The sequence below is a fragment of the Arachis ipaensis genome, chromosome B10 (assembly GCF_059453495.1).
Source record: "Arachis ipaensis isolate K30076 ecotype BB chromosome B10, ASM5945349v1, whole genome shotgun sequence".
In the NCBI taxonomy this organism is placed as follows: Eukaryota; Viridiplantae; Streptophyta; class Magnoliopsida; order Fabales; family Fabaceae; genus Arachis; species Arachis ipaensis.
The window spans coordinates 51,502,594-51,574,682 of NC_142435.1; the positions used below are offsets into that span (position 1 = coordinate 51,502,594).

The 72,089-nt window shown below is 33.3% G+C and overlaps 1 protein-coding gene across 1 annotated transcript; it reads right to left on the reverse strand.

The window, feature by feature from the left end:
• Positions 1-32,101: 32,101 nt before the first annotated feature.
• LOC107620611 (uncharacterized) lies at positions 32,102-48,362 on the reverse strand. Its single transcript, XM_021114544.1, has 6 exons — positions 48,327-48,362; positions 48,204-48,236; positions 35,170-35,301; positions 34,696-34,879; positions 34,090-34,599; positions 32,102-33,900 (listed from the first exon to the last, which is right to left on the reverse strand). Exons 1-6 carry the CDS (start codon positions 48,360-48,362, stop codon positions 32,102-32,104), a joined length of 2,694 nt encoding a protein of 897 aa, XP_020970203.1.
• Positions 48,363-72,089: the final 23,727 nt, after the last annotated feature.

Sequence of the window (72,089 nt, forward strand, 5' to 3'; positions counted from 1 at the left end):
CTACTCAAAGATTCCTCTTCGATTCTCTTAATACAATAGCAAAAGGTCCTATTTATAGAGAACTAGTAGCTTAGGATTTACAAAAAGGAGTAAATGACGTAAATATCCACTTCCGGGCCCACTTGGTGTGTGCTTGGGCTGAGCATTGAAGCATTTTCGTGTAGAGACTTTTCCTGGAGTTAAACGCCAGCTTTTGTGCTAGTTTGGGCGTTTAACTCCCACTTTGGTGCCAGTTCTGGCGTTTAACGCTGGGAATTCTTGAGCTGACTTTGAACGCCGGTTTGGGCCATCAAATCTCAGGCAAAGTATGGACTATTATATATTGCTGGAAAGTCCAGGATGTCTACTTTCCAACTCAATTGAGAGCGCGCCAATTGGGCTTCTGTAGCTCCAGAAAATCCACTTTGAGTGCAGGGAGGTCAGAATCCAACAGCATCTGCAGTCCTTTTCAGCCTCTGAATAAGATTTTTGCTCAGGTCCCTCAATTTCAGCCAGAAAATACCTGAAATCACAGAAAAACATACAAACTCATAGTAAAGTCCAGAAAAGTGAATTTTAAATAAAAACTAACAAAAATATAATAAAAACTAACTAAAACATGCTAAAAACATACTAAAAACAATGCCAAAAAGCATATAAATTATCCGCTCATCAGTGTTCTGACCCATGATCCAAGGAACTGTCGGGTTAAGGGCGATCCTCGCCTTTACTGCATCCCAATCAAATCGCATAAAGCGCATATCCTCCTCAGCTTTCTGATAACCATCTGTCTGATCAGTCTTAGGCAGAAGTTTCAGAACATCTTCTATCGCCTCCTCAGTAACCAGAATCTGCTTCCCTCTGAGTTCACTGCATCTAGGGAAGTTTTGAAGTAGTTGCAGTAGAATTCCCTAACCCAAGATGCATTGACCTCTATCAGGTTTCTCTCCAGGAAGAACCAGCCTCTTTGTTTGATTTGATCAGAGGTGTACTGCTAGAGTTCTTCTGGGATCTTCAAAGTTCTCTCCAGTTATAGGTTCCTGGAGGTTGCAAACACCGGATACTTAAGCTCACAGTATCGGTTTGCAAATTTAATCGGATCAGTGGCGGGAAGTAGCTGGTCGGCCTTCTCCTGCGGGGTGAAATTTTTTCTCCCGCCAGGAGGCATCATGCATGAGATCTATGATAGACAAAGATGATTCTCCTCTTTTACGTTTGCCAGTGGTAGCCTTTCCTTTTCCCTTTCTCTGGGAATCTGACATCCTGGAAGGCCGTAGAATGAGATTAGGCAGAAAGGTGGCTGGCGGTGATGGTGACTGGGTGGTGGTGGTTGGATTGGAGAAGAGAGAAGGGAGGGGAGGGGGTTCAGGGGGGCACGATAATAGGGTTTCGCGTGACCTGGGGGGGTTATAAATTTGAATCCACGCGGCTGCGTGGGGTACGCGGTCGCGTGGCTGGTGCGAAATGGGGGTGATGCGATCGCATGGGTCGCGCGATCGCATGGAAGGGATAAAAGGGGTTAGGACGCGATCGCCTGGGGCATGCGATCGCATCGCTGGAATTTATGCTAAACGCACGAATCCAGCGTCGTTCCAGCCCAACTCTCTGTCTCCTTTTGGGATTTGTGCAATCCATGCGATGCGATCGTGTCGCTCACGCGGTCGCGTGGGATTGATTGTGTGCAAGTGACACGATCGCGTCAGGCACGCGATTGCGTGGGTCATTTTGTGCTAGACGCACAATGGCCGCACAATTCCAGCCCAATTTTTTGGACGTTGGATCCTTACGCCGATTTCCAGGTCATGCAGCCGCGTGGAGGACGCGGTCGCGTGGAAAGTGTATTTCGCCATTGACGCGATCGCATGGATGATGCGGTCGCGTCGCGCACCCCTTTTTTTTGTGCAGAATGCGGAATTCAATATGTAGAATGTACTGCTTAATGTGAATGCTATGCATGATTTCAGGTTCAATAAAATAAAATAAAATTTAAAAACAAACAAAACTAAATAAAATTAAAATTGCAAAAGGAACGATCATACCATGGTGGATTGTCTCCCACCTAGCACTTTTAGTTAAAGTCCTTAAGTTGGAAATTGGAAGAGCTTCCTGCTATGGCGGCTTATGCTTAAATTCATCCAGAAATCTCCACCAATGCTTGGAATGCCAATAGCCTCCGGGGTCCCAAACTAGGCATGTAAAGCTTCTGAGCAGCTTCAAACAGAGTCTCAGGCTCCCGGGGTGACGAATGTCAGAATAGAATCCATGATCCCAAGCCTTGTTTTTAAATCCGCCTCCGTCTTGATCTATATTTTTCCATCCGGGCGGTTTAGAAAGTAAATTCTCACTATAGTGACCAAACGTTTTCCGAGATCCATTCGATTGAACATGATACCCATCCGTGCACTTCAAGTTGAAGCGTGGAACCTTATTGAACCTTGTACACCAGCTCTGAGCACGAGCCATTTCCCTCTTATTCTTAAAGCCACAGAGAGCTCTAAGCTGGCCATCTGTTTCAAGCAAACCATATTCAAGTGAAAAAGTAAAGTTAAAGGTTAAGGATTGTACCAACTTGAAGCTTGTATTGGGCGGTAATGGCCTTGGGGTAAGTGTTTCTAGTGGTTTTGTAAGTTCTACTCCCTTGTGCTCTTCTGTGAATTCCTCCACTTCTTCGTAAGATTCTTCAAATGCATCTGTATCCTGGTCAAAGTCTTCTATGTCTTCCTCATCACTCGAGTCATAGATTGGAGGTTGAGAGAAATCTACCTCTGCATCATCTTCGTATTCATTTGGGGAAGATTCTTCGATCTCAGAGAATTCACTTGCGGATGCAAGTTCATTACTAAGAGAGCTTGACTTATGACTATCATCATCAAGGGAATTTGTGTCCTGGGTTATTCCGTCTAGTTCTTCATAAACGACTTGTCTTGGAGATTGTGCAATATCCTCCTCAGCATCAACTGTAACATCCTTGACGGAGTTCTCCTCAACTATGGATTCCCATGGAGGTTCAGCGTCTCCTAGATCTTCAACCAACTCTTCTTCTTGTACAATGACAGCTTCTTCTACTTGTTCTAGTACGAATTCATGCTCTGTCTTGTCCACTGGAGTTTCTAGTGTCTCCTTCATACTACGCTCTTCATTAGATTGTCCACATGGGGCTGTGGTTGGTCCTTGAATGTTCATGCGTCTAGAAGCTAATTGAATTACTGCTTGCTCCAGTTGTCGAATGGTTGTTTGAAGTTTATTTACTGTTGCCTTGAGGCGAACCTCTGATTCTCGGGGTGATGGATTTGGACATAAAACATAGGGAAGTGGTGGTGCTTGGGAGTGATTGGATTGGAACTGGGGTAGGAAAGGATCATACGGTGGCGAATGGTGAAGAGAAGCTTGTGAGTGTGGTGGTTCGAGGTTATGTTGAGAGGATGGTCTATAGGCACGGGGTGGGGCTTGTTGGTAGTCACAAGGTTGTCCACCATATCTATCAGCTGGGTATGCATTGTAGAATGGTCATTGTCCATGATATCTTGGAGGGTGTTGTTGCCTGAAGGATTGATTAGATCCTCTTGGCTCCATCCATCCTTGATTGGTTTGACCTTGATACATATTCCTGTTGTAACTTCTATTTCCTTCAACAAAGTTAGACCCAAACTCAAAGCGAGAGGGGTGAGAATTCATAGTAGCAAATAAAATTAAAAAGGAAAAACAAAAATAAATAAACAAGCAAAAGAAAAATATTTACAATAACCAATAATAAGGCACACGTTAGCAGTTCCCCGGCAACGGCGCCATTTTGGCGTTAGAGATTTTTGCCAGTAAAGAATGTCATAAAAACAGTCGCGTTGTAGATATAGTTTCTAAACCAACAAAAATCCCTTTCGTACAAACGTTTTGGTTGTCACAAGTAACAAACCCCTTAAAAATTGATAACCGAAGTATTCAAACCTCGGGTCGTCTTCTCAAGGAACTACAGGGAAGTATGTTCTTATTATTGGTTATGGAGATTGTAAATTTGGGGTTTCAAGAATGAGGAACAAATATGTCAAATAATTTAAATGGAAATTAAAAATAAATAAATACTGTAAAGCAAATTTTTGGCAAGGTATGAGAAATTATAGGTCCTATCCTGGCTATCCTTATTAATGATGATAATAATTGAATCTTAATTCCACTTCATTAGCCTTTACTAATATAAAGGAAGGTCAAGGGATTAATTGGTTTGATCTTCGGATCCTATTTATTTCCTAAGAAAAGATTGGGATTATTGAAGTTCAATTCAATTAACAAAGATAACAATTATCAATCATGTTGAGTTTGATAACTCCTGAGTTACTAATTTCTTAACCAAAACCAAAAGGGAAAAAGTAAATCTACTGGAATAAAAATGTCTTCAGAGTAAAAGCAATAATAGCATAAATAAAAGAAAGCAATATTAAACTGAAATACCTCAAATAGCATTAATTCAAAAGAGTAATCTGTAACATGGAAGAATTCATAAATGAAATTGCAAGAGTAAATAAAAAGGAATGGTGAACCTGATAAATAGAGATAATCCTGAAAGTGAATAAAATCTTAAATCTAAATCCTAATCCTAAAGAGAGAGGAGAGAACCTCTCTCCAAACTAGATCTAAATCATGGAAAGTAACTAAATTGGCGAGCTCCCTTTGAATGGATGCACTCCCTCACTTCATAACCTCTGGTCTATGCCTTCTGGACTTGGATTTGGGCCAAAAAGGGCTTCAGAATTCGCTATAGCGTTTTCTACAATTTCTGGTGCGTGGCCTCTGTCACGCGTCCGCGTGGGTCACTTGGTCGCGTCATTCGGAGCTTTTCTTGTCACGCGGTCGCGTCAGTCATGCGGCCGCGTCATATGTGTTTTGCTTAAGGTGCGTGGTCGCGTCAGTCATGCGGCCGCGTCGCTGTTGATTCGCGCTTGGCATGCGTTCGCGTCGCCCATGCGATCGCGTGGATGCCAGTTTCTTCAGAAACTCCGTTTTGCGCTTTCCTTCCATTTTTGTATGTTTCCTTTCCATCCTTTAAGTCATTCCTGCCTTAGAGGATCTGAAACTACTCGACACACTAATCACGGCATCGAATGGAAATAAAGGTAATTAAAATAATTAATTTAAAAGCATAGAAAACATGTTTTTCACATACATCACATAATAAGGAAGGGAAAGTAAAACCATGCAATTAATATGAATAAGTGGGTAAAGGGTTGAATAAATCACTCAAACTAAGCACAAAATATGTCATAAAATATGGGTTTATCAATGAGCACAGAGACAGTGAGGAGAAGAGTGGCAGCGGATGAGACTAGGAGTGAGAGAGTCACTGAAACAATGAGAACAAGCCATGCACATCGACCTCAGACATAGCTCCACTGCCTCCTTCCTCTGCCGCTTCCGAGGGCTCCGATCATTCTTCGCTCCTCTCCAAAGCTGCCACCTTTGAAATTAGGGATTTTGCCAGTGAGAGTGAGACTGAGAATGAGGGCATTTGGGGGGTCTTCTCGTGTTTTGTTTTTTCTTTTTTTAAAAAAAAAACCAAAACAGCACCATTTTGATGTGAATGAGAGAACCGGGCCTTCGAAAAAATTGACCGGTTCAACCAGTTCATTGGTTAACCACCGGTTTGACTGGTTTTTTACCAATTTTTTATAGATTGGTTTTAGACATTAATCCAACCGGCTAACTGACTGATTCCCAGTTAACCCGGTCGAACCGGCCAGTCCGGTTCGATTTTCAGAACATTGCTCTTGAGCTCCCACAAAAGGTTAATTCCTTCTTTGGGTCCTCCTTCATTGGGTCCTCCTCCTCTCCTAATTCTTGGTTAAAGCTGTTGGGCTCGTCTTCCTCTATCTCGAAATTCGAATCGAAGTAGACTACTTCTGGTGACCGCCTCTTAGGCGCTGAAAAGTTCCTATCTAGGAAGGTTATAAGGGTAGTTGGGAGTTTTCTTCTACAATATTACGATCTAAACAGATAGTCCGGAGCATAGTAATAGTGGACATAACTACCCATTCGTGAGGGGATTATATTCATAAGTCACCTTCGGGGTCACTATGTCATCTCCACCCGATGCGCCATGGTCCTCTAGAGATAGTATGAGAAAAAGGAGAAGGGTGAGAACTCAAAAAAGTCTCAATAAGAGTATTATGTAACACCTTCAAATCTATCCCCAGCCCATTTATGGGATTTTAAAAAAGAACATAACATGGCATGTATTATGATATTTTCTTGTGGGCCCCAAGGCAAACTAAATAAAAGAAGAACAGAAACATTGGCAGAGATAAATCAAACACAAAGGGTAATAAAATAAGAATAATAAATGTAATCATAACTTAAACAGAAAGGATCTTTGAATAAAAGAAGAACAATAACATAATCACATTTTCTTTTGTACTTTTCATTACTTTTCTCGTAGCTTTTATCGAAGGTATTGAGCCTAAACCAATATAAAAAGGTGGGAGTTTTCTTTCCTAATTGAAGGTTCTTATTCCAAAAGTTTTGGCAATCACCTTTCCTTATCGAAGGATCATATGGATGTCTTGTCTTTAGAGTCACCTTCTCTTACCCAAGATCATTCTCTCGATTCAATTAACCACCAAGGTTATTTAAGATATACACAAAAAAAGGGTCATGCAAAAAAAAGGACATATATATGTACATTTTTAACATAAGAGTTATGCATATGTATTTGTAAAAATAAAGAGGGAATGTATAACAACAACAACAACAAAAACAACAACAATAATAATAATAATAGTAATAATAATAACAATAATAAATTTGCATAGAACATGTATGTACTCCCTAATTTAAAGATTTGTAATACAATAATAGTAATAACAACATTAATGGCATAAATAAAAATATCATGTAATATCATACCTTTAGAAAATATAATTGAAATGGGACATATTAAATAACCATATAGAGTTTATATAATACACATACTCTTGGCTTAAATAGCATGTAATATAATGAGTTAGGAATGATATCAATCAAGAAAATCATAAAGATATGCATGTACCTCTAATTAAAAAGTCTTATATAATGATAAATTTGTATGTGATAGAAGTTTGGATGGTGAACCAAATATATGAATGTAAAAAGAGAAAGGATTAATGTCATAAAACAAATATCAAAGATGAGAAGACAAAGCATTGGATGTATAGTAGAGACATAGATGATAATGGTTTGACATAACAATGACAAGAGAAATATAATCTATGCCAAGAATATAAAGTAAAGAAAACATAAATTTCCTACTCTTTCTAGCATCTCTTGATCGACTATGGGGCTGACTCTTGTGTTTGCACAAGGAATATTTTGTGTAGAAGAAACAGGGAAAAGATTAGTGTTGAGAGGGATGATACTTCACCTATTGGTCTATCCCTATTTATATATTTTTAGTAGTAGGTGTGACTAGGATATTTCAAATTTAAAAGAAAAAATTTGGAGTGGTTGTTAGACTTTTACCCAAATTTTAAAATTCTAAGTCTATCTTTTAATTGGCTTTTGAAATTTCAAATTGTAGTTTTGAGGAGGGTGAAGAGGGAGGGGGTTGTTACACTACCACCCTGTATTTATTCCCAAATTTCACATCATAAACTGATCGATAAAGATTACTAGATAATCTAGGTATTACGTTGGTAAAACCTTTGCCATTGGGAGAGAAAAGTTTTCACATGATCGTTACCTGTAAACAAATCTGAAAACCTTTGTCTCATGTCTGCCCTAGTTCTTACGTGTAATCTCTTGAGCCATCGCTATCCCACGCTACTTTTACCAGTCGTACTGTCTTGTTCCTCAATTGCTTTACACTTTTTTTCTAAGATCTCTACAAAGTTATGTCGTCTTTGAGTGTTACATCCTCTTGCTGTAACACATGACTTGGGTCGTGCTAGTATTTTCGAAGTTGAGACACGTGAAATACGTTATGTAGTCTTAACAAATTTGGAGGTAGGGCGATCTGGTATGCCAACTACCATATGCGTCAGAGAACTTGAAATGGATCCAAGTACCGAGGGATTAATTTTCTCACCTTAAGAGCCCTTCCTACCCTTGTGGTCGGGGTGATTTTCAACAATACGTGGTCACCTTTCTAAAACTTGAAGGGTTTCCTTTCTTGGTCTGCATAGCTCTATTGTTGACTTTGGGCGGTACATATTCTTTTCCTTATCTTCCTGATATCCTCTATGGTCTGTCTTACTAGTTCTGGCCCTAAGTATCCTTTCTCTTTTAGCCCATACCAACACAAAGGAGATTGGCATTTTCATCCGTAAAGAGCCTCATATGGTGTCATCCCGATACGAGCCTGATAACTGTTGTTATAAGTAAACTTGACCAATGGTAGGTGACCTTCTCATTTTTCTGGTTTGTCTAGAACATAGGCCCTCAACATGTCTTCTAATGGAACAAAGGTTGCCATGGAAAGGAGTATGAATGATTGGAAGAAGGCAATAGGAAAGCAAAGGTTCATAAGGAACAAAGCATCTTCATACGCTTATCTGAAATTCTCACCAATGAATTACATAAGTATCTCTATCTTTATTTTATATTTTATTCATCTTTTAATTATCAATTCTCCATAACCATTTGAATCTGCCTAACTGAGATTTACAAGATGACCATAGCTTGCTTCAAGCCGACAATCTCCGTGGGATCGACCCTTACTCATGTAAGGTTTATTACTTGGACGACCCAATGCACTTGCTGGTTAGTTGTGCGGAGTTGTGACAAAGAGTTGAGATTACAATTGTGCGTACCAAGTTGTTGGCGCCATTGATGATCACAATTTCGTGCACCAAGTTTTTGGCGCCGTTGCCGGGAATTGTTCGAGTTTGGACAACTGACGGTTCATCTTGTTGCTCAGATTAGGTAATTTTATTTTATGTTTAAGCTTTTTACTTTTTATTTTCGAAAAAAAAAAGAAAAAATAATATTTCTATTCTGTTCTTCAAAGTTTTTTAAGAATGAATTCTAGAGTTTCATGATGATTTGTTGAAGTCTGGCTGGCTGTGAAGCCATGTCTAATCTTTTGGACCGAGGTTTCAACTTATCATCACAAGGGCTTGTTAATTTCTATCAATCTTGCTGTTGAACGTAATGATCTGCTAAAGCTTGGCTGGCCATTGGCCATGTCTAGTGTTTTAGACCGAAGCTTTCACTGAAAGCTTGGCTGGCTAGTAAGCCATGTCTAATTCCTAGACCGGAATTTTAAACTAACATTGCATGATTCCTGGAATTCTCATTAAAAATTTTGAATACCTTATTTTCTATTTTTCCAATTAATTTTCGAAAAATTACAAAAATTTTTTTTTCCAAAATCACAAAAACCAAAAATGATTTGTGTTTCTTGTTTGAGTCTAGTGTCAATTTTTAAGTTTGGTGTCAATTGCATGTCTTTATTCTTCTTGCATTTTTCAAATATATGAGTTTTGTTCTTCATTAATCTTCAAGTTGTTCTTGATGATTTCCTTGCTCTAATCTTTAAATTCTCTTGTTTTGTGTGTTTTGTTGTTTTTCATATGCATTCTCAATTTGTTGTTGTCCCTAGTATACAAACTTATAAGTTTGGTGTCTTGCATGCATTATTTGTTTTGATCTTGATTTTCCATGATTAGTTTCATTTTGTTGTTTCTCATCATTAAAAAATTCAAAAAATTTTCAAAATTATGTCTATTCAAGTCAAATAATACAGAGAATTGAAGATTCAGAACATGCAGCAGAAGAATTACACAGACAAAGCTGGGCGTTCAAAATGCCCAGTGAGGAAAGAAAACTGGCGTTTAAACGCCAGCCAGGGTACCTGGCTGGGCGTTAAACGCCCAAAAGGGTAGTGTTTTGGGCGTTAAACACCAGAATGGATACCATTCTGGGCGTTTAACGCCAGGATGGCACAAGAGGTAAGATTTTGTTTTTAATTCAAATCTTTTGCAAATTTTCATAATTTTTCAAAATCAAATCTTTTTCAAATCATATCTTTTCAATCATATTTTTTCAAAATCAATTTCTTTCCATTTTATATTTTTTTCTATTTTCGAAAATCCTTGCTACAATTAATGATTTAATTCAAAAATTTCAAGTTGTTACTTGCCTATTAAGAAAGGATCAAATTTTAAATTCTAGAATCATATCTTCTAATTTCTTGTTAGTCAAGTAATCAACTTTAATTTTAAAACTTTCTTTTTTTTCATTTGATTTTCAATCATATCTTCTCCATCACATCTTTTTCAAAATAATTTTCAATCATATCTTTTTTATTTCTAATTTCAAAATCTTTTTCAAAATCACTTAACTACTTTCTCAACTTTAATTTTCGAAAATCATCAATCATTTTTTCAAAATTTCTTTTAATTATTTCAAAATCTTTTTAATTTGTTTTCGAAAATTCTTCCCCTCTTCTGACATCCTTCTATTTAAGGACTAACACTCCTCCACTATCAGCAATTCGAACTCTCTCTCTATAAGTTCGAATTCTCTCTTCTCTACCTCCTCCTTCCATTCTTCTCTTCCTCTGACACCTCAAGGAATCTCTATACTGTGACATAGAGGATTCCATACTTTCTTCTCCTCTCTTTCATATGAGCAGGAGCAAGGACAAAGGCATTCTTGTTGAAGCTGATCCTGAACCTGAAAGGACCTTGAAGAGAAAGCTAAGAGAAGCTAAAGCACAACTCTCTGTAGAGGACCTAACAGAAATTTTCAAACAAGAAGAAGACATGGCATCTGAAAATAACAACAATATCAACAATGCAAGGAAGGTGCTTGGTGACTTTATTGCACCTACTCCCGACTTCTATGGGAGAAGCATCTCTATCCCTGCCATTGGAGCAAACAACTTTGAGCTTAAGCCTCAATTAGTTTCTCTAATGCAACAGAATTGCAAGTTTCATGGACTTCCATTAGAAGATCCTCATCAGTTCTTAGCTGAATTCTTGCAAATCTGTGACACTGTCAAGACCAATGGGGTTGACCCTGAGGTCTACAGACTTATGCTCTTCCTTTTTGTTGTAAGAGACAGAGCTAGGATATGGTTGGATTCACAACCTAAGGAAAGCCTGAACTCTTGGGAAAAGTTAGTCAATGCCTTCTTGGCAAAGTTCTTTCCACCTCAAAAATTGAGTAAGCTTAGAGTGGAAGTCCAAACCTTCAGACAGAAGGAAGGTGAATCACTCTATGAAGCTTGGGAAAGATACAAGCAATTGATCAGAAGGTGTCCTTCTGACATGCTTTTAGAGTGGAGCATCATAGGTATCTTCTATGATGGTCTGTCTGAACTGTCCAAGATGTCATTGGACAGCTCTGCTGGAGGATCTCTTCATCTAAAGAAGACGCCTGCAGAAGCTCAGGAACTCATTAAAATGGTTGCAAATAACCAATTCATGTACACTTCTGAAAGGAATCCTGTGAATAATGGGATGAATCAGAAGAAAGGAGTTATTGAGATTGACACTCTGAATGCCATATTGGCTCAAAACAAAATATTGACTCAGCAAGTCAATATGATTTCTCAGAGTCTGTCTGGAATGCAAGCAGCAACAGGCAGTACCAAAGAAGCTTCATCTGAAGAAGAAGCTTATGATCCTGAGAACCCAGCAATGGAAGAGGTGAATTACATGGGAGAACCCTATGGAAACACCTATAATCCTTCATGGAGAAATCACCCAAATCTCTCATGGAAGGACCAACAGAGGCCTCAACAAGGCTTCAACAACAGTAATGGTGGAAGAAATAGGTTTAACAATAGCAAGCCTTTTCCATCATCTTCTCAGCAACAGACAGAAAATTCTAAGCAGATCCATTCTGACTTAGCAACCATAGTCTTTGATCTAAATTAAAACCACTCAAAGTTTCATGACTGAAACAAGATCCTTCATTAGAAATTTAGAGGCACAAGTGGGTCAGATGAGTAAGAAAATTACTGAACTCCCTCCTAGTACTCTCCCAAGCAATACAGAAGAGAATCCAAAAAGAGAGTGCAAGGCCATCAACATTACCCACTCGGCCGAACTTGGAGAGGAGGAAGAGGCAGTGATTTTCACTGAGGAAGACCTCAAGGGACGTCCACTGGCCTTCAAGGAGTTCCCTAATGAGGAACCATGGGAATCTAAGGCTCATACAGAGACCATAGAGATTCTATTGAATTTACTTATGCCATTCATGAGCTCTGATGAGTATTCTTCCTCTGAAGAGGATGAAGATGTTAATGAAGAGCAAGTTGCTAAGTACTTTGGAGCAATCATAAAGTTAAACGCCAAGTTATTTGGTAATGAGACTTGGGAGGATGAACCCCCCTTGCTCACCAAAGAACTGGATGACTTGACTAAGCAGAGATTACCTCAGAAGAAACAAGATCCTGGAAAGTTCTCAATACCTTGTACCATAGGCACCATGACCTTTGAGAAGGCTCTGTGTGACCTGGGGTCAAGTATAAACCTCATGCCACTTTCTGTGATGGAGAAGCTAGGGATCCGTGAGGTATAAGCTGCAAGAATCTCACTAGAGATGGCAGACAATTCAAGGAAACAGGCTTATGAACTTGTAGAGGATGTTTTGGTAAAGGTTGAAGGTCACTACATCCCTGCTGATTTCATAATCCTAGACACTGAGAAGTGTATGGATGAATCCATCATCCTTGGCAGACCCTTCCTAGCCACAACAAAAGTTGTGATTGATGTTGATAGAGGAGAATTGGTCCTTCAAGTGAATGAGGACTCCCTTGTGTTTAAAGCTCAAGGACCTCCCTCTGTAACCATGGAGAGGAAGCATGAAAAGCTTCTCTCAATGCAGAGTCAAATAGAGCCCCCACAATCAAACTCTAAGTTTGGTGTTGGGAGGTCATCATCATGCTCTGAGTATCTGTGAGGCTCTATGAGAGCCCACAGTCAAGCTATTGACATTAAAGAAGTGCTTGTTGGGAGGCAACCCAATTTAATCATATCTATTTATTTTCCATTGTTATTTTATGTTTTCTGTAGGTTGATGATCAGTGAAGTCACAAAAACAACTGAAAAAACAAAAACAGAATAAAAAATAGTATTAAAAATAGCACACCCTGGAGGAGAAGCTTACTGGTGTTTAAACGCCAGTAAGGGTAGCAAAATGGGCGTTAAACGCCCAGTCTGGCACCATTCTGGGCGTTTAATGCCAGAAAGGGGCACAGAGCTGGCGTTAAACGCCAGAAAGGGGAGAAAAGCTGGCGTTAAATGCCAGAAATGGGCAGCAACCTGGCGTTTAACGCCAGAATTGGCAATCAAGGGGGCGTTTACACGCCACATGGTGCAGGGATGAGAAATCCTTGACACCTCAGGATCTGTAGACCCACAGGATCCCCACCTACTTCATCTCTCTCTCTCTCTTCTTCACACCACTCCATAACAACCTTCCCCAAATACCCTCCATCAATCACCTCAATACCTTTTCTCCAAATTACCCTCACCTACCAAATCCTACCCTCTTCTCCATAATCTCTTCCCCAATCCACATCCATCCATCATAAAACCCCACCTACCTCACCATTTAAATTCAAACCACTTTCCCTCCCAAACCCACCCATACATGGCCGAACCTACCCCTCTCTCCACTCCTATATAAACCCATCTTCACTCCTTCATTTTCACACATCATACACACTACTTCTCCCCCTTGACCGAACCACAAAATCTCCTCCATCTCCTCCATTTTCTTCTACTCTTTTCTTTCTTCTTTTGCTCGAGGGCGATTAAACCTTCTAAGTTTGGTGTGGTAAAAGCATTGCTTTTTGTTTTTCCATAACTATTTATGGCACCAAAGGCCGGAGAAACCTCTAGAAAGAGGAAAGGGAAGGCAAAAGCTTCCACCTCTGAGTCATGGGAGATGGAGAGATTCATCTCAAAGGTGCATCAAGACCACTTCTATGAAGTTGTGGCCAAGAAAAAGGTGATCCCCGAGGTCCCTTTCAAGCTCAAAAAGGGTGAATATCTGGATATCCGACATGAGATTCAAAGAAGAGGTTGGGAAATTCTCACCAAACCCATTAAACAAGTCGGGATCTTAATGGTTCAAGCGTTCTATGCCAATGCATGGATCACCAAGAACCATGATCAAAGTGTGAACCCAGACCCTAAGAATTGGCTTACAATAGTTCGGGAGAAATGCTTAGATTTTAGTTCGAAAAATGTAAGGTTGACATTCAACTTGCCCATGATGCAAGGAGATGCACATCCCTACACTAGAAGGGTCAACTTTGATCAAAGGTTGGACCAAGTCCTCATAGACATTTGTGAAGAGGGCGCCCAATGGAAGAGAGATTCAAGAGGGAAGCCAGTTCAATTAAGAAGGCATGACCTCAAGCCTGTGGCTAGGGGATGGTTGGAGTTCATCGAACGCTCAATCATTCCTACTAGCAACCGGTCTGAAGTTACTATAGACTGGGCTATCATGATCCATAACATAATGATTGGAGAGGAAGTAGAAGTTCATGAGGTTATATCCCTAGAACTCTACAAGGTGGCTAACAAGTCCTCCACTTTGGCAAGGTTAGCCTTCCCTCATCTCATTTGTCACCTCTGCAATTCAGTTAGAATTGACATAGAGAGAGATATCCTCATTGATGAGGACAAGCCCATCACTAAGAAAAGGATGGAGCAAACAAGAGATCCCACTCATGGACAAGAACATGAGGAAATTCCTCATCATGAAATCCCTGAGATGCCTCAAGGGATGCACTTTCCTCCACAAAATTATTGGGAGCAAATTAACACCTCCCTAGGAGAATTGAGTTCCAATATGGGACAACTAAGGGTGGAGCACCAAGAGCATTCTATCCTCCTCCATGAAATTAGAGAAGACCAAAGAGTCATGAGGGAGGAGCAACAAAGGCAAGGAAGAGACATTGAGGAGCTCAAGCACTCCATAAGATCTTCAAGAGGAAGAACAAGCCGCCATCACTAAGGTGTACCCGTTCTTTAATTTCCTTGTTCTTTATTTTTCTATTTTTCGAAAATTATGCTTTAGGTTTATCTATGTTTGTGTCTTTATTACATGATCATTAGTGTCTTAGTGTCTGTGCCTTAAAGCTATGAATGTCCTATGAATCCATCACCTTTCTTAAATAAAAAATATTTTGAAAAATAAAAAGAAGTACATGAAGTTTAAATTTTAAAATAGTTTAATTATTTTGATGTGGTGGCAATACTTTTTGTTTTTCTGATTGAATGCTTGAACAGTGCATATTTTTGAATTTGTTGTCCATGAATGTTAAAATTGTTGGCTCTTGAAAGAATGATGGAAAAGGAGAAATGTTATTGATGATCTGAAAAATCATAAAATTGATTCTTGAAGCAAGAAAAAGCAGTGAAAAGCTTGCAGAAAAAATATATGCAAAAAAAAAGAAGAAAAGAAAAAGAAAGAAAAGAAAAAAGCAAGCAGAAAAAGCCAATAGCCCTTTAAACCAAAAGGCAAGGGTAAAATAAAAAGGATCCAAGGCTTTGAGCATCAGTGGATAGGAGGGCCCACAGGAATGAAATCCTGGCCTAAGCGGCTAAACCAAGCTGTCCCTAACCATGTGCTTGTGGCGTGAAGGTGTCAAGTGAAAGCTTGAGACTGAGCGGTTAAAGTCGTGGTCCAAAGCAAAAAGAGTGTGCTTAAGAGCTTTGGACACCTCTAATTAGGGACTCTAGCAAATATGAGTCACAATCTAAAAAGGTTCACCCAGTTAGGTGTCTGTGGCATTTATGTATCCGGTGGTAATACTGGAAAACAAAATGCTTAGGGTCACGGACAAGACTCATAAAGTAACTGTGTTCAAGAATCAACATACTGAACTAGGAGAATCAATAACACTATCTGAATTCTGAATTCCTATTGAAGCCAATCATTCTGAACTTCAAAGGATAAAGTGAGAGGCCAAAACTGTTCAGAAGCAAAAAAGCTAATAGCCCCGCTCATCTAATAAATACTGATCTTCATAGATATTTTTGGAATTCATTGTATATTCTCTTCTTTTTATCCTACTTTGTTTTTAGTTGCTTGGGGACAAGCAACAATTTAAGTTTGGTGTTGTGATGAGCGGATAATTTATACGCTTTTGGCATTATTTTTAGTATGTTTTTAGTATATTTTAGTTAATTTTTATTATGTTTTTATTAGTTTTTAAATAAAAATCACATTTCTGGACTTTACTATGAGTTTGTGTGTTTTTCTGTGATTTCAGGTATTTTATGGTTGAAATTGAAGGACCTGAGCAAAAATCTGATTCAGAGGCTGAAAAAGGACTGCAGATGCTGTTGGATTCTGACCTCCCTGCACTCAAAGTGGACTTTCTGGAGCTACAGAAGCATAATTGGCGCACTCTCAATTGCGTTGGAAAGTAGACATCCTGGGCTTTCTAACAATATATAATAGTCCATACTTTGCCCAAGATTTGATGGCCCAAACCGGCGTTCCATGTCAGCATAGAAATTCTGGCGTCAAAACGCCAGAACTGGCATAAAAGCTGGAGTTAAACGCCCAAACTGGCACAAAAGCTGGCGTTTAACTCCAAGAAAAGTCTCTACATGTGAAAGCTTCAATGCTCAGCCCAAGCACACACCAAGTGGGCCCGGAAGAAGATCTCTGCATTAACTACTTATTTCTGTAACCCTAGGCTACTAGTTTTCTATAAATAGGACCTTTTGCTATTGTATTTTCATCTTTCAATTCATCTTTTGATCATCTTTGAATCATGTTTTGATGATTGAACCCTCTTTGGGAGGCTAGCCATTCGGCCATGCCTAGATCTTTTGTTCTTATATATTTTCAACGGTGGAGTTTCTACACACCATAGATTAAGGTGTGGAGCTCTGCTGTTCCTCATGAATTAATGCAAAGTACTATTGTTTTTCTATTCAACTCAAGCCTATTTCTTCTCTAAGATATACACTCATTCTTTAACCTGACGAATGTGATGATCCGTGACACTCATCATCATTCTCACCTATGAACGCGTGCCTGACAACCACTTTCATTCTACTTGCAATAGCTTGAGTGCGTATCTCTTAGCCTTCTGGTTCATGATGCATGGTTGCCTCGCTTGAAAACCGAGCCTTCCATTCCATGAGATCAGAGTCTTCGTGGTATAGGCTAGAATCAATTGGCAGCATTCTTGAGATCCGAAAAGTCTAAACCTTGTCTGTGGTATTCCGAGTAGGATCTGGGAAGGGATGACTGTGACGAGCTTCAAACTCGCGAGTGTTGGGCGTAATGACAGACGCAAAAGGATCAATGGATCCAATTCCAACATGATCGAGAACTAACAGCTGATTAGCCTTACGGTGACAGCGCATTTGGACCATTTTCACTGAGAGGACGGGAGGTAGCCATTGACAACGGTGAAACCCAACTTAAGCTTGCCATGGAAAGGAGTATGAATGATTAGAAGAAGGCAATAGGAAAGCAGAGGTTCAGAAGGAACAAAGCATCTTCATACGCTTATCTGAAATTCTCACCAATAAATTACATAAGTATCTCTATCTTTATTTTATATTTTATTCATCTTTTAATTATCAATTCTCCATAACCATTTGAATCTGCCTGACTGAGATTTACAAGATGACCATAGATTGCTTCAAGCCGACAATCTCCGTGGGATCGACCCTTAATCACATAAGGTTTATTACTTGGACGACCCAGTGCACTTGCTGGTTAGTTGTGCGGAGTTGTGACAAAGAGTTGAGATTACAATTATGCGTACCAAGTTGTTGGCGCCATTGATGATCACAATTTCGTGCACCAGCCACCATGTTAGTTTCTTGGGTGATAGTTTCCATCCATCTCCTCTGACGCATGTTAAGTTCCTTCTAGTCGAATAAGTATTTTAAACTTTTGTGGTTGGAGAACACCTGAAACCCAACTCCATTTAAGTGATGCCTCCATGTCTTTATCGCGAATACTGTCACGGTAGTTCAAGGTCATGTATTGGATAGTTGACTTCATGGGTCTTTAGTTGTCTTGACCATATGCCACTACCTTCTTGTCTTACATCAGTACGCAACCCATTCCTTGTCACGAGGTATCGCAATAAACCTCAAAAACTACGTCACGGTTAGGTAAGACCAATACTAGGGCAGATGTCAAGCGATCCTTTAACTCCTGAAAGCTACTTTCACAATTTGGTGTCCAAATAAAAGGGATGTCCTTCTTGGTTAGGCAAGTCAAAGGTAGGGTTAGTTGGAAAAATCCCGTTTTGAACATTCTATAATAGCTTAACAGTCCTAGAAAACTCCATATTTTAGTCACTAATGTTGGCCTCTCCCAATTTTAGTCACTAATGTTGGCCTCCCCCTCCAACGTTTTTTTGCGGGGTAACCCTATTCCACTGTGTGGGATGAAATAGGATCTGACATGGTGCCAAAATCGGAGAATAGGGCATGTACTCCACTCTTGGGCTCTCACAAAAAGTTAATTCCTCTTTTGGGTCCTCCTCCTATCCTAATTCTTGGCTAAAACTGTTGGGCTCATCCTCCTCTACCTCAAAATCCGAATCGAGGTAGACTACTTCTGGTGATTGCTTTTTGAGTCCTGGAACATTCCTATCTAGGATGGTTATGACGAGCAGTTGGAGATTTTCTTTCACAATATTATGACCTAAATAGATAGTTTGGAGCACGATAGTAGTGGTCATACCTACCCACGCGTGCCTTGAGGGATAATATTCAGAAGTCACCCTCGGGAGTGCTGTATTGTCTCCACCCGATGTGCCATGTTCCTTTGGAGATAGTATAAAAAAAAGGGTGAGAACTCAAAAAAGTCTCAATAGGAGTGCTATGTAACACCTCCATATCTATCTCCACCCATTTATGGGATTTTAAAAAGGAACATAGCATAGCATGTATTATGATTTTTTTCTCATGGACCATAAAGCAAAACAAACAAAATAAAAGAAGAATGAAAACATTGACATAGATAAATCAAGCACAAAGGGTAATAAAATAAGAATACTAAATATAATCATAACTTTAACAGAAAGGATCTTTGAATAAAAGAAGAACAATAACATAATCACATTTTTTTTGTATTTTTCATTACTTTTCTCATAGCTTTTATGGAGGTATTAAGCTCAAACCGGTATTAAAAAGATGGGTGTCCCTTTCCCCTACCGAAAGTTCTTATTCTAAAAGTTTTGGCGATCACCTTCCCTTGTCAAAATATCATCTCGATCGATCACCTTCTCTTACCGAAGGACATACTATTTTTGTCTTTGGGGATCACCACCTTCCCTTATCAAAGGATTATTCCTTCGGTTCAATTAACAACTAAGGTTATTTAAGACATACACAATAAAAAAGGTCATGCCAAAAAAGGAATATATATATATATTTTCAACATAACAGTTATACATATGTATTTGTAAAAATAAGGATGGAGTGTATAATAATAATAATAATAATAATAATAATAATAATAATAATAATAATAATAATAATAATAATAATAGATTTACATAGAACATGTATGTACTCTCTAATTTAAGAATTTGCAATATAATAATAGTAATAACAACATTAATAGTATAAATAAAAGATATCATGTAGTATTATACCTTTAGAAAATATAATAAAAATGGGACATATTAAATAACCATCTATAGTTCATATAATATACGTATTTTTGGCTTAAATGACTTGTAATATAATGACAACAATTATAAGAATGATATCGATTAAGAAAATCGGATATGCATGTAGTTTTAATTAAAAAAGTCTTATATAATAATAAATTTATATGTGATAGAAATTTGGATGGAGAACCAAGCATATTCATGTAAAAAAAGAAATGATTAATGTCGTAAAACAAATATCAAAGATGAAAAGAGAAGGCATTGAATGTATAGTAGAAATATAGATGATAAGGATTCGGCATAACAATGACAAGAGAAATATAATCCATGCCAAGCATATAAGGTAAAGAAAACATAAATTCCTTACTCTTTCTAACGTCTGTTGATCGACTATGGGACTGACTCTTGTCTTTATACACGAAATATTTTTTGTAGAAGAAGAAGGGAGAAGACTAGTGTTGAGAGGGATAATCCTTCACCTGTTACTCTATCCTTATTTATATATTTTTAGTAGCAGGTGTGACTAGGGCATTTTAAATTTAAAAGAAGGAATTTGGAATGGTTGTTAGACTTATATCTGAATTTTAAAATTCTAAATCAATCTTCTAATTGGCTTTTGAAATTTTAAATTGCAGTTTTGAGAAGGGAGAAGAGGGAGAGACGGTTGTTACACTCTTTAAACTTGTCAATCACTGGCTTCCATGTTTTCACCAATCGTGGATTCACATTTAAATTTATTCCAAGATAATTTACTGGTAGTTCTGCTACCTTGCACCCTAATATACCACACACCCGATGTACCCAATCTGGCTAGACTTTTCACCGGAATCAAGCAAGACTTTTCAAAGTTAATACTTAACCCATACATCAATTCGAAACACCGAAATAGCATCTTATAGTTTCGAACAATCTCCTCCTCGGGTGGATAGAATAATATAGTGTCATCCGCAAACTGGAGATGAGACAACTCCATATTATCCCTCCCAATCAACAGTGGTGATATGCGCCGATTCCTAATTGCCGCTCCTATCATTTGATGCAGTACATCAACAACAAGCACAAAAAGAAAAGTAGACAATGGATCCCCTTGTTTCAAACCCCTCTCCATCCTAAAAGATTTTGTTGGTGACCTATTTATCAACACTGACATTATGCAGTACACACACATTCCTTAATTCACTCCTTTCATCTCTGACCAAAATCCATCTTTGCTAAAACAATATCTACAAAATTCTATTTGACTCTGTCATAAGTTTTTTGGAAATCCAGTTTGATGATAGCCGAAGCTTTCTTCCTCAACTTTAACCAATGAACAATCTCGCAAACAATCAATTCCCCATCGTAAATCTTCCTGCCTTTCACAAAAATACTATGCGTCTCCCCAACTAAACCTGACATAACCCGCCTCAACCTTCTTGACAATACTTTAGATACCACTTTATACACACATCCAACCATACTAATCGGTTGCAGGTCTTTGATATCCTTCGCCCCTACAGATTTTGGTGCCAATGCCACCGATGTAATGTTGGACTCTTTTGGCAACTTAGATGTCTCGAAAAACTCATCACAATTGTAGTAGTGAACTCATCTCCAATCTCTTTCCAACACTTTTTGATAAAGTTCATGTTGTACCCATTACTACCTGGAGCTTTTGTTGACTCACAATCCCATACTGCCTCCTTAATTTCTTCAACAAATGGCACTATCTCCATAGATATAGATTCTTCCTCTTCAATCCGATTAACTAGTCCTTCACGAAACCCAATCATAGGTGATACTTCTTGATGATACAAACTCTTGTAAAAATCCCTAATTGTAACCTTAATCCTTGCTTGATTCCTCACCACCCTTTCGTTGATTACCAGAGTATCAATCTTGTTATTCCTACATCTTGTTGAAGTAATGTTATGAAAATATTTAGTGTTCTTGTCTATCTCTTTTGCATGGTAAAACTGCGACATCTGTTTCTATTTTCTAATATATCTCCTTTCTAGCATACCACCTCTTGCAACATCTCACTATCGCCTTTTTTCTTGCATCTACTGTCCCATCATATGTACCATTACTAACTATATTATCAGTCTTCTTTATTTCATCCTCAAACTGCTTAATCTTCTTATCAATATCACTAAACTTCTCTTTATGCCACCTACTTATTAGTAAATTGAATGTCCCCTAAATTCTGTCATTCTTCTTTCACCATTTGCAAGAATTTCGCATGAGTGAACCATGAATCAAAGCTTTTAAAGGGTCTTAAACCCCACCCACCCTTTTATATTCCATTACCTTGGGGCAATGTTCAGAGAATCTCCTAAGTCCTCCTTTTAATCGTGTTTCTGGAAATTTCTCCAACCACTCTTTGATAACCATAATTATGTCAATACGACTACAAAATTGACTTCTAAACTAAGTAAATTTATTATCATTAAGCAATAAATTCACCAACTCGATATCTTGTACCCAACAAAATTATATAAAGCAAAAGAACCAACTATTACTACCAAGACACCATTGTCACTATCTTTATGATCATTTTCATCGTAACTTTTAAATTTACCATTTTCATACATCATCACTATAATTTTGGCAATAACCTTTCTCAATTAAACTGCTGGTTAATGAATGATTTTTTTAAATAAATAAATGATTTAATAGTATAAAAAGTTTAAATTTAAAAAATATCATAAAAACCATTAACACATTAATTAGTAAAAAGGATCAATTAAACTAAAATTATTATAAAGGACCTAACAAAATTTATTTAAAAATAGGGACCAAAAAAATTTATTAGATGACGATAATATCTTTTAATGGTATAATCTCTTTTTATTTTAATTGGAAAAAGTTTTTATATGTATAGTCCCAATAAGCATCTTCCATCATTTAATTTTCTCAAGAATTTCTAATTTTAGTGTTCATCGTGTTATCAAATCACAACCCAAGTATTGGACATAAACCGTAACTCCATTATACTCCACCGCCTCAAGTTTGTAATTGAAAATAATTGTGACATCTTCATTTCTCAATAACATTTGTTTATCTCCAACAATTTTCGATTGCGTGAGAATTATGATTCTGCACTTATCTCCGACCTCGGCATCAAACGTTACTCAACTCTAACTCTTCACGTTCCTTTCCTTGACGGCACGTAGCTTTTGGCTGTTTCCAAGCCATGGTTTAACTTTATCAACTGGAAGTCGCTGCCAACTACGATAAGTAGTATTATTGTTAATTTGAAAACTTTAATTTCAGAAAAGATATAGATCAAAAGAAAATGTGATGTTGAAGAATTATATTATCACTCAATGAAAATAATATGGTCCTTCTCCTTAAATAAAATTTATTATGATCCTTATTAAAAATTTTAACATATTTGGTCCCTTTTTAATTAACTTTTATTAGTGCACTACTAGAAAATTAGTTATTATAGACGAATATTTTCGACGGATTTTATCCCACGGAAATACAGACAGAATTTTAGAGGGATTTTTTGTCGAAAAACAAAAAAATGAATTAGCATAAATTACAGACAGAAAAGAGAATCCGTCTATAATTCTGTCGAAAAAATTAAATTTTTTTCCGTTAAAAATGATTACAGACAGAAAATTCGTCTGTAATTAAATAGACAAAATGCTGCATTTTATTAAATTATTACAGACGGATTTTCTGTCTGTAATTTAAAATTTTCCGTTGTAAATGTTGATATTTTAGGTCTATGATAGTTGGGGTTAAGTTTATGCCCGAGCTGCATTCATTCACAGCACACAAATCAAACCTAGCATTCCCCACAGCGCCACCGCCGACGAGCTCCTTCTTCTGCTTTCCTCATCCACAGCGCCACCGCCGGCCACTTTAACCGCCGCAGCTACCTTCTCCTTCTTCTCCTCTTCTTTAAACACTGAACCAGTAGAATACAGCCCCTGTCTCTCTCGTTCCTTCTCATTCGCAGAACAAAGCAAGCTCAAGCTCCACCACCGCCGCGCCTCTCTCTCCTTTTATCCCCCTCAGTTCTGGCTCGCATACCTTCGCGCAAGCCCTAGCTCCGTGGCGACCAAAATCGGTTTCACCGTTAGTCGCGGTTCCACCTCTCTCTTTCTCCCTGTTCGAACCGATAGGGTGCGTGAACTAGGGTTTTGGTTTTGTGGCAGTGGTTGTTCATCGGAGAGCCACTGGCGATGCTCCGATTCTCAAGCATTCTAAATTCAAGGTGATCTTCGTAATGGCAGCATTATATTTTTCCCAGACTTCAACTCAAAATTCATATGATTTTTTTCGCTTATCGTAATCGATGTGCTTTCTCATTGCTTATTGTGATCTATGTGCTTTTTCAGTTTCTTTTTTAGTTTCTAATTCAAACTTTTGATTGAGGACTATGATTAGTTTGAATCTGAATTATAATTGTTTACAATATTTTGTCAGTATTAGTTTGGGAGGGAACTTGACAATGGTGGATCTTCCTGGTATAACTAGGGTTCCTGTTCATGGCCAGCCTGAAAATATCTATGATCAGATCAAGGATATTATCATGGAGTATATTAGACCTGAAGAGAGCATTATTCTGAATGTTCTTTCTGCTACTGTTGATTTTACTTCTCCATTAAATGTTATATTTGTTGTAGAAGTTTGTTGTATGCTTTGACTTCTCCTGAAATTATTTCAGGTTTTGAACAGTTTGGAGTCCGTGAAATGCCGGGTTTGATGTACATTAGCTTTGTGTTCACTCCATCATTTCCTGGTCATATTACCTAAGGATTAATGCACGTTATATATTCACATTACTATTAGACTTCTCTGGCTTCCCGGTTATACACAATAATCCAGATAAGTGCCTTGTGATGCACACTAGTATTAGGCATTCCCAAATATTGAAGAGCAAATGTAAGTTATAGATGCAAAATTTAATTGAATTAACCAGCTGCTTAGTATTTTATAATCAAGATATTATCTGATTACCCGAGTAGTTGTTGGCTCAAGCCTTGTATTTAATTTCTTTTTTCGTTTTTGGTTATTAAACAGGATTTAATTTGATAAAGTTTCTGCCTTCTCTTTCTTTGAATCTGATTTAATGTGTGACTGAGAATTTTCAGTTAAAAAGTTTGTCTTTCTCTTCTATTTTTAGGTTATTTGCATGTAAATTGGAGTTTTGAATTTTAATATACCTGCTTTGAACAGAGATGGGTGGCTTAAATATGATGAACTGGGGAAGGAAATACTGTCCATTGCACTACCTGCTGCTTTGGCATTGGCAGCTGATCCACTTACCTCACTGATCGACACAGTGTTTGTTGGCCACATAGGTACTTATTATTACAGATGGTGAATTAGTTAGTTAGTTATTAGTAACTTTCTGTTAATAGTCACTTAAATCATTAACTCAAACATACTCTTGTATAAAGTAAGCTAATTTGATTAAATTAATTTTATTTATTGGTTTGCATGTTCTTGTTTTAAACTGGTCGAAAGTATGGAATTGTAATTTATCTGCCTGCAGCTTATTTGGCTTAATTTTATTCTCACCCTGGAAGCCCATTCTGAATTGCTAGTTTGTTGTTTATTTAATAGATAGTTGTAATCTTGTAATTGTAGTTGGTGATGATGGTTACAAGTATTTGCTTGTCTTAGGTTCTGTTTGTTTGGACATACATTTGATTGATGATTGTTCTGTAGTACTTGTTCATGGAAAGTATTGCTAGTTTATGGATTAGATCTTGCTATACTGTTCCCTATGTTAAGAATGTTAGCATGTCTTATTCAAGTTTTGGTTTCCTTAATTTTATCATGGGTAGTGTTAAGATCAAAAACCATTTATTGCTTTTGGTGAAATGGTTCTTCTCATGATACTAGATATTATATGATCCCTATATGAACTAGTTATTTTCTTCCATTATTTTCTTCCATTCAAGAGTTTAATCCTTTAGGCAAAGATAGCTATCAAAATAATTGAATTTGAAGAAGATATAAGACAACAAGTGTGATAAAATGTGTGGTCAATAGTCGTAATTGTTCGGTTTAATGCTTGAATGGTAGTTAACATAATAATATTCCTCTAAATTTTGTAATCATCTCCTTGTTATTTATCGGGCATTTGTTTGATTAGAATGTGAATATAAGTGGACGAAAAGTGATTTAGTCTCTGCATATTTTTCTGGGCAATCCCTGAGCCAAGCCCATTTTAAACTTGGATGATTCTTCCTATGACTTCAATAGCCTTCACAATGTTCTCAAAAGTTTTTTGAGTTATTCTATATAATATTCAGTTATGTTGGACTCAGATTGCTGTTGTTTTTTGCAGTTCATATTTCATCTTCATAAAAAAAAGAAATAGCCACTTTCTTGAAGGAAGTCACGTCTCAGGAACCTAATCTTCATGTTGTTGACATTGATCTACCACTTATTGGAGTTTGTGCTCACAATTATTAAGTAAGGTTTAAAATTTCTTCATAGAAAATGCACATGTTCTGCATATGATATTATGCACTCCACTTTTTTTTGTTTTTCTCATTGATATCCATCTATCATGAGTATAGATTAAATTAATCTCTATGAAGGTAATGACTTTGCTAATATGTAGAAACTATAATAAGATATTCAGTCATGTTTTGCTACATTTGTAAAAGTAGTTGTGTTCATGCTTGCTACTTGAATGGTTTGGGTAAAAGATGCTGTGAAACAATTAGTTGCTGTTATTTGTTGGCTGTCATTTGGTGCTATGAATTTTCTATTTTATCTTGAGATTATGTTTAGGTGATGAACTTAATTCCAGGGAGAGGTGAGGAAGTATTTAAAAAACTGGAACAGTTTCTCTAGTTAAAATTTAGGTGTTTGCTACTCTGTTGATTGAATCAGTGCACAGGTCAATTCAACTAATTGACTTATTGTTCTTTCTTGCAATTGAACTAATCTATCATGTCAAAGTTGTTTGCATCAGTTGACCTGTTCGGTTAGTTACAGATTAGAATGGAACCAAATAAAAATGGCACATTATAAGGGTTTAGGTGGAAGGTCCAAATCAGTGGTGTGTTGCAACATGGGTTAAAGAAATTTATCTGCAATACTATTGAATTTCCCAGCCAACTTTGCTAAATCACATGTAATTTATTTAGCACTTGTAATTTTTTGTCTTAATAGAGTCATCAAATGTAAGAAAATCTCTAGTCCTCTGGTCATGTGCCTCTAGTCCACCTCCTTCAACTATATCGATTTTGGAAACATATAAGAAAATCTATTTATGTAGAAAAAGTTATATTGATAGCTAAGATAGTGGTATAGATCTTAGTACAGGTTTACACTAATAATAATTTCCATTAAATTTGCACAGTTGGATTATTTATAGTGTATGCTTTGATTTACTTGAATTATGACTCCTATTTGTAAAAGAGTGTACTAGAAATCCATTTCTTCAATGCCAAGTTTAAGGAATAAATAGGAGATGTTTTAGCTGCTCACGCTGCATATATTCAGCAGACTGGTAAAGAGTCGTATTCTGATTTTGTGCAGAATGTTATATCAAGAGCCAATATGGAGAAACGTTTGGTATGCAATTAGCCTTTGCTACAATTGAAGAAAGCTTTACTCTTTGATGATAAGCTGATACAGAAAAGATGACTACATGCACTACCTGTTACATTTTTTTTGCAGGAAAATATGGAGTCAGCTCATAGTAATAAACATCTTTAAATAGCAACAGAGATTCAGATTCATAAGAAACAGTACCTGAGTCATGATTGCAACAAAATCCCGATTCGATCGAATTCCTTTATCAAAAATCAGTAAAACACAAATCAAATGCCTATTCAAGCCTATATAACAGTAACCTCCGCGTAAATCAGCTCGCGGAACGCGTCAAATCAAAATCACACGAAAAAAACAAAGCTGAAAAATAAAGACGATCGCGAAACCGCAGAAGAATCAAGCTTCCCGATCCAGCATTTCTCCAAATTCCTTCGGATCAAAAGTGAAGAATCCCTTCGAATCCTCACAAAAATCGAGGAATCAATGAGAGAAGAAAAGATTTAGGAACAAAAAAACTCGGAGAAATGAGAAAACGAAGAAACGAGAAAACAAAGAAATGAGTCCTCGCTCTGAAAAATCGTTGAGAGCAATGATACCGTCACGCGCGGGTGCGTCACCGGCGTCTCGTGAATTCGAAGAAAAGATGACTACATGCGCTACCTGTTACATTTTTTTGCAGGGAAATATACCTGTGCACACATTATTGTCTAAATATTTATTATTCTATTTTTTTACTATTTTATTTATTTACTATCTGTTGTCATGTTAAAAGTGGACTTTAGTTACATTTCATGTAATTTAAGAGATGAATTCATGATTGGTTATCAATGACAAGGCTTCATTTATAACTATTGACTTGATCAGTGAATTTTCCAGAATGAACTTGAGGCTGCTAAATCTGAGATTCAAAGTTGGCATTCTTCAATTCAAAATGAGCCTTGTGTACCTGCTGGTGCCACTCCTGGTTAGTTTGTAATTCCTTGTCTTTGGCATGTTAATTGTGATATACATCTGCATTTTAATTGTTCAAGTTTTAGTTCTTTGTACACAATTGCTTTATTTTTTTGTTATAAATTTATCCGTGAACTATTAGTTAACCTTTGTTCTTTCCAGAGCCCAAAATGTTGCTTGATTTTCTTCAGGCCCTGAAATCCTCAGAGGAGTCTTTAAGAGAGCAGGTTTAGAATATAATCTGCCCTTTTTTTCTGTTGATGTAGTTCACTATCCATTGATTAATTATCAATTATCATTGACCATTGACATATATCTATTGTTATCAGCTTGAAAAGGCAAAGAAAAAGGAAGCTGCGTTCATTGTAACATTTGCAAAACGAGAACAAGAGATAGCAGAGTTGAAGGTATCATGCTCAAAATAAGTTTTTTTCTATAGCATGGCTGTATATGTGCAATTACATTTTTTTCTGACATCAACTTTGACCACCTGAGTAAAATTTATTTCCACCCTTTTAAGAATACTAACAAATTTACCCACTCTTCAATGCTAGTCAAGTTGAAATAATTGCCTTATTTTTTGTCTGAGTGTAGATCGGATATAGTAAGGTAGACATCCTCTGCTCAGAAAGTGGGAAGCAGCGAATAATTTTGATGGACCAAGAATCTCAAGAAAATCCGTCTGTAATTACAGATGAAAAATCCGTCGAAAAATGGGAAGCAGTGAAAATTCGTCTGTAATTACAGACGGAAAATCCGTCGGAAAGTTTGTCGCCTTTGGAAAATGGACAGAAAATTTACAGAGAGAAAATCCGTCGATAACTGGTAAAAATCCGTCTGTAATTTTCCGACGGAAAAAAAATCTGTCGGTAAATAATTTCCGACGGGACTTTTACAGAAGGACAAAATCCATCAGTAACCAAAAATCTGTCTGTAATAAAGACTAAATCCGTCTATAAATCTGTCTGTATTAATCTATTTTCTAGTTGTGGTGGTTTTTAATGCTAATTCTCATTTTAAAATTTTTACCGAGTTTACTTTATTTTTTGCATAGGTGTTAACAAGATGTTTAATTCAACCTATTTGAGTGAGATTTTTAGATGGAGTTCCGAACCATATTGTCGCTCATACCTTACCTAAAAGTCCTTAACCTTAAAGAAATAACTTTTCTTCAAGAGCAGAATTTTTATAACTAACTATTATCTTCAAATCTTTATATTTTATATTTTTACAGTTTGTGTTTATAAATGCAGGTATTTGTGCTTCAATGTAAAGATTCTTCAATTCGGTTCCTTATGCGTTTGCTTTAGTAACATCACTTGAAGACCATCAAGATGAATCATGTTTTGGGCTTGATCATCATGAACTACATGCATTAAAAAATCTACTTAATATACTAAAACTGAATTTTCTCCCAATTAATAAAGGTGAGGTATCGATCTCTCGTGACTCCGTTTTTCCTCCAAAATGAATGCATTTTTCTCTATTCTAAATTATTTTATAAAAAATATCTTTATTATAATTATATTATAATTAATATTTAATGAATAATACATAATTATACTAATTTAGGAACATATCTTCATTATAATTACTAGCGGCTCAACAGGCACTAACGTGCCTGTTCAGCCGCTTTTCTATTATTTGGAAGAAATTAATTTTATTTTTAAAATATATTATTTGTTTTTCAAATTTATTAAATTACTTTTTTTAAATTTTAATATTGATGTGATCTTATTTATATCATATTTTAGTGTTGGTGTTAATATATCATTTACCCTTTAAATTTGTCAGATAACTATTTTTTTATCATTTTAAAATTAACGTAACCTTATTTATATGATATTTTGTTGAGAGTAAAATTACTATAAAAAACTTTTAAAATGCTAAATTATAAAATCACACAATAAAGATATATGTATATATTATCAGAAAAAGGTATAGTTCAAGAAATAACGACAAAAATGTTATCCTAATTTAAAAAGAGTATATCTACAAACCCAAATGCATGTTAGTTATTTACAAAAGATTAATTTTGCCTAAATATCATGGATATTCATGTTTGTCTTCTTCTTTTTTAAGTGGTAGGCCAAAATATAATTTTGAATATGAAGAGGCCTTCATTTTCCTACAAATAGTGGAAAGATAGAAGAAATGAATATGCTTATAAATTTCATTTTTAAATATCAAACTATAAGAGTATTAATGAAAAATTTAGGAGAATACAAAGATTGTGTATCTAGAAAAAATCCTTTGTAATTAATCATACATCTCCTTATCAATAACTTCTTGCATCTTGAAAAACTGTCAGATTTTGTTTACCATAAAAATAACCATATAAATGCTCCACGTTTATTCAATTAAATTGATTGCTTATTATAGAAAAGAATTCAATTAAAACCTGTAGAATTGTGATATCTTGTTTTGTAGTGAACTTTCTAAAAGGACAAAAAAAATTACATTAATCCTTGTTTATCATTGACAAAATATAAATTAAATGATATTACATTTTTTTTTGTTAGGAATTTTTTTTAATAACAATTACCTGCAATGATATTGTTTTGTATCGAAATGAGTTAATTGTGTTCTTTTAAGTTCATGGGTGAAAAAAAAAAGAGTTAAAAGTTTAACATAATTGGTATATAGGACGAAATAGACGGAAATATTTATTATGTAATAAAAGTTTATTGCATTACCTTTTATTCTTTTTATCCAATATTTCTCTTTTTACCATCTTCCATAATTGAGTTTTGTCTGCTTTAACTGTACCTCCCCAACCAATAGAATAAATTTTGATTGGATGAACCTAAGTCAATTTCACGTTTGATCAATAACACTAAAACAAAAATATGTATCATCAATGCAGTTGTCCCTGTCATTAATGCTGTAATCCTTACTTTATTGTCGATTAGTTTTATTGATGCAATTGATTGCTCATCCTTCCATGTACTCCATAATAATTAGAATCCTATTTCCTATAATTTATTGCATATATGTATCACAATATATTTTAATAGTGTTTTATATATTACTTTGGAATTAAGTAATGATACATTCCAAATAAGACATACCAATACCTTTTATTGGTTTTAAAATTTTAATTTTTATAATTTTATTGCTAAAATTATAAAATTGATAGCAACATTTAAAGAAATCAAATTTTGAATTTTTTTCAAAGTAAATATAAATATTGCAAACTATAATTTCTTAAAAAACCAATAATGATATATTTTAAGGATATATGTTTATTAATTTTTATAATTTATGTGAATCGTAGTTGGCGCAAACCTGTTGGGGAAAGTAGAGGTTTCAGTTCCTTTCGCTTATCTCTTTGAATATGCTGATGAGCTCTCTTGATATCAATTTATCTGTTAAAAATCTTGGTCGTTGGTTGTTGAAATTAGTGAACAAAACTATCTATTCTAATGTTGATATTGTAATAATAAAATTACATAATACACAAATTATACTTGTAAAAAGGCTCACGTATTTGCCAAGCACATAAATTACCTGAGGTGCAAGTAACAAAATTTCTTTGAACACCACATTCTTTGTGAATTGTCCCCTTTTTTCATCTACTGTTCCTTCTTTTTACTAAGATTTTTGTGGTTGACTGAGAAACACTTCGAGATAGAGCAACGTATAATTGACCATGGCTGAACACATGTTTAGGGAAATAGATCCTACCTAAGGGATAGTTTGCCCTTGTGATTTATTTATCGTTAAGGCAAAACTCAACCTTATAGGAAATTGCTTTCTAATAAGCACAAAGGGTAATCCTGAGTTCTCAGTTGTTTTGTGTTTTATCCGAGGCAGAAAAGCACTTTTTCCAGAGTGATGGCCTGTTAAGATTTCCACGTCTAACATGTTTTGAAAAGTTCCTCGACACAGTAGCCTTGTGCCATTGCATAAGCCTGCCTTAGGATCTATGTTTCTTAGTAACATTAGAGGAGCACCTTTTTTTACCTTCAACATATGAGGTGGCAATCCACCTGTGGAGATCGAGTTAAGATATTCTTGTTGATACAGATTATTTGTATCTCCTTCTACTTCATCAAAGGATGCTAAAATTCATTCGTCTCCAGGAAATTGGTTGATGACTATATCATTAAACTGTTGCACATCATGATTCTTAGGTGTCAATATCGCTCTCTCCACTATATAAGATGCATCCCACCCATGAGATTGCAAATTTGGAAAGGTTTCTTCTATTAATTTGTGTAATGATGCCTCACCTTCCCATGGTATTGCCATGTGTGCTTCTATTTGTACCAAGTCTTCACATATGGTAGGCTCAATCCCATCCCCTATGCGCATAAGATACTCCGCAAAATCACGATCATTAAGAGATCGCATATTTTGTCGCAAGTGGAGAATTTTGGTGAATGCCCACAAATGTGATTTAACAATAGAAGCTGAAATCATTTGCGACTTACTTCCTTTCGGCACAACAGGTAGTACTTGGCGAAAATCCCCTCCCATAACCATCACCTTCCCTCCAAATGGATTATTGTTTTCTAAGATGTCTCGCAATGTGCGGTCCAATGATTCTATTGTCTCTTTATTAGCCATTGGCGCTTCATCCCAAATTATCGCTGTCGTATGCCTAATCAGTTTTGCGAGATCAGATTGTTTACTTATATTGCACGTGGAGGATGGCTCTGCATTGATTGGGATCTTAAATCTAGAATGAGATGTTCGACCACCAGGCAGTAAAGTTGCAGCTATTCCTGAGGACGCAGTTACCAAGAGAATATGCCCTTTACGTCTTAAGTCTGCAATTATAGCTCTGTAAAGAAATGTCTTACCTACTCCTCCTGGTCCATCAATGAAGAACACTCCACTTTCTCTTTGATCAACTGTATTCATAATACACCTGAAAGCTGTAGACTGGTCATGATTCAATCTTTCTATAGAACACAGGTCTTCTTGAGGAACTTCGATGGACATTTCTTCTTGAATAATTCTAGGCATGAAGTTGTCATTGTCGTTGTCCGAGGTTAGAGCTGATAAATCGTATTGTGCAATATGTTTTCCATGCTGTAGGAGGATGTCATTTAAATCCCTAAGCAAATGATTTGTCAACCCATTGCAGGTTGTAGTGCTTGTTGATGCGTAATCATCCACCATACATGAAAGAAACTCGTCCCATAGACTTCTTACATCTGTTGGCTCACAAAATATTAAAATGGTGGCAAACAACTTTCTTAAAGCACATGGCATTCTTAAAATGGATGCCTCAACCAAACATGATCTTATACTACTATCACTCTCCAACAGTCCTCGATGTTGAGCGGATTGCTTGAAGGATGAATATTGGACACCATCGACTGTTAGCAAATCATCCCAACCAGTTGGGCCTCTTACATTTGACAACAGAATACGCAAGTAGAATTTTTCACCTTCTGTTGGCGAAACGGTATAGATCCGACCGATAGATCTCTTTTGTGACCTGCGTCGACGCCATTCTTTTTCCTTGATGTGCCAACTGTAACATTCTGGGATTTTCCTGTACAAAAGATGCCTAGATTGTTGGTCATCAGCCTGATTAAGTGCAAATAATTCAGTGAGCATTGTTCTTGACAAATAGTCATTATTAACTATTTTAGAAATAGTTTGGTGCTCATAAAAGCTCACTTGATGTTGATTTGGCAAATGAACTTGCAACCTTTCAACTGATGGGTACATTCGGTAAAGGTTGAATCGAAATATCCTCCAGCATGCCTCTGGAGTGGCAATCCATCCTGCATTAATAAACTGTTGCACCTCATCATAATTAGAACTTCTGTGAACCTCCATTGCCGCACGGTCTGGTCCCTTATAGCAATACTTGTATAGATATTTTATGCTCTTGATACTGCTACATATCTCTACATTGATATGGCAATCATACTTCAGTACTAGCCAAGGGTTGCATGGAACCACCCATCTATTGTCAATTGTGACATTTTGGTTGATAGAGATTGGAGTATCAAATTGCCTCCTATATTGAGGATATGAGTCATCACCTCGTCGTGTCTCTGGTACGAACTCTTTTGGTTAGTTGCATTTACATTGACCGTTCTTCATGCATAGTGAAGATTGATTTAGTGTTCTGCAAGGACCATGGATCATATGCCTTAGCACTGCCTCATGTAAGTGTGGTTCTGTTTCTTTACATGGTATTTCTGCTCGGACCAAACTATCATATTGGTCAGGATCACTCAACTTGCCATTATTTTCTAAGATTAGCAACATATGTACGTGTGGCAATCCTCTTTTCTGAAACTCGGTGACATAAATATAACTTTTCACCTTTTCCAATACACCTTTGGTAATAACATCATGCTTTAATTGTTCGAACTTGGCTCTGAAAATCCTAGTTGTTAGATCCAGACGATCCTGTGGAGTTTGAGTAGGACTGAGTTCCAAAGCTATTTCCGACCATGATGGATTGCATGTCATAGTTAGAAAGATATCCGGCTTTCCTTCTTTAAGAACAATAGCCATTCCATCCTCGTACCGTTGAGTCATGTCTCGACGACTGCTCACGAACGACGATGGTAATATCATTCTTCTGCCAACATTTTCTAAAACCAATTTTAGAGAAAAGTATTATTAGTTTTAAAGTTTAAATTCAGGAACACATAATGATCAATCGTGTGGCCATTAAATTGAATAATTACCTGCATTATTCTCTCCTGTGTGCAAATAATCTTGTAAGCCTTGATACAGTTCAGCTTGAAGTTCCTTTTGTCTTTGTCGAACCCATCTTAACTTGCCTGTTTCCATTTTCACATAGTTGTCAACAACATATTGTTGAAGAAGTCGCCCCGCTTGCAAAACTGTTGAGTGGTCATTGGGGCGGATCTACGAATATCGAGGATTATAGAAAATTGTTAGAAATTGTGAAATGATGTATTGGTACAAATTATCATATACGGAAGTCTATAAATGATGTAGCAAATATAAGAGTTTGTACCTAAAGCATATAACTATAATATGTCTGGCATGATACTTTGTTTCCACGTTGAGTTCGAGTATTTATATCCCATCCATGGGTTCCAAATGGAAAAAGAAGAGGATATTGTAGTGGATCGTAATACCCAACAAACTCCTGAATCCTTCTAAGTTTGAACCTTGATATCTCGTCCGCGCACCATTGTTTCAATGTCATCACCAACTATTATGGCTGCTACTTGTGAAGCAGTTGGGAGACTGTATTGTGGTTGATTAGCAGGTCGCTCTCTGATCACCAAATTACACTCTTGCACATCTAGTCGTTGTGCAAGCTGGCAGAATACATGGATAAAAGGATTATATCGGTGCAACAATTGTTTTAGCTTCAAAACCAAACTTTCATGCAATTATGTATTTGATGGGACGACTTTTGTGTGGTTTAGAATTTCACAAATGAAAGCTCGTTGCAATATAGTTTCTAAACCAACATCAATCCTTTCATACAAAAATTTGTTTGTCACTAGTACAAACCCAAAAATCTATAAACCGAAGTATTGGAACCTCGGGTCGTTCTCCCTAGGAATTACAATAAAGTGTTCTTGTTATTGGTTATGAGATATTTTGGGGTTTTTGATAAGAGGCATGAAATGTAATGACAATGAAAATAAACTAACAATTACAAAGGTCTTGGCAAGGGTTGGTGGTCAAGGATCTCTATCCTTATCACTAACCACAACATGAGAATCGGCAAGGATCAATCCCACTAAGTCAACCCCTAACTAATAGTAGAGGAAAGTCAAGTGAGCTATATCAATCCAAGTCCATAAGTCCTAGTTCTCCACCAAATCAATTAGTGAGATCTAGAGTTAATGGCTCCCAATCGTCAATCACTTGGACATTAGTAACTCAAGAGTTCCTAAGTTACCTTCCCAAGCCAAGAACATAAAATTCTATTCTAAAATCCAACCAAGCATTTTATCAAACACTTGGAAGGCATAGAAGGAAAGCATAGTAAATTGCAAGAATTAAAGGAATCTACAACTACAAAAGAAAGAGATTAACAATAGAAAGGCAAAACAATAGAAAAGTAAACTCATAACTAAAAGAAAAATTTTAACAAACATATAGAAGGCAATAAAAGTAAACAACATAAATTGTAAGAATTAAAGAGAGATCTAACTAGAATAGCAAGAGATCAACAATAGAAAAGGAAGACAATTATGAAACAACAAAGAACTCACCAATTGCATTGAAGAAGAAATGTAGATCTACAAAAGAAACTTCATAAACTACAACTAACAATACAAAGGAATTACAAGAGAAGAAGAATTCTACAATCTACAAGAGAACAATTGAAGATGAAAGAGGAAAATTAAGAGAGAAGAAGAAGTAGATCTAGATCTAAAACCTAATCCTAATTCTAGAGAGAAGTGAGAGCTTCTCTCTCTAAAACTAACTAAAGCATAATAAAACTAAAATAAAACTAAACTAATGACTAGATGCCTCATCCCTCTTCAATCCTTGGGTTAAATAGCATCAGAAATGAGTTGGATTGGGCCCACAAGGCTTTAGAATTCGCTGGCCACTAATTTGCTTTTAATGAATCACGTGCAAATCGGCGCGTGTGCCCCACTAAACGTGATGCAACTATGACAAATCTTATATCATTTCGAAGCCTCGGATGTTAGCTTTCCAATGCAACTGAAACCGCATCATTTGGATCTCTGTAGCTCAAGTTATGATCGATTGAGTGCAAAGAAGTCGGCTTGACAGCTTTTGCGATTCCTTCATTTCTTCATGAGTTCTCCACTTTTACATGCTTTTCCTTCATTCTCTTGATCCAATCTTTGGCTCCTAAACCTGAAATCACTTAACAAACATATCAAGGCATCTAATGGAATCAAGGTGAATTAAGATTAAACAATTAAGGGCCGAAAAAGCATGTTTTCACTCTTAAGCACAATTAAAGGAGAATTTACAAAACCATGCTATTTCATTAAATAAATGTGGGAAAAGATGATAAAACCCTCTAAATTCAACACAAGATAAACCCTACAAATGGGGTTTATCAATCTCCCCACACTTAAACCAAGCATGTCCTCATGCTTAAGCCAAGAGAGAAACAAGGGGTATCAACATTTATTCAATGAAGTCTAACTAAATGCAATCTACCTATATGCAACTATCTATATGAATGCAATTGCTTGGTCAACATAAATCAATTTCCAAGAAGCATATATGCACAAGGACTAAGGACTAACAAGTCTAATCCACAATTGAATTGAGTTATTAAATATTTTTACAAACTTGCAAGAAAAATGATGATTATAGGTGAAAACATGTAATTGAGCATCAAACCTTCACCGGATGTGTTTGTGCTATATTCGCTCAAGTGTTTAGGTTTGATTCACTCAATTCTCCCCTAATCATGCTTTCCAAGATTTTTTTTTCTTCTAACAATCAACATTTATTGTATGCATGCATACAAGTATCATGAGGTCTTTTCATTGGTTGTAATGGGGCTAGGGTCAAGGTAAGGATGCATATTTGGTCAAGTGGACTTGAAATTTGAATCTTTGATTAGCTTAAACTTCCCACCTAACCTATGACATCCTATACAATTAAGTTATAATCTAACTACCCATTTTTCAGTTTTTAACATATTCATGCATTTTCTTCTCATTTCACAACTCATATGCATTGATTTTATTGAGCTTCGCTTTGCTTTGGGGCATTTTGTCCCCTTTTTATTTCTTTCTTTCTCTTTTTCTTTCTTTTTTCTATTTCTTTCTTCTTTTTCTTTTCTTTCTTTTTGTTTTTTTTCCTTTTTCTTTTGTTTTTCTTATTTTTTTCTTTTCTTTCAAACTATATACAAGAACATCAATGCATAAGGTCTATACATTTTTATCAATACATGAGCATGTACCCAATTCCAAATAATTTCAATAAAAATACAAAACTACCATTTTATTCAACCAATGTCCCAAGGTTCCCACACTTGAATGATACACACACACTAGCCTAAGATAATCAAAGATCCAAATAAGGACATTTATTGTTTTTCACTTCAAGGCTTGTAATGTGCTAAAATTAAGAACAAGTGAGTTAATCGCAGGCTCAAATTGGCTAACAATGGAAGATAAAAGGTAAGGCTATTTGGGTAAGTGAGCTAAATGAAATGATGGCCTCAATCATATAAGTGCATGAATACACAAAATAATGGACATAAAGAGATTACAATCATAGAAAGATGTAACCACACCAAGAAGGAAAATAAGTGGTTATAAGATGTAACCACACCATTAGGCTCAAATCTCACTTGCTTGTGTTCTTAGCTCAAAACATGTTCCACAATATATATAATTCAAGCAAGTCTTATGAAAAATTTTCACTCAAATCAATTGGTGCCCTATAGATAGAAATCTTGAAAAATTTCATTATTTTGACTAAGCTTATTATGTATATATATATATATATATATATATATATATATATATATATATATATATATATATATATATATATATGCAAAATTAAGAAAATGAAACAAAAATCCTAAAAGACCTAAAATGAAATGAAAAGTGTTGAGATTAAAAACTTGTCACCTAAAATCGCCGACCGGTCAGACGACCTCCCCACACTTAAAAGTTTGCACAGTCCTCGGTGCACTTAAAGATGAGCAAGGGGGTACGGCGACTCTCCGGATTGCCACCTTCAGCCGGTAGGTCAACCGGTTGCTGCGTGTTGTTTGCGCTTCCATTTTTGCTTGTGGTGCGTCATTCATGAAAAAAAATAAAAATATAACACCATAAGATGAGAAAACAAAAGCAAGGAAGCATACATTTATTGGAATGAGGTACTAATCACTAGAATTGAGTGAGTGAATTAGTGTGACTTGATGAAAAATAAGTGTGTGAATTCTAAAATAGGCGCCTTTTAGAACACACACTAGCGTCAAAAGCTGAGTCACAAAAAAGAGGCATGCACTTTACTCATTCTAGTGTGCTTGAGATGCTTTAAGTAAACTTGTAAGGTAAAACAAGCATTAAAGAAGCATGAAGGCATTCAAGCTATAACATATATGGATGTATATGACCATGAAACACAACGCATTAAAGTAAATGCACAACATCCAATATCAAGAGATTGCCTAATCAAAGAATATGATTCAAATCACATGGTGGCCGAATCATGCAATTCAAGAAGAGTTACAAGCTCGAAGGCAATTCTCATCACTTGGTATTCTTAAAAGGTAAGCATGAAAAACTCAAAACTAAGTAGCAAAATATAACCTCAATAATAGAATCCAACAATAATTATAAACATAATGATGTTAAGATAACATCCCTTTTTAATACTCAGCAGCAATTAATGGTAAACAAGAATAACAATCCAACACTTACAATGAAAAAGAGAAAATGAAATGAAAACTAACTAAAACTAACTAATCAACTAACTAACTAACTAATTAACTAACTAAAATAAATGGTTATCAATGGTGTTTGGGAGTGTTGGATGAAGGGTAGGAGAAGGGAAGAAGAAAGGAGAAGGAAAGAAATGAAAAGAGGTGAAGAAAAGAGATGTGGTGAAGGAAGGATATCCGCACGTACGCGTGCGCGCGGATGGTGGTGCAATGGACGCGACGCGTAGGTGCACATGGCGCGTTCGCGCGGATGGCTTATTTCGAGAGTGGCGCGTACGCGTCATGTACGCGTACGCGCAAGTGATTTTGTGCCAAAGGCACAATGCGCGTGCAACATTCGCACAACTCTTGGGTTTTTGGCTTGGGGTGGAATTTCTCAATCCACGCGTACGCGTACATGGCGCGTCCGCGCGGATAGGCGAAAATGATTGATGCACGCGTACACATGCAGTGCGCGTACGCGCGGATGGTGCTCTGTTTTTTTTTTTTTTATGTTTTTGCACCAATCTAAGCATTCCAAACCTCCAAACAGCTACCAAAACACCATAAAACCTTATTTAACATGCCAAAACTACCAATTATACTCAACAAATCAACCAAAAACATGAATTTAAACTAATTATCAATATGTACAAAAAGAGAAAATGAAAAGAAGTTACAATGGTGGGGTGTCTCCCACCTAGTACTTTTGGTTATTGTCCTTAAGTTGGACTTATGGGGAGCTCCATCAAGGTGGCTTGTGCTTGAAGCCATCCTTGAACATCCACCAACGCTTGCATTTCCAATGAGCTCCATTCTTTAAGTTCAATTCTCCCAAGCTTTGATGGAGTTCTTCATAGACTATGGGCTCCCAAAGTTGATCCTCATGTATGCCGGGATCCCATATCTTGTTTCTACACCCATCTTTGAGTTGATTATCATTATTCCATTTGGGTGCCATGATGTTGGAATTCTCATTTAAGCAACCAAACAACATCCTATACCCAAGCAATTTAGCTCTACACCAACCGTTGCAATTAAGCCTTGAACGTGTAGCCTTCATGAACCTAGAATGATATTTCCAACCACTAGCCATCTCCCTTTTGCTCTTAAAGCCACAAATATATCTAAGTTGACCATTCGTCTCAAGCAAACCATATTCAAGGGGAATAATAAAGCTTAAGTATAAGGAATTTACCCACTTGAACGAAAGAATAGATGGTGATGGCTTGGGGAGAGGTATTCCCAATGTTCTTGCAAGCTCTACTCCCTTATATTCTTCCTTGATTGCCTCCACCTCTTCACAAACTTCTTCACTTTTAATCTTTTGTTCATCATTTTCATCTAGCTCTTCTCCATCACTCAAATCATAGATGGGAGGTTGAGAGAAATCTACTTCCACATTGCTTTCTATCTCATTGGGAGAAGGTTCTTCAAGTTCAAAGGATTCACCACCAAGAGGCTTGGATGATGATCTTCATCACCAAGGAAACTTAATTCTTGCTTCATTCTCTCTAAATCTTCATTCAAAAATTATTTTGGAGGTTGTCCACTCTCCTCCTCAACATCAAATTCACTCTTCTTGGAGAGGTTCTCTTCAGCTTTAGGTTCCCAAGGAGGTTCCGCATCTCCTAAGTCTTCAACCACTTCTTCCTCTTCTTCAATGATCATAGGTTCCTCCAATTTCTCTAATACAAAATAACATCCCTCATTCTCCACCGGAGTTTCCAATCTCTCCTTCATGCTATGCTTTTCAATTGATTCTCCACATGTGACCATGGGAGCGGTTTGAGTGCTCAAATATTGAGAGACTAAAACGCTTACTACCTTGGTTAAGGTAGCCACAAATTCTAGTGTCTTCCTTTGCATTTTTCCTTGCCCTTGAAATATAAGGCTAAGGGTTTCATCCATTGAGGATTGGGATGGATAAGAGGGTTCATTGTCTTGGAGAAAGGGTTCATAATAGGAAGGTGGTTCTTCTTGGTAAGGATGTGGTAGTGTGTATTGAGATGGTTCTTGGGAGTAGTGATCTTGGGATGGTGGTTCCATGTATGGCTCATATGTTTGAAAAGGTGGTTGGTAGGGTGGAAATGGGTCAAGGTCATATGGAGGTGTTTGGTGAAAAGAGGCTTGTGAGTATGGTTGAGGTTCATGTTGAGGATATGACTCATAGGCATATGGTGGTGGTTCTTGAAAGTCACAAGAAAATTTACCATAGCCATTGGATTGGTATGCATCATAGAATGGCTCTTCTTCATAGTGCATTGGTGGAGGTTGTTGCCAAGAGAATCGGTCATATGCATATGGCACCTCCCACTTTTGGTTATCCCATCCTTGATACACATTCTCATTATAGTCCTCATTTCCTACAACATAGTGAGAACCAAACTCATAGCCAAAGTGAGAATTCATGATAGCAAGAGAAAATGAAAATAAAATCAAATAAGAAACAAAGGAAACCGAATCCTAAAACTAGCAAGAATTAACAAAGAAGCAAAAGGCAAACATATTCACAATATTCACATATATACAATAACCAATAACACAACACCATTGTAATTTCTCGGCAACGGCGCCATTTTGATGAGACGACTTTTGTGTGGTTTAGAATTTCACAAATGAAAGCTCGTTGCAATATAGTTTCTAAACCAACATCAATCCTTTCATACAAAAATTTGTTTGTCACTAGTACAAACCCCTAAAATCTATAAACCGAAGTATTGGAACCTCGGGTCATTCTCCCTAGGAATTACAATAAAGTGTTCTTGTTATTGGTTATGAGATATTTTTGGGGTTTTTGATAAGAGGCATGAAATGTAATGACAATGAAAATAAACTAACAATTACAAAGGTCTTGGCAAGGGTTGGTGGTCAAGGATCTCTATCCTTATCACTAACCACAACATGAGAATTGGCAAGGATTAATCCCACTAAGTCAACCCCTAACTAATAGTAGAGGAAAGTTAAGTGAGCTATATCAATCCAAGTCCATAAGTCCTAGTTCTCCACCAAATCAATTAGTGAGATCTAGAGTTAATGGCTCCCAATCGTCAATCACTTGGACATTAGTAACTCAAGAGTTCCTAAGTTACCTTCCCAAGCCAAGAACATAAAATTCTATTCTAAAATCCAACCAAGCATTTTATCAAACACTTGGAAGGCATAGAAGGAAAGCATAGTAAATTGCAAGAATTAAAGGAATCTACAACTACAAAAGAAAGAGATTGACAATAGAAAGGCAAAACAATAGAAAAGTAAACTCATAACTAGAAGAAGCATTTTAACAAACACATAGAAGGCAATAAAAGTAAACAACATGAATTGTAAGAATTAAAGAGAGATCTAACTAGAATAGCAAGAGATTAACAATAGAAAAGGAAGACAATTATGAAACAACAAAGAACTCACCAATTGCATTGAAGAAGAAATGTAGATCTACAAAAGAAACTTCATAAACTATAACTAACAATACAAAGGAATTACAAGAGAAGAAGAATTCTACAATCTACAAGAGAACAATTGAAGATGAAAGAGAAAAATTAAGAGAGAAGAAGAAGAAGTAGATCTAGATCTAAAACCTAATCTTAATTCTAGAGAGAAATGAGAGCTTCTCTCTCTAAAACTAACTAAAGCATAATAAAACTAAAATAAAACTAAACTAATGACTAGATATCTCATCCCTCTTCAATTCTTGGGTTAAATAGCATCAGAAATGAGTTGGATTGGGCCCACAAGGCTTTAGAATTTGCTGGCCACTAATTTGCTTTTAATGAATCACTTGCCAATCTGCGCGTGCATGCCCCCCTAAACGTGATGCAACTATGACAAATCTTATATCATTTTGAAGTCCCGGATGTTAGCTTTCCAACGCAACTGGAACCGTATCATTTGGATCTTTGTAGCTCAAGTTATGGTCGATTGAGTGCGAAGAGGTCGGCTTGATAGCTTTTGCGATTCCTTCACTTCTTCATGAGTTCTCCACTTTTACATGCTTTTCCTTCATTCCCTTGATTCAATCTTTACCTCCTAAACCTGAAATCACTTAACAAACATATCAAGGCATCTAATAGAATCAAGGTGAATTAAGATTAAACAATTAAGGGCCTAAAAAGCATGTTTTCACTCTTAAACACAATTAAAGGAGAATTTACAAAACCATGCTATTTCATTGAATAAATGTGGGAAAAGATGATAAAACCCTCTAAATTCAACACAAGATAAACCCTACAAATGAGGTTTATCAGTATTCTCCAGCATCCTATTTTGTAACTCGTGCTCAGTATCGTATATATACAGTTGCAAGAAGCGTGGCCGCGCCCCTTGATCCGGATGAAATCCTCCTATACTGTGGTACATTGATCCTTGAGCACGAAATGTATATATACCATGACTTGCTGTAGCTAATTGTTCGTCTATATGTACACTGCACGAAGTTAATGAAAAAATATGATTGTAACCACGAATGTGTTTCCTGAAATGGTTCCCTTCTGCAGAAGAGTCTAAGAAGATTTCAAGTAATTCCTGAGGAGCATTTACTTGGGGCAAAGAGACTTTTCCTCCATTGCAACATAAGTCAAATGTTTCATAGTGAAACAGACGTGCATTACAGTGTGTACATGTCCTTGTAGGAAGTAGTGTAGTTTGAAGCACTGTTGTATTCTCTTGAAAATTTTGAACACAATTGTGGGATGTTCGGACATGGTGTCTAATTTCTGCACTCGCATAGGAATATTAAAATATTATGTTATAGATTTCTTTTTCTACATGTGCCAACAATTGTATGGTTAGGGACTCGGGTAGAATTCATTAATTATTTCATATTATTTTAGATAGTGAAATCAAGAGTGAACAAAGAATATGTATACAACTTCTCAAATGAGGTTTGTTTTTTGAAAAATAAACGTAATTTTTAAAGATGTAGTGTCTTTTTCTAGATTTTTCTGTTGCCTAAATTCATATAAGATTGTCAAAGTTTGAAGTTCTAGGTAATATATGAGGTTAAATATATATTTAATATAGCAAATTTTTATTCTGAGTTATACTGAAATATACAAAAAATATTTTTAAAATGATATGATTCTATTGTGTTTTTGCTTGCTATTCAATTTTATGAAAGTTTTGAATGTCGCCCAGTAATTTGTAATAATTTTAATTATATTTTTTTAAATTATTATGATAAATTAACGATACAGTAAAAATTTTGTCCATTAAAATTGTATAAATATTTTTTATGGTTAACATGTATGGTGTACTTTTATTTTGTTATTTTTGTTGGTGTTTATGTTAATAACATTTTCTACATTATTAAATTTTAATTTGATAATTTTATTATCATCAAGGGTTTATTCCCTAGTTACTGTAATGATGTTAAAATTTATTTTTCATCACTAAATGATATTATGTGTCTCATGATTTTTGCTATTGGATAACAGTTGTAGTAGTATTTTTTTTAGTTAGTAATTAAATTAGTGATTCATTAAAATTTTTTCTTGTAGCTCATAAGAATGTAAACAATATTATCTATGTTTTTAATTTGAGGTCTACATTATTTAGTTACCTATTGACTTGTACCTTTTAATATAATATTTAGTTTTTTTTATTTTAAGAAATTAGAACACATTGTGCCATTAGTAAATTTCACCATTTATTAAATTCTTAATTTGTTAATAACCTTATAATAAAAAGGACCCATATAATTTGTACAGTTTATTTTTAAATACATGAGATAAGACATCAATATTTTTGTAGTATCTGACTATTTGTTAATTGTTGTTTTTGTATTAAATTTTTTTTGTTCAGTTTTTCTCTTTAATTTTAAAAGATATATGCTGTTACAAAAATTTTATTATAAAATTATTCTTATTATTATTAGTTTCATGAATGTATCAACTATTTTAAATGTTTTATTTGTTAAGTATTTATTTTAAATTTTTTTATTAAATTCAGAATTTTGTTTACATTATATAGTAAGCATAATTTAAAGAGCAATCCAGATAATAAACATAACAAAAATTCTTATGTTATTATGATAACTAATAAGCATAATAATACAATAAGTTTAACTAAACACATTTTATATAGTAATGTATATTAATAAAACTTTATATTTATTCAATATAATAAATGTTTTAAATTATTATTATATGATGATGATAAAATATTAGAAATATAAATAGAGTACTCACCATTCATATTTGCATGGCTTCTAGTATTGTTTGTAGTTGGTTCATAAGAAGCAATTGGTTGAGGAATTGAATTAGTAGTAGCAATGGTGTCTTGACGTACACTTATATTTGAAAAAATTGCAAATTTTATATGTTATATACTTTTTGGAAAAAATAAAAAATTAGCGCTTAGCAATAAAATAAAGCGTGTTAATTAAGTTGGTTAATTTTGTTAATATTCTACGTTAAGAAGATTTAATGTGCAGACAAAATAACTTATATCGATGTGTTTACATGTTTAAAGCATATAAAGATACTAATCAGGTGTTCTATTACTTGGACCAGTTCTGTTACCATGTATTTCTGTATCTATATTTTTTAAAGAGTAATATAGAAAAATAAGCATAAATTAAACTAATAAGGAAAGAATTAGTTATCATAATATTAGTTAACTTTGATTTCGTGAAACAAAATATCGGTAACTTTAAATATTTTAGAATTAATAAAAAATTAGTGCTTAGCAATAAAATAAAGCGTGTTAATTAAGTTGGTTAATTTTGTTAATATTATACGTTAAGAAGATTTAATGTGCATACAAAATAACTTATATCAATGTGTTTACATGTTTAAAGCATACAAAGATACTAACCAGGGGATCTATTATTTGGACCAGCTCTGTTACCATGTATTTTCGTACCTATATTTTTAAAGACCAATATAGAAAATAAGTATAAATTAAACTCATAAGAGAATAATTAGTTATCATAATATTAGTTAACTTTGATTGCCTGAAACAAAATATCGATAACTTTAATTATTTTAGAATTGATCTATATTTCTTTATTATAATACAAATAGTTTTTTCTATGCTTCTATTATATTTTTTATAGTGTTTTTTCTTTCAAAAGTTTGATTCTCGTCCATTAATGTTTGAGATATTTTAATTTTTTTTTAATTTGTTACCATAAATTAATGATATGATGAGTATTTTATCAATTAAGACAATTAAGAATACAAAGATATGTTTAAAAAATAATTTATTTGTTATACGATAATGTATTCTTGTTTTTTTTTGTGTTTACGTTGATAATAAAAGGAATTAATCTTCTTTATAATAAAAAGAATTAATCTTTATTTATGCAGTGCTTTTTTAATTATAGGGGATAAAAAATAATAGCTCTTGTAATTTTTTTAACCGTTATGTATAGTTCATTATATTATATATTGGTATAGATTTGATTAATGAGTACACTTTTATATGTAATTTTTCTAAAAAATAAATATTGGACATAAAAAATATGTAAACCATGTGTTGTAGATTTAATTATTCCAATGACTTTAGTTAATAATGATTTATTTTTTTATATAATTTAAATACTATTGTCCCATTGAAATAACTGTTAATTAAATAATTGTATTGTATATACTATCAGTTATTGTACTATAATGATATATTAATCACTTATATACTATTGTATTATAAGCTATTATGTATGAAAAATACTAATTAAAAATAATAAATAATTAATATTTTGTTGACGTAATTTTATTTACATCATTATTATGATTATAGTATAATGTTATTTATATTAATTATTTATATTTTAATAATTTTTAAAAAATATCATGAAAAATTAAAGATAAAAATATAATTAATAAATTTAATTTTAAAATATCATGTATCCAGAGTACGTAGTGTCAGTTTTCTTTATTAGAAGTAGTTCAGTTTTTAAATTCTGTCGTCGGTAAACTCATTTTTTAATAAAAAAAAAACAGGGATAATAGAGGAAAAAAGAATTGGATACTAAACCTGTGTATTCCCATTATATATTGATATTTGTTGACGTAATTTTATTTATATCATTATTATGATTATAGTATAATGTTATTTATACTAATTATTTATATTTTAATAATTTTAAAAAAATATCATGAAAAATTAAAGATAAAAATATAATTAACAAATTTAATTTTAAAATATGATGTATCCTGAAAGAAGTGGTTCAGTTTTTAAATTCTGTCGTGGGTAAATCATTTTTTAATAAAAAAGAAACAAAGACAAAAGAGAAAAAAAATGGGATACTAAACATGTGTATTCCCATTATATATTGGTATAGATAGCTCTTATAATTTTTTTAACCGTTATATTTGTATGTAAGTAAGATATATCTTAATTTTTTTTATTTTTAGAAATATATATCATTACCAAAGTTCTAAAATATGAGAACATAACGAATTTAAAAAAATTAAATTAAAGTGTTGTTAAAAGTTTTAATGTTACGTTGATTCATTACTTTAATATAAGAGTATTTTTTGTCATTAGTCTTACATGACATTATTTTTTATTCTTTTTTAATATAAATATTATATATTACGTTATATATTATATTGTAAGATGAAAACGAAATATATTAAAAAAATATTATTATTATTTTGACCATTAAATTTTTTTTTTAAATTATTTTTAAGGATGAATGATGTCTGAAAAAGTTGGATACCAAATTTTTAATGTTAACTTTATAACTTCATATATGATTGATGTGTTATTTGATTAAGAAAGACACTGCAGTGTATGTAGAATTTCGTGATATATATATTTTGGATACTAAACCATGTATAGTAATATTAATTTAATTAATTTTGTGTGTGATAGTTTGATTTCTGTTACCTGTGGCAGTTTTATTGTCATACGCTTCCATTCCTGTATTTTGAAAAGTAAAATATAATTATTAAGAACTAATTCAATTCAAGAATTCATAACAAAGAAATTTAAATTTAGTTATCGTGTTACCCGTAACAAATTGATGATAGGTGTAGCTCTGGCCATTTGTCTAATTGTAGTTAATCTGGCTACCCCTATGTCTGTAGTTAATCAGGTACCTCCACCAATGTTTGGAATTGGAGTTGTATCAGTTGGTATGGCAATTTGTTTTCCTTGTCAAATCATTTCCCGATAACTTGCACGTCTTCTAGCTAGGTATTGTTGTCTTTGTTCTTCGGTCATGTTCTGTCTTCTTCGTCTAGCATAATCTGTCCAAGTGGGTCGACGTTGACATGACGGTTGATTTCGTGAAGTTTCCATTGCTATTTGTCAGAAAGATAACAATAATATGCAGAGCAGAAAAACGTTTGCAAGACCAAGATTGAAAGAAAAACAGTAATTTAAAAGTATGACTGAAGGTGGAACAGTTTTTTATTGAAAGTGAGTTAGTTTTTAAAGTGAATACGTAATAGTAGCAGTTTTTTTCAATTTTAAAATATGTCGTGAGTTGATGGTGAATCAGTTTGATACTCTGTCGTGGGTCAATTCTTTCCTTGATAAAAAAAATAATAAACATGGAGGACGTAATAACAGTTTGTTATATTGAATCCAATGTTTAACAAAAGAAACAGAGGTAAAATAGTAAGAAAAAATTGGATACTAAATTTTCTTATTCTCATTATACATTGGTATATTCCATTATATATTGTATTGGTATAAATTTGATTAATGATTACACTTTGTACATGTAATTTTTTAAAAAAAATAAATATTGGACATCAAAAATATATAAACCATATATTGTAGATTTAATTATTCCAATGACTTTAGTTAATAATGATTTATTTTTCTTTATACTTTAAATACTATTATCCCATTGAAATAACTATTAAGAAAATAAAAATATTTTATATACTATCAGTTATTGTACTATAATGATATATTGATCACTTATATAATATTGTATTATGGGTTATTATGTATAAAAAATACTTATAAAAAATAATAAATAATTAATATTTTGTTGACATAATTTTATTTATATTATTATGATTATAGTATAACGTTATTTATATTAATTATTATTTATATTTTAATAAATTTAATTTTAAAATATCATGTATCTTGAGTACGTAGTGTCAGTTTTCTCTATTAGAAGTCTATAATGATATATTGATCACTTATATAATATTGTATTATGGGCTATTATATATAAAAAATACTTATAAAAAAATAATAAATAATTAATATTTTATTGACGTAATTTTATTTATATTATTATTATGATTATAGTATAACATTATTTATATTAATTATTATTTATATTTTAATAAATTTAATTTAAAATATCATGTATCTTGAGTACGTAGTGTCAGTTTTTTCTATTAGAAGTGGTTCAGTTTTTAAATTCTGTCGTGAGTAAACTAAATTTTTAATAAAAAAGAAACAGGGGGCAAAAGAGAAAGAAAGAATTGGATACTAAACCTGTGTATCTCCATTATATATTGGTATATTTTAATAAATTTAATTTTAAAATATCATGTATCTTGAGTACCTAGTGTCAGTTTTCTCTATTAGAAGTGGTTCAATTTTTAAATTCTGTCGTGGGTAAACTAAATTTTTAATAAAAAAGAAACAGGGGGCAAAAGAGGAAGAAAGAATTGGATAATAAACCTGTGTATCCCCATTATATATTGGTATAGATATCAAATCAATATTTAATACATTATTAAACTACTTATCAATTATCAATTAAAAATACTTTTAATAATAATAATAATAAGGGCAAATCACCCATATAAACCAAGTTGGGAAAAAATTTACGTGATTCAACTAAACCAATAATTATTACAGGTTCAACTAAGAGGACATTTTTATGTAATTCGAATTAGCCTAATTCGAATTACACCTTCAATGTAATTGGAATCATAATGATTCGAATTACCTATACACGCACACACCCACTAGTTCGAATCAACCTGATTCGAGTTACACCCAAAGTAATTCAAATCATGGTGATTCGAATTACACACGCTGCACATAGTAATTCGAATTGGCCAGATTCGAATTACTCATGATTTAATTCTGCTCATTCTTTTATTAAAAAATTAATAATTGATTAAAAAAATTAATAATTTAAAAATTAAAAAAATATATATTTTATTTCATGCATTAAAAAAGTTAACAAAATATTTAATTATGAGACTTCTTTAAAATATTAATGAGCTATCAATTCGAATTTCATACAATACTCTTTTGTCCATTTTTAATAGCTCATGAATATTTTTTTATAAATATTTTTAATAAATTTATTTATATTATACCACAAAAAAATATTTTATTCTATACAAAATAATTTAAAAAAATAGCTTTAAAGATGTTAGGAGTACTATAAAAATTTGTAATGTCCTAATGACTTAGGACATTAAAGAAATACTCTACATAGTCAATAATAATTTAGAAATTAAAAAATATAGTTATAACTAGTATTTACCTAAATTATTGGAATATTACAAACTTTTATAGTACTCCTAACATTTTTTAAGCTATTTTTCCTTTAAATTGTTTTGGAGTACTATAAAAGTTTGTAATATTCGAGTAATTTAGGTAAATACTGGTTATAACTATATTTTTTTTAATTTCTAAATTATTGTTGACTATGTAGAGTATTTCTTTAATGTCCTAAGTCATTAGAACATTACAAATTTTTATAGTACTCATAACATCTTTTAATCCATTTTTTAAAATTATTTTGTATAGAATAAAATATTTTTTTGTGGTATAATTTAAATAAATTTATTAAAAATATTTATAAAAAAATATTCATGAGCTATTAAAAATGGGCAAAGAGTATTGTATGAAATTCGAATTGATAGCTCATTAATATTTTAAAGAAGTCTCGTAATTAAATATTTTGTTAGCTTTTTTTAATGCATAAAATAAAAAATATATTTTTTAATTTTTAAATTATTAATTTTTTTAATCAATTATTAATTTTTTAATAAAAGAATGGGCAGAATTAAATCATGAGTAATTCGAATCTGGCCAATTCGAATTATTATGTGCAGCGTGTGTGAGTGTAATTCGAATCTTTGAATCAGGTTGATTCGAATTAGTGGGTGTGTGCGTGTAGGTAATTCGAATCAGTATGATTTGAATTACATGAAGATGAAGTTCGAATTAACCTAATTCGAATTATATAGATATATGTCTCTGGTTGATTCATGAACCATTTTTTGTATTTGGCTGATTTGTGTAATTTTGAGCTCCCATTGACTTATTTCAGTGATTTGTCCTAATAATAATAATAATAATAATAATAATAATAATAATAATAATAATAATAATAATAATATATTATTATTATTATTATTATTATTATTATTATTATTATTATTATTATTTCGAATTAATATAATTGATATAGTTATAATTCTCATTCATATGTAATAATTTTACCAGTATATATTCACGATTTTAATCAGTATATAATAATAATAAATAATAATAATATTATATGGACATAATATTAATTAGTTAACAAATTAAATTTTTATTATGGAGTTTTATTTTCTACTCAAATTTTTAATGATTAGTGATTTTATTTTTATATTTACAGTCAATTTTGAATTTAAAAAGAAAAAAATAGGATTGATTGTTATCTATTTTATTTATTTACAGTCATAATTGAATTTGATATAATTATAGTAAGTCTCTATAATTATAGCAATTTAAACCTGCTTCATATATAGCAATAATATTATACATATGTATATATCTCCTCTTTTATCTCTTTCCTAAAATTTTTAGCATATAATTAATGTGGATAACATATATATATACTTAGCAGGTGTCTCTATTTATATAATTTTTTTCTAATTATAGCAAGTATCTCCATTAAAAATCCGTATCGTGTGTAATTAGTGTGTGTGTATATATATATAAGTCGTAATAGTCAATTGTTACAATTATTTATCATGTAGAAAATTCGTACCTCATTCATAGTTCTTTTTCTCTTTATTATTTTTCATACCTAATGGCTACAAGCTATGATTCTATCAACAGTATTACCTATAGTAGATTATGTAATGAAAAGGTTTGGAAAATAAAGGCAAGGATTATAAGGTTATGGAAAGTCCCATCCAAATTCGACAAGAGTAAGACAGCTTATTTAGAAATGGTTCTCATGGATGATAAGATAGGTTGATTATCCTCCATGATTGCTTCAAGTAATGATAGGTCTAGTTTATAGTTTTTTGTTCATATTTTAAATTTATTTGATAAGTAAACCCTTGAACGAATCAACGACAATGTGATTTAATAGAGTTATAAGTGCTAATAATCTTCATTTTTAATTTGTTTTACAGTGTGATAAAATTCATTGTTCAATAAAGAATTATTTAGTAAAGATGTTTGAGCATGATCTGATCGAGGGGAAGGTTTATGTCTTCTCAAATTTTCTGATTGAGGAATCAAGCGGATTTTATCTTCCAACTACACATGTGTGTAGAATAACTTTTAAGAAGGAGTCATGTATAGTAAATACGATTGATGGTAGTAACATTTCTGACAATCATTTCAATTTTCTTGATCATGCTGATATATTGAGACAAACAAATGAAAAGGTTAACTTATTTGATACGTAGTTAATTTGTATTATTATTATTATTGTATTGTTCATTTATTTGTCTTTAATTTCATGCTTTTAATTCGTTTTTTTTAATTAGATGTTATTGGACTCTTGACCAGAAAAGGAGAACTTATATCATGGTCAAAAGTAAGAAAAAGTCGCCATTACATTGTGGTTGATCTCCATGATTTGCAGTGTGTGAAGATTTAAAATTTCACAATTAGAATTTGTCTACTTAATATACTAAAACTGGGTTTTCCCCCAACTAATGAAAGTGAGGTGTCAATTCTTCATGAATCTATTTTTTCGCCAAAATGAATGCACTATTTTCTCTTCTAAATTTATTTTATAAAAATATCTTTATTATAACTATACTATAATTAACATTTAAGTAATAATACATAATTATACTAATTTAAGAAAATATTTTTATTATAGTTATATGAAATCAATCAATATTTAATACATTATTAAGCTACTTATCAATTATCAATCGAAAATATTTTTAATCATTTTAATTATATTGATAATAATAATATAATATGATAATTATATGATAATGGCACCGGCTGTTAATAACCAATTTATATTTCTCTAAATAAATTTATTTTATAAAAATATCTTTATTATAATTATATTACAACATTACAATTAATATTTAATGAATAATGTATAATTATACTTATTTAAGAAAATATCTTTATTATCTATTTATTCTATTCTATTCTATTATATAAAAATCAAATTTTCTCACTTAATGATAATATGACATGCTCTTGAGGTGTTTCCTGATCTATTTCATTTAATTCGTTAAAGTAAATCAATTATAATTAATTAATTATATCAATTAATTAATTTAATTAGATATTCAAATCTCACTATTTATTATAATTTATATAAATTGATTAATTATAATTAATTATATCAATTAATTAATTTAGTTACTTATATTAATTATTTGATTTGATTGGAGTAAATATCAAATTATTTAATAAATAATAAATATGATAACAAAATATATGAATTAATTTAGTTAGTTTATTTTTCTCAATACTATCTATTTATACAAGATCAAATATTTTTTACTCATTCTCTCTTTTCTCTCTTCCTCTCTCCCTCCCCCCTCTCATGTTTAGGATACAATTTTTGTAATTTATTTAATTTTTGTTTCTTTTATCTTTATTTATCTCCCTTTCTCCCTTCCTTCCTCCCTCTTTCTCTTATGTTTAGGGTACAATTTTTATAATTTATTTTATTTTTGTTTCTTTTATCTTTATTTATCTCCTTCTATCTCTCCCTCTCTCTCTCATGTTTAGGGTACAATTTTTATAATTTATTTAATTTTTATTTTTTATCTTTATTTATACATTTCATTTTTTTATATTTTTATAAATTTTTGTTTATTTTAATTGTTTATTATTAGGTGGATGCTTTTTTTTCTTTTAGCTTCTAATTAACAAAAAAGATGTGTCATCTTTATGTTGTTTTTAAATAATCTTACTATAATTTTGTTTTGTAATATTTTATTTTGTCATGTGTACTTCAATTCATATATATATATATATATATATATATATATATATATATATATATATATATATATATATATATATATATATATATATATATATATATATATATATATATATATATATATTGTGATTCACAATAATTAATATATACATTGTTCGTGTATATGGTTTATATGTTAATGTTTTTATTGATTCTCTTTATTATTATTTTTTTGTATGTCTCTTTGTTGCTCTTTATTTTAGTTATATTCATTGATTTTTCTGTATTGATTTTCTTTTTATTTGAAATATCGTGACAATTTAGAGTGTATGTTTTGACCCATGTGATATTTGTTAATTTGGTGTATCGTTTTAGATGGTTTATATTATAATGTGTTTAAGGAGTTGACTTAAAATTATAATATAATATATAAATTTATAATATGATTTATAGTATGCTAAAATATTAGGACATTATCATATAGATATTTTTTTATTTGTCCATTAGATTCAACTACTATATATGATCTTAAAAATTATGCAATTGTGTAATTAGTTATTTTTTACTTTTTTCATCTAATTATTGTATTGATCATTTATATTAGTGAGACTATTTTCATTATTAATATTTATAAATATGCTATTATTTGTATAATTAATTGAATCATCTTATTCGTTTAAATTTAATTCTATTGAATTAATTATTCAAGGTGCTATCGCTATTTCTATTTTTAAAGAATATTTTAATATTATTTAACAATTCTAATAACATAATAACAATTAAAAAAGATAGAACAAAAAAATTTTTAATGTGAAAATAGAGCAAAAAGAATAAATTTTTTAATAATTTTTTTAGGATATATATATATATATATATATATATATATATATATTTATAGATAATTATTGTAAGACATGAAAAATTATTAAATTCTAAGAATGATTATTAAGGATAAATGATTATTATAATTAAAAATAATATCAATTTAAATTATATACAAATAAACCATGCCAAACATAACACTTTAAAATGGTTACTTTTAAAAGAATATAGTTTACGATATTTAATTTTTTACTATTTATTAAAAAAATCATAATTACTTAACGACATTTATTTTTTAAATTCACTATGTATGCAATTTTTTTTTGACAAAATTTTACTCATGATGGTAATTCTACTAATTGTGTAAATACGGATAATTATATTTTTACTTTTTGATATAATTGATATATTATTAATAATGAATAGTAATTAACCCCTCATATTTTTAATTAAAATATTTTGACGATAGTTTCTATTTATAGATATCAATGGATGGTTTTTTTTAAAAATAAAATGAATTATGATTTTAGGTTATTTCATAATTAACAATAATACTTGATTATTTTTTTAAAAATAAATTACATTATGATTTTAGGTTATTTCACAATAATAATTAATGTTCATGATATTGAATTACTCTAAATTTTTTATTTTCTATCGTTAGTAGTTAATTCTAAATTAAAAAGATTATGTTAAATTGTTGAATAGTCCAAGTATAACCGGAGTTAATTTAGTTTATTTGTTTATTAATATAATTGATTGAAAGTATAAATGATAAATAAGACAAGCAAATAATTAGAAAAATAGAATGTTAGCAATTACTTAAAATAGATAACAAAATAAGTGATAGGGTATTACTTTATTTAAATTATTAATAATTAAAAGAATAAAAGATCAGTAATTATTTTTAAAATAGACATTAAATTTAGTTTTATGGTACTAATTTATTTGATTTGTTAATAAAATTTTATAATTTTCAGATTTATATCTACTTAATTTATATATTTTATTTTATTCTACTTTAACAAAAAATTGAGACGTGCATTTTTAATTATTTATTTAGAAAGTATAGCGAAATGAGTTATATCAATTATAATTAATTATCGATAATTAATATCAATTAATTGATTGTATTAATTTGTAAGATGAATAACGTATAATAAATATTGTGAAATTAATTATAATAAATTAATAATTAATAAATCAAACAAAACTAAAAGGGACTTTTTTATTTCTTTTTAATGGCTACATGTTTTTATAATTTCACTTTTCTTTTATCTTTTTCTTTCACATTTATTTCTTTTAATTTATTGAACTAAATCAATTATACTAATTATTTGTATTAACTAATTAAGTACTTAAAAATATTATAAAAAATATTTTTAAAATGTGTCCTTAAGATATAAATTAACTAAATTATTTTTTAATTTAATGTGTTTGATTCATTCAATTGTATTAATTATAACTAGTCTATTATGTAATTTGATTTGATTAGGATAAATATTTCATCATTTAATATTTTATTTGATTCATTAAATTACATTAATCATAACTTCAAATATTTAATTTAATTAGAATAAATATCAAATTATTTTAAATTTTGTTTGATTCATTAAACCAAAATAATTATAACTAATTTATTATTTAATTTTATCGAGATAAATATTAAATTATTTAATAAATAATATATAAAGCAATGAAATAAATGAACTCAATTAATTCAATTTGTTATCTTATTATTTTATATATCCTTTTTCTCTGTCTCTATTTTGTACTTCTGGTAAAATATTTATAATTTGTAATTTTTGTTTTTTTTTATCTTAATTTTACTAATATTTTTCTATGATTTTGTTTTATATTAATTTTTTTATTTATTTTGATTAATAATTCTTAAGGGTATTATTATTTTATTTAAAGATAATTTATTTTTTTATAATATTTTTATAAAAGTTGATTAATAGGTTTTCAACTCTACCAGGATACAGAAGGTTTTCAAAGAATAAGAGAATGATCTGAATTTGCACGAATTTTAAATGTTCGAACTTATGATGTTGTTTCAGTTTGTTGTCGTTACGAGAATGACTTTAATATATCAGTGTCTAAGGACTAGAATTGATTAAATATTATTTAAGTAATTTATTTCTAATATTGGTATTTGATTAAATTAGTTTTAGAAAAATTTAAATTGTTGACTTAATTTATATATTACGACTATTCTTTTTGAATATATTATTTTTACATTTTTTAATATAAAATTTATTTTTTTTATTTTTAAGTTTACTTTTTTCTTGGATATATGTATCACCTTTCTTTCTCATTTTATGTTTCATATTAGTAATGTAATTATTTAAAAAATGTATTAAAAAAAAGAAAAAAAAATTAAAATATCACTATTAGAAAAAAAAAGTTAATATGCGTATGAATGGGATCGGGATTGAAGAATATATATTGATATAAAAATAAAAAATTATTGTACAATTGTAAAATAAAAAATAATCATATATATATATATTTATAACGAAATAATTATAACAAAAAAATAATTAATATATGTAATTTTTAAATATTTTTAATAAACGGTAACATAAAATTTAACAAAATATAATTCATATATTTTTTTATTTATGTATATGTATAGAATTATTTATGTATTAAAAAAAACTACCGTTATATATATATATATATATATATATATATATTATAATTTCTGAAAATTACACATGAATTCTTTTTTTCTCTCAAATAAATTTATTTTAATATATCAAATCAATATTCAATGTGTTATTAAACTACTTATCAATCATCGATATTTCTAATCATTCTAATAATATCAATTGATATAGTTCTAATTCTCATTCGAGTATAATAATTTTATTAGAAGATAGTTGATGTACACATTCATAGTGACCTATTTAATTTGATATCAATTAGTGGATAATAATAATAATAATAAAAAGATCTATACAGTACATGCATTATATTTTAAAAAGGTAAAATATATTTAAAAAAATAGGGTATCAATAATTAATTGTGATTAATATCAACATCAATAATTAATTCTTATAATTATTTTTGTACGACTAAAGGCTACATATATTATTTTTTTTATAGAATAAAAAAGGTTGTGATTCATAACATTTTCGTAAAGTTATATCGTATGGACACAAGATTAATTAGATAACAAATTAAATTTTAATTAATATGTTTTATTTTTGCTCATATTTTTTTATTAATTATTTTACTTTTTATATTTACAGTAAATATTGAATGTAAAAAAGAAAAAAATAATATTGAATGTTATCTATTTTTTTATTTAGAGTCATAATTAAATTTGATATAATTATAGCAAGTATCTAGAAATAATAATAACATGATACTATAATGTTAAGTTGTATAATATAATAAAAAAATATAGTAATTTATGTATGCTTTCTATATAGCAATGATAATATATATATTTATATATCTCCTCTTTTAGCTCTTTTCTAAAAATATTGACATATAATTAATGTAGATAACATATATACTGAGTAAGTATATCTCTATTGAATCAATCATAAAGGTTAATAAAAATATAAGAGAAAAGGACAAATAGGTTCCTGACCTTTTGCCCTGCGGACATTTTCGTCCCTGACCATTGAAAAATACTTTTAAGTCCCTGACCTTCACAAAACTTGGACGGATCAGTCCCTCCGTCCAAATGCCTCCGTAGGGACTGATCTGTCCAAGTTTTGTGAAGGTCAGGGACTTAAAAGTATTTTTCAATGGTCAGAGACGAAAATGTCCGCGGAGCAAAAGGTCAGGGACCTATTTGTTCTTTTTTCAAAATGACATAAATTTTACCTAATTGTAGCAAGTATCTCCATTGAAAATATTTGCTAATTATTACCGTATATATATATATATATATATATATATATATATATATATATATATATAAGGAGTAATAGTGAATTGTTACAATTATTTATCATCTAGAAAATTCGTATCTCAGACATAAATTTTTTTCTGTTTATTATTTTTCATACTTAAGGGCTACTAATTGCGATTCTATCAACAGTGTTACCTATGGTAAGGTAGATTATGTAATGAAAAAGTTTAAAAAATAAAGGCAAGAATTATAAGGTTATGGAAAGTCCCATCCAAATTTGACAAGAACAAGACGACTTACATAGAAATGGTTCTCATCGATGATAAGATAAGTTGATTATTTTTCGTGATTCTTTCAAGTGATGCTAGGTCCATTTTATAAATATTTTTTGTTTATATTTTAAGTTTATTTGATAAGTAAACCTTTGCACGAATCAAAGAAAGTGCGATTTTATATATTTATAAGTGCTAATAGTCTTTATATTTAATTTGTTTTATAGTGTGATAATAGCCAATATATTTGTTGGTGGATTTAACTATTACTATATTATTTATAATCACATTCAGTATATATGTGTGATTTAGTATATATATGTGATTTATTGAAGAAAGTACATTATTAAAATCGATTAAATAACTATTTTAGAATTAATCCAATTAGCACTAGATTAAAAAAAATAAACAATACATAACATGTTACTTTTTTATTAATCAAATTATTATAATTCAAATTAATTTAAAAAAATAATTTAAAATTATAATTTCAATCTTCTCACGCGCATGATACGGATAATTACACTTGTATTGTCTCTATTTTTGAGGTTGTGAATTTAACCCAACTTAGAGAGTTATTAAGGAATTTACAATACGTGAGATTGTTAAAAAAAAATTATATAAAATTTTGTTGACAATGAATAAATATAGGATAATGAGATGGAATGAAGTTGTGAATATTTGAAAAGCTCATAGTTTGCCTAAAAAAAGTGTAATGCTTTTTTCTAAGTAGAAATAACCCATCACCACTTCATTCTAAAAGATCAGATAGGAAATTACCATTTCATTTACAAATTACAACTACAATTAAAATGTGGGAAAAAAAAATAAATCACTCTCACCATATATTTTTTTTTATGTTCTTTGACCTTTTTCTATATATTTTTATCATAATTATTAATTGTAAAATTGCATTTACTTGTTTGAATAATAATTCACCTAATTTGGTTTGTTAGATGAGAAAATTTAATAGGATGATGAGATATTATTCTTATAATCTTATCGTATTTACGTCTAGCTGAATATGCCAAGATAGATATATGGCAGAAAGAGAAGGAAAAAAAAAAAAAAAAAAAAAACAGTGCTCCACACATATGAGAGCATCCAGATAATAATAGAGTAAACATAGTCAATCTGAAAAAATATCTTGCACTCTTATGATATGATGTTTGACCATTTCAAGCTATAAAATCAAATAAAAAGTAAATCTATACAAAAATATTATCTATAACTTATACTATTTTGACATTAACAATCAGAAACTCGTTAACAACTAACAAAGATGAATACTTAGGCCTTATTTGGATAGAAGGATGAAAACAAAGATCTTTTGATAATTAAGGAAAAGGAGAAGAAAGAAGAAAAGATAATTTGGATGAATTTTTAATTTATCTTAATATGTTTCAATGAAAGAAAAATAAGAAAAATTTAAAAGAAAGAATAAATTTTTTATTTAGTTGGATAGAAAACTAAAAAAAAAAAAAGAAAAGTATTGATACATGCTCGAAAAGATAATTGGGGTATTCTAAGGCATAAGGGCTGAATGGAAATTTCACATTTTTAGAAGATCCCATCATTAGAACACGTGCAAAGTGCAAAGAAGCTCAAGAAGAGTTTTAGGAACTTGGCAACACTTATGCATGAGGACTTACATCAAGTTCTAACCAAGAAAGAATGGACAAGGCCCATTGGACTAAGTTATGACAACAAGAAGTCCAATAATACTTTTCAAATTCAGTGAAAGGCATAATTTATCATTAATTTTCGAATTTTCAGGCATTTGTTTTAGTTTGTTTTGGGTTAGAGTTTGTTAGAAGATTTGTTTTTAGTTCTGATTTGCTTAGTAGTATTTTTAGAAATTTTAAGTTTAAATCAAATCTGATCTATTCCATTAAGATCAAATCTGATTTAAATTTTAAAATCTTATCTTATCTTTTAGTTAGTTTATTAGGGGCCTATTTAAACACCTTTGGTGAGACCATTTACACAACTTTTGATAAATAAATTTCAGTTGCTTTAAGCACGTTTTATTGTGTGATTAAGTGAGGTGAGTGATTTGCTTTGCTTGTTACATGAAGAAGATTGAAGGATCCAATACTAAGGTGAATTTGCGTGGGGTCTCTTTCAATTTTCATCCCTCTGATCTAGGTTGTCAAGGACAGATTCTTTGAAGGTCTAGTAGGGAATCCCTTCCGGTGACCTAGGTTGCTAATAACAGGTATCTTAGAGGTCTAGTAGAAAAACTTTTATCTATCCTTTATGTTTTCACTGTGTCTTTGGAGTGTGCCAATATTCTTTCCTTTTGTGTCATTCTTTTTATGATATCCTCCTTCCAACTCTTCCATTTGGATTTTAATGTTTCGAATTTATTAAATCCCAATTATTTTCTTATAATTTAGTATCAGTTACAGGTTCTAGGTAAATTCTTATTTATCTGCACGTTCCACGATTCTTATTTAGTCTCTTTAATTTTTCTCGTCAATTTTTGCAAATTTACTTCATAGTTAAAAAAAAAACAAAATTTATTTAAATTTTGTTACTACAATTTCTATATATTAACATCAGCGTTTGAAAAGAAAAAGTAAAAAAAAAAAGTCCAAGAAAAACATAAAAAAATGGAAATTCAATTTGTTTCAGCTTTGTTTTAGCTTTTTAAATTTTCTTTGGGTTCCAATTAGGATTTAATTTTTTTGTTTCTGTTATCTTAGTATCACTTATTGTTTCCCTTCCTTTGTCACTGATAAACCCATATTTCATGAGTTCTTTTGTGCTTAATTTGAGTGATTTATACAATCCTTCACCTGCTTATTCACATTAATTGCATGGTTTTACTCTCCCTTCCTTATTATGTCATATTGTGAAAAACATGTTTCCTAAGCTTTAAAAATTAATTATTTTAATTACCTTTATTTCCATTCGATGCCGTGATCGGTGTGTTGAGTAGTTTCAGATTTTCTAAGGCAGAATGACTTAAAGGATGGAAAAGGAAACATACTAAAATGGAAGGAGAAAGCAAAACGGAGCTTTAAGGAAACTGGTATCCACGCGATCGCATGAATGACGCGATCGCGTGCCAAGCACGAATCAGCAGCGACGCGGCCGCATGACTGACGCGACAGCGCGCCTTAAGCAGAACGCACATGACGCGGTCGCATGACTGACGCGATCGCGTGGCAAGAAAAAGCTCCAAATGACGCGATCGCGTGACCCATGCGGACGCATGACAGGGGCCACGTATCAGAATTTACAGAATGCGCCCCCAGCAAATTCTGAAGCCCTTTTTGGCCCAGATCCAAGTACAGACAGCATAGACCAAAGGTTATAAAGTGTGGGAATGCACCCATTCAAAGAGAGCTCGCATATTTTACCTTTCAATGATTTAGATTTAGTTGAGAAGGAGATTCTCTCTCTCTCTTTTAGGATTTAGGATTTCTTCTTGTTTTAAGAGTAACTCTGGATCCCAGGTTTAATGTTCTTTTATTTTAGTTTTACTTTTATTTATTTATTCCAACATTTGAATTGATTATTATAATTTGATTTATGAATTATTCCATGTCACAGATTGTTATTTGAATTAATGATAATTGAGGTATTTTCAGTTTATGATTATTCACTTTGATTTAAGTTACCATTGCTTCCCATCTAAGGATATTCTTATTACTTCAGCAATTTTACTTTTTCCCCTTTTGGTTCTGGTTAAGAATTTAGTAACTCAACAGTTATTAAACTCAATATAATTGATAATCGTTATCTTGCTAATTAAGCTGAACTTAAATAATCCCAACCTTTTCTTAGGAAATAAATAGGATTCGAAGGCCAGATTAATTAGTCCCTTGACTTTCATTTGCCTTAGTAAAGGTTGACCAAGTGGATTTTATATTCAACTTTCATTATAATTGAGAGAGATAACCACGTTGGACCTCCAACTTCTTTTACCTTACCAAAAGTCTGCTTTACAGTATTTATTTATTGCCATTTACTTTACCTGTCATTTAAATTACTTGCTTCTCACCTTCTAAACCCCGATTACAACCTTTATAGCCAATAATAAGAATATACTTCATCGCAGTTCCTTGAGAAGACGACCCGAGGTTTGAATACTCGGTTAACAATTTCTAAAGGGGTTTGTTACTTGTGACACCCAAAACGTTTGTACGAAGGGATTTTTTTCGGTTTAGAGACTATATCTACAACGCAACAGTTTCTATGAATCTCTTTACTGGTAAAAATCCTCTCGTCAAAATGGCGCCGTTGCCGGGGAACTGCTAACGTGTGCCTTATTATTGGTTATTGTAAATATTTTTTCTTTTGCTTGTTTATTTATTTTTGTTTTTCCTTTTTATCTTTATTTGCTGCTATGAACTCTTACCCCTCTCGCTTTGAGTTTGGTTCTAATGTTGTTAAGGGAAATAGAAGTTACAGCAGGAATGTGCATCAAGGTCAGACCAATCAAGGATGGATAGAACCAAGAGGATCTAATCAACCCTTTTGGCAGCAACACCCTCCGAGATATCCTGGACAAAGACCATTCCACAATGCATACCCAGCTGAAAGACATGGTGGACAACTTTGTAACTACCAACAAGCCCCACCCCGTACATATAAATCACCCTTTCAACATAACTTTGAACCACCACACTCACAAGCTTCTCTTCACCATTCGCCACCATATGATCCATCCTTACCCCAATACCAATCCAATCGCTCCCAATCACCACCACTTTCCTTTGTAGCATGTCCAAGTCCAGCAACCCAAGAAGTAGAGGATCGCCTAAGAGAAACAGTAATTAAATTTCAAACAACCATTAAATAACTGGAGCAAGCGATGATTCAATGGGCTTTTAGGCGCTCAAATATACAAGGGTCAACCACAGCTCCATGTGGACAGCCCAATGAAGAGCAGAGCATGAAGGAAGTGCCAGAAACTCCAGTGGACAAGACAGAGCATGAATTTGTACTGGAACAATTAGAAGAAGTTGTATTTGTTCAAGAAGAAGAGTTAGTTGAAGATCTAGGAGATGCTGAACCTCCATGGAAATCCAGAATTGAGGAAAACTCCGTCCATGATGCTACAGTTGATGCTAAGGAGGATATTTCTCCAAGGCAAATCGTTTATGAAGAATCAGACGGAATAATCCAAGAAACAAATTCCCTTGATGATGATAGTCACAAGTCTAGCTCTCTTAGTGATGAACTTGCATCCGCAAGTGAATTCTCTGAGATCGAAAAATCTTCCCCAAGTGAATATGAAGATGATGCAGAGGTAGATTTCTCTCAACCTCCAATCTATGACTCAAGTGATGAGGAAGACACAGAAGACTTTGACCAGGACACAGATACAATTGAAGATCTTTGCAAAGAAGTGGAGGAATTCACGGAAGAGCACAAGGAAACGGAACTTGCAGAACCACCAAAAACACCTATCCCAAGGCCATTACCACCTAATACAAGCTTCAAGTGGGTACAATCCTTAACTTATAACTTTACTTATTCGCTTGAATATGGTTTGCTTGAAACAGATGACCAGCTTAGAGCTCTCTGCGGCTTTAAGAGTAAGAGGGAAACGGCTCGTACTAAGAGCTGGTGTACAAGGTTCAATAAGGTTCCACGCTTCACCTCGAAGTACACGGATTGGTATCATGCTCAATTACATGGATCACGAAAAACGTTTGGTCACCAAGGTGAGATTCTACTTTTTAACCCGCCCGAATGGAGACATGTAGATCAAGACGGAGGCAGATTTAAAAGCAAGGCTTGGAATCCGGAAGTTTATTCTGACATTTGTCATCCCGGGAGCCTAACAATATATTTAAAGCTGTTTGGAAGCTTTGCGTGCTTAGTTTGGGACCCCGGAGGCTATTGGCATTCCAAGCACTGGTGGAGATTTTTGGACGAATTTAAACATAAGCCACCATAACAGGATACCCCTCCAATGTCCAACTTAAGGACTTTAACTAAAAGTGCTAGGTGGGAGATAACCCACCATGGTATGGTCGCTTCTTTTTCAATTTATTTCTTGTTAATTGCTTTCATTTTTCCTTTTTCATTTTAATTTATTAAACTCGGAATCATGCATAACATTCATGTTAATCATTGCATTCTGCATTTTTCATGCATAAAAAAAAAAGGGAATGCACGACGCGACCGCATGCCCCATGCGATCGCGCCATATCGCGGAAAACACCACCCGCGCGACCGCGTGACCCACGCGGCCGCGTGACCCACGCGGCCGCGTGATCTATATATCGGTGTAAGGATCCAACGAACAGAAAGTTAGGCTGGAATCGTGCGGCCCTTGTGCGTTTCGCACAAATTGGCCCACGCGATCGCATGGCCCATGCGATCGCGTCACTTGCACAAAACCATTCCCACGCGACCGCGTGAGCGACGCGATCGCGTCGCATGGATTGCACATCACCCCAAAAGGAGATAGAGAGTTGCACTAAAACGGCGCTGGAGTCGTGCGTTTAGCACAAATTCCAGCGACGCGATCGCGCGACCCACGCGATCGCGTCAACCTTCTTTTCCCCCCTCTCATGCGATCGCGCACCCCACGCAATCGCGTCACTCCCATTTTCGTCCCAACCACGCGAACGCGTGCCCCACGCGGCCGCGTGGATTCGAAAATATAACCCCCCAGCCCGCGAACCCTATCAGTCGCGAGCCCCCCCACCCCCAACCCTCTTCTCCCTCTCTGCTCCCTCTCCCTCTAACCACCACCCAGCCGCCATCAGCCGCCACCGCCGGCCACCCAGACGCCGCCGCCACCCCAGACGCTGCCGCCGCAACCCCCTCCCCTCCCTTCTTCTCCCTTCTTCCTCTCTCCTCCCCTCTCCACCACTGCCTCCGCGACCACCGCCCCTCACCGCCGGCCACCCAGCCGCGCCCCCCTCTCTCTCCGCCACCCACCCGCACCCCCCTTCTTCTTTCACTAACCCAAAACCCTCGCCGCCACTGCCCCCATCAGCCGCCACCGCGACACCGTGCCCCGCCACCGCGCCGGACGCCGCCGCAGCCACCTTCTTCCCCGTTCCACCCCTTCCGCCTACAGGTTCCGCAAAACGCAACCCCCTTTTATCCGTTCGTCATTTTTTCTGTACTTTTTTCCGTTTTTGTTCATCATTAGGATAGATAGACATGTATTCTGTAGTGGATTTTTAGGTTGCTAGGTAGCTTAGGCTGTGGTTAGTAGATCTAGGTCTGTTTACTTGCACTGTTCCTGTTTATGTTTTATCATAACTGCAATTTTGTTGTTCTTGTGACCTCATTCATATGCTGTGCTTTCTTGTAATTGCTGCTTGTTACTCTAAATTTTCCTGTTTCTATTCATTACTGATAACTGCATCAAGTTTTTAATTCATATGAACTGCTATGACTGCTGTTTATTTTCCGGAACAATCCAATTTTAGCCGGAATGCTGCCTAAATTTTTTTTTTTGAAAATTATTTTCATTCATGTTTTGGTTTGGCATTTCTGAACTCTGTTTTACTCTACTTTACCCAAACCATTTCTTGAATGCTATGGCAGACATTCTTATCCTCTTTAATTTCCTTGTTTATAAACTGCATTTGTGATTCACTGATTCCAATTGTTGCTTTCTTTATTTCTATTCGAATCAGCATCACCCTGTTTTCCTTGTTCGATTGTGAGTACTTCTATTTTTACCCGTGAATCCTTGTTATATGGAATTTTTCTATGCCACTTACTTTAACCCGCACTTTACTAACTCACTAATTTTAATTTACTAATTTCCTTTTCAAATTCTAACCATACTAACTCTTTTAATATATTTTCTGATTATTTTCACTTTCCTCTAACTTTCTAACCATGGCATATTGCTTATTTTTCCATTTAACATGAATTCAATCACATTTCATTTACTCATTTTTCTTATTCTAATTCTCCCTTGCCGCTTTGAGTTTCCTTTGTTTAATTGCCTATTTGCTTTCCTATTTTATCCATTTCCTGATTTTCTGTTTTTCAGGATGTCTGCCTTACAAAGGAAAGGAAAAGACAAGGCTACTGGCAAGCGCAAGAGAGGAAATTCCTCCCAATCCATCATTGTTCTAATGCACGATTCTTCATGGTGGGAGAAGAACTTCACACAGCAGGAAAAGGCTGACCAGCTGCTCCCTGCAAATGATCCTATCAAATTTGCAAACCGGTACTGTGAGCTGAAGTACCCGGCTTTTGCAAACTCCAGAAATCTATATCTGGAACGAACTCTGAAGATTCTAGAAGCCTTCCAGTAGTACACCACTGAGCAAATTAAGCAAAGGGGCTGGTTCTTTCTGGAGAGAACACTGACAGAGGTAAATTCATCTTGGGTCCGGGAATTCTACTGCAACTACTACCTCACCACCCTAGATGCAGTGAACCTGAGAGGAAAACAAATTCTAGTCACTGAGGAGGCCTTAGAGGACATTCTCCGGCTCCCAGCCAAGTCCGATTAGCCTGATGGTTATTCAAAGGCTGAGGAGGACATGCGCCAGATGAAGTTTGATTGGGATGCCGTGAAGGCACGGATAGCTCTCGACCCGACAATTCCTTGGGAGATGGGTCAGGACACTACCATGCCTAGAGGGATCAAGAGAGCATACTTGGACGATGAGGCTCGGTTATGGCATCAGATCTTGAGTAATTATGTGATGCCGAGTACTCACGAGACGGAGATCCCGGCTGCTATGATCACCCTCCTTTGGTGTGTGCTAGAGGGTAAGGACCTTTATCTGCCACGTTTCATTCGGCATTATATGGCCAGGGTCCACGTCCGAGGTACCCTCCCCTTTTCGTATCTGGTTACACAGCTTGGCCGTCGAGCTGACGTGCCATGGGAGGATGCTGATGAGAGACCACCAGCGGCGGATTGCAGGAAGATCATTCCGCACAGCCGGAACTTCTTAGCCCTGGGCCACAGACCAGCACCATTCACTGCTACTGATGAGTCAGCCCCACAGTCTGCTGGACCCTCTTCCTCCACTGTTGCACCACCTACCCCTGCTACCACCACTGCACCTCCACCTGCCACAGAGCCCGTCTATCATCTGGTGCACTGCTTGTTCCGACGACTTGACCAGATGGAGCGTCACAACAAGCGGCACTATGAGCACCTAAAGCTGATGATACGATCCGGCGATATCCCCTCCGAGCCCGACACACCATCCGAGGCATCTGAGGAGGAGGCGGATGCGCCCGAGGCAGAGACCCATCCCCAGGAGGCAGCACCAGCCGCACCAAGGCAGCGGTCCCACATCAGATTGAGGCTGCGGATCTTGAGATCCCGATCCAGTCAGCACCTCCTCCACAGCAGCCAGACCCTCAGCCCACCACCACCACTGAGATCCCCGCTACCATCCCTCCCAGTGATGACACTCCTTCACACCCGGCTTGATTGAGCATCGAGGACGATGCTTCCTTTTAAGTGTAGGGAGGTCGCCATCTCTGGCGTTTATTTTGGTGAACCACTACATACTTTTTCTTTTATTTTGGATATTTTTCTGTATTTTTCCTTTTACTGTTATTTTCTGAGTACTTATACATTGCTTTTATGTATTTTTACTCTATTTTCTGTATTTTGCATCTTTAGTTCATACTTTAGCCATTTAGTTTATTTTAGTTATTTAGTTTAGTTTGCAATTCTGATTTATTAGTGGATTAATTAGTATAGTTTACCTTTTTTAGCATAAGATAGTATAGTTTAAATTGAAACATATAAAAAGGAAGTAAGCTAGAAAATTGAACATATCAGATTTAAATCCACAAAACTTGTATATAGCATTACATGATGTAGTTAAGCTAACAACATTTCATCAAGGAGGAACATTAAAACTTTAAAAGCCACCCTAAATAATTTTTTTTATGAGAATAATTGGAATTTTTAACTAAACCTGCATACAATATATAAATGATATATGATGCTTGAGTTAGAGAACACACAGCCTGTGAGTCTTGAGCTTAAATTGTATGGTTGCATTCAAACCATAATTTCATTTCTGTGTGTTACATTTCTTTTTATTCTGATGTTCTTTCCTTTGCTTTAATCTATATGTCCAATTATAGAATATAGAATAGATACATACCAAGAGAATGATTGAGGCCATCATTTGATTTCAACTCACTTACCCCAAATTAGCCTACCTTTCACATCACCCTTATTAGCCCCCTTGAGCCTTTTAAAACCCCTTTATTCTATTTAGCCAAATTACTAGCCTTAAGCAGAAAAACAAAAGAAAATCCTAAGTGAATCCTTGGTTAGCTTAAGATAGAAAATCATGAATAGAGTTAAATGTGGGAAACCTTTTGGGAACATGGATGATAGAAACAAAAGGTAGAAAGGTTAAAAGAAATAAAATAAATTTGGGAAGCATGTTCATGAGAAAATCAAAGTGCTTTAATTGCCATGTGCATTAAAAAAAAAGAGTTATTTTTCAGCATCTAAATAAAAGGGGATACAAAAGAAATTCCCCACTGCAAAATAAAAGCAATGCACATGGAATAGAAAAAAGAAACAAAAAAGTGAAACATGAGCATGTAACAATAAGTAGGAAATGTGGGAAAATAGGTAAAGAAGTTTTATCTTGTTAGATGTGTATGTTAGGTGAGATCTTAGTCTAATTAAGGATTCACTTATTTAGCTCACTTAACCCTATACATAAATCCTTACCTTTACCTTGGCCCCATTACAACCTCAATTAAGACCTCATGACTTTTTGGTATGACTATATTCTATAATTGTTGATTGGTTAGATGAAAAACAAAGCTATAGAAATTAAGAATAAAAAGAAAAATAGAGTGAATAAATCCAATAAACACTGAGTGACTAGAGAGTAAACACAAAATCCAGTGAGGGTTCTATAACTCATCAACATATATCTATGCTTATATTTACTAATTGTTTTGCAAGTTTGTACAATATTTTCTTTCCCATCTCATTTGCTAAAATGCTTTATTATTTAAGGGTTAGCTATATATATATATATATATATATATATATATATACATGACTCCTTGAGAATGTGAATTAACTTGACTACATGTAAGCTTTATATATGAGTGAATAAGTTAGAGTTGCATGATGCATCATTCATTTAGGTAGTTGCATTTAAATTAGGTTGCATTGCATGACATTCCATCACTTTAACCTTAATTATTTACCTTGGATTTAGCATGAGGACATGCTAGTGTTTAATTGTGGGGAGGTTGATAAACCCATATTTCATGAGTTCTTTTGTGCTTAATTTGAGTGATTTATACAATCCTTCACCTGCTTATTCACATTAATTGCATGGTTTTACTGTCCCTTCCTTATTATGTCATATTGTGAAAAACATGTTTCCTAAGCTTTAAAAATTAATTATTTTAATTACCTTTATTTCCATTCGATGCCGTGATCGGTGTGTTGAGTAGTTTCAGGTTTTCTAAGGCAGAATGAATTAAAGGATGGAAAAGAAAACATACTAAAATGGAAGGAGAAAGCAAAACAGAGCTTTAAGGAAACTGGTATCCACGCGATCGCATGAATGACGCGATCGCGTGCCAAGCACGAATCAGCAGCGACGCGGCCGCATGACTGACGCAACCGCGCGCCTTAAGCAGAATGCACATGACGCGGTCGCGTGGCTGACGTTATCGCGTGGCAAGAAAAAACTCCAAATGACACGACCGCGTGACCCACGCGGACGCGTGACAGGGGCCACGTATCAGAATTTACAGAATGCGCCCCCAGCGAATTCTAAAGCCCTTTTTGGCCCAGATCCAAGTACAGACAGTATAGACCAAAGGTTATAAAGTATGGGAATGCACCCATTCAAAGAGAGCTCGCATATTTTACCTTTCAATGATTTAGATTTAGTTGAGAGGGAGATTCTCTCTCTCTTTCTTTTAGGATTTAGGATTTCTTCTTGTTTTAAGAGTAACTCTGGATCCCAGGTTTAATGTTCTTTTATTTTAGTTTTACTTTTATTTATTTATTCCAACATTTGAATTGATTATTATAATTTGATTTATGAATTATTCCATGTCACAGATTGTTATTTGAATTAATGATAATTGAGGTATTTTCAGTTTATGATTATTCACTTTGATTTAAGTTACCATTGCTTCCCATCTAAGGATATTCTTATTACTTCAGCAATTTTACTTTTTCCCCTTTTAGTTCTGGTTAAGAATTTAGTAACTCAACAGTTATTAAACTCAATATAATTGATAATCGTTATCTTGCTAATTAAGCTGAACTTAAATAATCCCAACCTTTTCTTAGGAAATAAATAGGATTCGAAGGCCAGATTAATTAGTCCCTTGACTTTCATTTGCCTTAGTAAAGGTTGACCACGTGGAGTTTAGATTCAACTTTCATTATAATTGAGAGAGATAACCACGTTGGACCTCCAACTTCTTTTACCTTACCAAAAGTCTGCTTTACAGTATTTGTTTAGTGCCATTTACTTTACCTGTCATTTAAATTACTTGCTTCTCACCTTCTAAACCCCGATTACAACCTTTATAGCCAATAATAAGAACATACTTCATCGCAGTTCCTTGAGAAGACGACCCGAGGTTTGAATACTCGGTTAACAATTTCTAAAGGGGTTTGTTACTTGTGACACCCAAAACGTTTGTACGAAGGGATTTTTGTCGGTTTAGAGACTATATCTACAACGCAACCATTTCTATGAATCTCTTTACTG

Coding starts and splice junctions, on each gene's coding strand:
- LOC107620611 (XM_021114544.1), bottom strand. CDS start 48,362: ATGGCCAGAGCTACACCTATCATCAATTTGTTACGG. Junction 48,237..48,326: donor CTATCATCAATTTGTTACGG/GTAACACGATAA, acceptor TTCAAAATACAG/GAATGGAAGCGTATGACAAT. Junction 35,302..48,203: donor TGACAATAAAACTGCCACAG/GTAACAGAAATC, acceptor GTATTCTGCCAG/CTTGCACAACGACTAGATGT.